Source organism: Juglans regia, chromosome 10, assembly GCF_001411555.2.
Source record: "Juglans regia cultivar Chandler chromosome 10, Walnut 2.0, whole genome shotgun sequence".
Classification (NCBI taxonomy): domain Eukaryota; kingdom Viridiplantae; phylum Streptophyta; class Magnoliopsida; order Fagales; family Juglandaceae; genus Juglans; species Juglans regia.
The window spans coordinates 11959557-12026983 of NC_049910.1; the positions used below are offsets into that span (position 1 = coordinate 11959557).

At 36.3% G+C, this 67427-nt stretch overlaps 4 protein-coding genes across 6 annotated transcripts; 1 reads left to right on the forward strand and 3 right to left on the reverse strand.

Annotated features, from left to right (window-relative positions):
- Positions 1-6970: 6970 nt before the first annotated feature.
- Positions 6971-12642, reverse strand: LOC108993943. Of its 3 annotated transcripts, none has more exons than XM_018969010.2 (11): positions 12251-12642; positions 11940-12040; positions 11132-11273; positions 10774-11052; positions 10536-10683; positions 8482-9450; positions 8152-8390; positions 7968-8041; positions 7753-7867; positions 7312-7468; positions 6971-7210 (listed from the first exon to the last, which is right to left on the reverse strand). In XM_018969010.2, exons 2-10 carry the CDS (start codon positions 11993-11995, stop codon positions 7436-7438), a joined length of 2055 nt encoding a protein of 684 aa, XP_018824555.1. In that variant the 5' UTR covers positions 11996-12040; positions 12251-12642; the 3' UTR covers positions 6971-7210; positions 7312-7435. The 3 variants fall into 3 exon arrangements, with proteins under 3 accessions (XP_018824555.1, XP_018824553.1, XP_035550245.1); XM_018969008.2 differs by having other exon boundaries at positions 12182-12642; XM_035694352.1 differs by having other exon boundaries at positions 6971-7230; positions 12182-12642.
- A 25346-nt stretch (positions 12643-37988) lies between these two features.
- On the forward strand, positions 37989-39584 carry LOC108993947 (ATP-dependent DNA helicase PIF1-like). Its single transcript, XM_018969014.2, has one exon. It carries the CDS (start codon positions 37989-37991, stop codon positions 39582-39584), a length of 1596 nt encoding a protein of 531 aa, XP_018824559.2.
- Positions 39585-40137: 553 nt separating this feature from the next.
- Positions 40138-44211, reverse strand: LOC108993969 (AUGMIN subunit 2-like). Its single transcript, XM_018969041.2, has 6 exons — positions 43996-44211; positions 43412-43537; positions 43186-43290; positions 41985-42053; positions 41203-41316; positions 40138-40650 (listed from the first exon to the last, which is right to left on the reverse strand). Exons 1-6 carry the CDS (start codon positions 44116-44118, stop codon positions 40282-40284), a joined length of 906 nt encoding a protein of 301 aa, XP_018824586.2. The 5' UTR covers positions 44119-44211; the 3' UTR covers positions 40138-40281.
- A 1081-nt stretch (positions 44212-45292) lies between these two features.
- LOC108993942 (nucleobase-ascorbate transporter 1) lies at positions 45293-51904 on the reverse strand. Its single transcript, XM_018969007.2, has 14 exons — positions 51708-51904; positions 49926-50023; positions 49357-49533; positions 48689-48789; positions 48515-48590; positions 48029-48088; positions 47754-47941; positions 47574-47670; positions 47319-47405; positions 46854-46912; positions 46667-46758; positions 46265-46342; positions 46021-46181; positions 45293-45759 (listed from the first exon to the last, which is right to left on the reverse strand). The coding sequence occupies exons 1-14, from the start codon at positions 51784-51786 to the stop codon at positions 45547-45549; spliced, it is 1566 nt and encodes a 521-aa protein (XP_018824552.1). The 5' UTR covers positions 51787-51904; the 3' UTR covers positions 45293-45546.
- Positions 51905-67427: the final 15523 nt, after the last annotated feature.

Here is a 67427-nt window from a genome sequence, read left to right on the forward strand (position 1 = left end):
CCTAATCAACTGTGTCCAAAGCATCAGCCCCATTCTCCCCACATTTGACTCCAGCAAAACATATCTCATGGCCCCATCCTTGACCTCCATCCGCTTGAACTCTTTTTGGTACTTTTGCGCTACATCCAAAATCATGTATGTAGAGTTTCATCGAGTCGAAACGTCTAGTTGCAACATACTAGAAGATGAGATCTCAAGATGTTTCGCTACTACCTTCAACTGGTGGAGCAGTTGGGAGGAAGCTCCACATATCTTACAAGGTTTCAGACTTTAGTAATCTAATCATCAATCTCTTTCAACCCCTCAGAAACTATAAGATTGATGATATGAGCACAACATCGAACATGGATAAATTGGTGCTCGCAAATGATATCCTCATTTACCGTTGTATTTCACCTGAACCAATCAATGGCAGTGTCATTCGCACTGGTATTGTCAATCGTGATACAAAGCATTTTTCTGATCCCCTAATCTTTTATACAATCATCCATCTCCTTGCTAACGAATGAACTTTTGTGATCAACAATTTCTTTGAAACAAATAATCCACTTCTGTAATGTCCACTCACTGTCAATAAAGTGGGTTATGATACACATATAACCCACATTCTGTATGGAGGTCAATGAATCATTCGTAAATGACACTATCTGGTCGGTGGTGACAAACATTTCCTTCATCGCTACTTTCTCCTTGGCATGCCTCTTCAAACAATCGCGTAACACCGTATATTGTGAAAACATGAGAAGTCGTGGCTCTAAAGTGTGCACAAATTCGCAGAAGCCTACCTTGTCAACTGTGGTAAAAGACATCTCATTAGTGATGATCATCTTCGTAAGAACATCCTTCAACATCTTCTCACTATATTGAGTGATTGATAACTTCTTAATCTGCGTGCCATTAGTGGTTGTAGAAGTCTCGTAACTCAGTTTCGTCTGATCAGTTGCCACCAACTCTTTGTATATCTTATACCGCTGGCAGCCCATAAGATGTTCTATTAATACTGGCGTGCTTTGCTTCTTCGAATGACAACTGCATAGTTGTCCACAATAATGGCATCGAGCCTGCAGGTTCTCACAATCACCAGGAACTTTGGTGAAATGTTTCCATATCCATGACTTTTTTTTACTAGGTCGTGCTGGTTGATTGGCCTCAACCTTCATCAACTCATCCTCCTTATTAAGCATGTCAATATCTTCTAGATCTATTGGAACTCGACTACTTATACAAGAGGTAGCTGCTCTAGATGGGAGTCTACGGCCCGAAGTACCTGTCGGTGACGCTAACGGCTGTGCGTCATCCTCTTGTGGAGAATCGCTGCGAGATGGTGTAGCATCCATAACTTGCTATGCAAATAATCTGAAACAATTAACAAACAACAGTCATTTAACATGTTATGAAAATTATCTACACTTTAGAAACACATTGAAAAGGAAAAAAATATGTGTCTAGTCATGTTTGTGGTTTTAAAAATAAATAAAATACAAAAACTTAACATCCACTTGAGCCACACTAGAGCGAAAGCTTGAGTGAATAATTTGAGTGATGTTCGCTCGAGCCACAGTCAAGTGAACATCAAGTGGATGTTGTCTAAAGGGCACTATTCGCTTTTTGCCAAAAAAATTCCACAAATCTCATAACTAAAATCCTAAAAATAGAAATCTCCCAATTCAAATAATCAACAAAACAAAAACAACAAATTTCACAAACAACTTCAACAATTTTCAAACTCTAAATCATTCAATTAACAAACAATTAAAACCCTTATAAGAAAATATAAAATGTAAGGCTTACAAGAAAGAACGACAGATGGAGTTCCCTCTACTATGAACTCGCGTGGTGGCGATGGGGAGAGATGAGAGACTGAGGACTTTACTCCACATTTTTTTTTAAGTTTAATTTATCAAGTTGCATAATTTTTTGTTTTAAAGTATTTTTTGATTCATGAATCCATAAGGAAGTCATTTGATGTACCATAGCCATAATATAACTAAGGTTCTGAATGCTTGATGGTGTAACTTTGTATTTTATTGTTAATTCCTTATATTTTCATGTTTGTATTTATTTTATTTTATTATAATTTAATTTGAAAAAAAAAAAATCACCCATCTCGAGTTGAGCTTGAACTCAACTTGTTAATAAACCGAACTTCGAGCTGAGCTTGAGTATACATTACAAGAAAACGAGTCGAGCTCGAACAAGATTTTGGAATTGGATTATAAACGAGCTGAGCCGAAGCTTGATAGTATTGTGAACGAGCCAAGATCGTACAATACATACTCGCTCGAGCTCAGTTAGAAAACAACCCTAATTTAAAAGATGTCGAGAGAGCCTTTATTTCTTAAATTACTCACCATCCAAAGAGTACGGAAGATAAGTGACCAATGAAAAATTAGAAACCTCTTGAATGATGTTGTATTTTCTCCTTTTTTTAATGCTTATTTTTTTAATAATAGCAGACGCGAGGCTTGGTATTTTCCTTTATTCTGATGGTAGATTCACCAAAAGCCCATGCTAAGCGTACACTTCCTACACAGTATACAAGATTTCATTAATAAAATTTAAAATTATAATTTGTTTTATAATTTAAATTATTTCAAATCAATTGTACAGAATGTGTCCTCCTAAACTGTTTGTAAATAAATTTTTTTATTAAATTAAATAAATTTAATTATATACTTCTTATGCCTCGACTCACTTAGGTTTAACACTCGTATATTTTTATAAGAAAAGTAACATCTGATATAAGTTAATAACTTATTCGGTAATGGGACATTTCATCAATTTTTCCTTTCCTCCTTGTTAATAATAAGAGAAATTCTATTTGCAGTCCTCAAGTGGGGACTGCATGTGCAAGCACATTATTAAATGAAAGAAATCATCAATTTTAAGAGGGATAATTTTGTAATTTTAAAAAATTTTAAAGTTAAAATAGTCTAAACTTGCATTGCAGTCTCCATTTGGGGACTGTACCTAGCATTGCTCTTTTTATAATAAAAAGTAATTATTTTTTTATAAAAATCAAAGATTAAAATAAGATTTTAAAGTGTGGCAAGTAGAGTGCGAACACCTTCATAGATAGGAGTGTACAACCGAATTTAATGATAGCATAGGAAGTGAATGACCAAATTTCCTTTAAAATTATTTTATGTAGTTAACTTGTATTTAATATATTAACAATAGGATAATTATCATTAACTATTTAATAATTATTATTATTATTAATTATTATCACGGCTATGAAGAGTGAAGATCCATAACACTACCCATGACCAAGTCGTGGCTGTGGGTTGTAGTCTGTAGGGACGGATGCTCATGATCTTAGATCTCTTGGCCACAACTAGTTTAATGATCCACGACTATGTAAAAGCGAAAAGAAAACTAGAAGAAGATGAGAAAGTGAACGAGATGAGGAAGACAGAGATGAAGAGAAGGAGAAGAGGTGAGCATCGATTGTTGGAGGAGACAAACAGGGAGAGGACACAAAGAAATGAGAGGAAAGTGAGCCGTGAGAGAAGGGGAGAAAAAAAATGAGGGGGAGGGGGTGGGGAGAGAATTAAACCATTGTATTGAAACGATGTCTCCTTATGTACATTATACTATATATGAAATAAGAAAAAATAATATAAACATAATTTAAGATAAAGTTTTTATTAATATATCTATCAATACATATGTTTAATTTTAATTAAAGAAAATAATTTTATTAATATACTCTTATATTACATGAGAGTTCGTATGTTTAATGTTGATTATAAGGAAAAATGTCTAAACGAACCCAACAATTAAAAAAGACATGTTAGGCTAAGAAAAAAATATATACTAAAATAAAATAAAATAAATGCATGGATCTACTCGTAGAACTTAGAAGGATGGAGGAAGATTACACACTTTTAAGACTTTCAATTTTTTGAGGGAAAAATCAAATTTTTGTAAGATTAATTTTTTTTTATAATTTTTTTTTGTAAGATTTGTACATTGTGAATTGTAATATATAAATAATTTTTTTTTTTTTGTAAGATTTGTACATTGTGAATTGTAATATATAAAGGTAAATATTAATTGTCTTGTAAGATCAAGATCGGAAGAGAAATATTCTTTTTTGATTGGTAAGGACGGAAGAGAAAGATATGATGTATAGGTTATATATAATTTTTGTTCAAGACATATGGATCAGGATTTCCTGACTCGAACACTTTCTAAATGTAGAGAGAGATATCATATGGATCCTATTATATATTTCTAAAATGATATTTCCAATCGTGGAGTCCGCGATCTCTTTGAAAATAGTGATTAAATACGACACTCACATAAAAAAATTAATTTTTTAATAATAAACTCTACTATTTTTCAAAACGATTGCGCAGCACTTGAAGGACTGTATATAGTATCACATATTTACTGTTAAGGAGCACATTGTTCACGGACAACATTAATGCAATGTGGTCTAGTCTACATATTTAGTACTGTTCATCCACGTTTTAGCCAGGAACCAGGGTATACCTGGACCGGAACCCGAGTTTCAAACCCAGGCTGAAACTCGGACTGGGTTAGCCCAGGTCAAACCCAAGCCGCGAAACCCGAATTGAAACTGATTTTTAAAAATCTCGAACCTGAGTTCCGGGTTGCACCTGATTATTTTTTTTAAATCAAAACCTACATGTTAATGAATATTTTTCATGAAAAAAATATTGATGCAGCATTCAAACTCTATTTATTTAATTTTTTAAATCAAAACCTACATGTTCATTGACCACCAATAAAAAGCCACATGGAGATGAGTAAAAAAAAAAAATCATAAAATGAATGATTCATTGGACATAATATGCATTTTTCTTTTAAGTTTCTGTCCATTTAATTGCTAGAAAGGAACAAAAAAAAAAAAACATCAAAACATTAAAAAAAAAAATTGGGTACCATGTGTCCCCGAGTTTTTCTATGTGGGTCCCGACCCAAATTTGTTCTGAGTTGAAACCCGTAACTAGAACCAGAATAATGGACCGGACCAGGAAAAAATCCAACCTAGATGAATATGCACATGTTATATCAATCTCTCTCCAAATTATATAAAATGTTCGAGTCAGAAAATTGTAATAATTCTAAATCGAAGTTGTATAAACAATAAATAATGCATTTATTTATGAAATGCATTATAAAGAAACTAGCTTGGAAATTAGAGCTTATGGGGATAAAATTAGAGCTTTGGAAGTCTATTGTTAAAAGTATCCCTGACGTTTTAAGTAATTCTAAGTGGTTGGTGAGAGAGGGTAATATCTATTTTTAGTTCGATAATTGAGAGGAGGGCGGTCCCCTTAATGCTCATTACCTGGTTACTGAGCAACCGTTCTTAAAGATAAAAGACATTTGCACTGAGAATGGGTGGGATATCTCTTTGCTAGAGAGGCTTGTTGGTTAGCAGAAAGCTTCAGATTTGGTTGACTACTTTTCTAGGAGGAAAGAGGGGCAGGATGTTTTTATATGGATGAAGGAGAAAGATGGTAACTTTACTACTAAAAGTGATTGGGATTGCTCAGAGTTCGGACGCCTCCTTTAGCTTGGGCCCATTGGATTTGGCATAAATTTTTTCTTAAGAAAATTTCTATAATGATGTGGAAGGCTTCTAATAATTGTCTGAGCGTGGATGACAAAGTTAAATTGGTTGGGATCCCAATGGTTTTGAAATGTAATTGCTGCTCCTTAGGTCATATTGAGGATCTTAATCATGATCTTTGTACTGGTGAGTTTGCCAGACATATATGGAGCTTGGCTTCGGTTCAATTGGGTGTTCAGATGGGCACTTATACTACTTGGCAGGAGCAAACTAATTTTTGGTTTCGTCGTGCTGGTCTCTCTTCTCAAGTTTGGACTATTTTTGGCCTTATACCTTCCATTGTTTCTTGGAAGCTTTGGGAAAGACGTTGCAAAACTAGGTACGAAGGAAAAGCTGATACAATTGATTTGGTTTGGTATGGTATGAAGGACTGGCTCCGTAGAATTATGCAGGGGAACACCAATTATTTGCACCTTCCTAGTCAAGATATGGTCCTTTTAAATAGGCTAGATATTCCAGTTTCTACTCCTAAAGTAAAGAAAGTAGCTATTGTGAAATGAAACCCGCCCTTGCAGGAGAGGGTTAAGCTTAATACTGATAGTAGCAGTTTAGGAAATCTAAAGTCGGCTGGTGTTGGGGGCATTATTCGGGATGCTGATGGTAAACTATGTGCGGCTTATTCTGTTTCCTTAGGTCATGGTTCTAGTAATTTTGTTGAAATGAGGGGTTTACTAGAAGGGATTAGGAGGTGCAACCAGATGGGTTTTCACAGGGTTGATATTGAGATGGATTTTCAACTTTTGGTTAGTTGGATTATTAAGGGCGAGTGCAATATTTGGTATCTTGAGGATTTTTAAGATGAGATCAAAATTTGTCATAATAGACTGGAATATAGTGTGAATCATATCTTTCATGAAGAAAATACAATGACTGATTTTCTTGCTAAATAAGGAGCTGGGGGCTTAAACATGGATTGGCTTGATAGAGATCAATTACCCAATACTTTAAGGGGCCTTCTTCGTATGGATAGACTTGATTTTCCTTACTTGAGAGACTTGATTTTCCTTACTTGAGGTTGTTGTCATGAGGTACTCTCTCTATTTTGCAATAGCATCTTTGGTTATGTCTTTATGCATGTGCTAATTCTTCCATGCATGTTGCTCAGATTTTTTCTCCTGGTTTAATTTCATTTTATAAGGGAGGTTCTTTGTATTATGGTTCAGTGATATGGTTTCTTTTTGATGTCCTGGGTTTTGGTTTTATTGAATATGTGTAACCCCCATATGTCTATTTGTAACTACGATTTTCTTCCGCTACAAGTAAACATTTATCAATAAAATTAGAGTACCGTTCTCTTCTTTAAAAAAAAAAAAAAAATACATTTCTTTATGTATTAATGAAAGAAGAAAAAAGAAAAGATTGATCAACTCATCTTCACAGAAAAGTCGAAAAAAAAAAAAAAACTCATCTTCCCAGAGGATTGAAGGAGACACTACCCGATGCATGGAAGACCTGGAAAAAAGTACAGACGAGCCACAGAGAGAATACACTTTGAACTCATTTCAAAATATAGGAATATACAGGCCACCTATACATACCATTTACAATCTCCAAACTGACTATTTAGATACAATGCCAAAACCTTTATCTTGGGAAATGCATCTACAATAACCAAAAAGGGTCTAAAATTAGAGGATAAGGGTAATCAGAAGATCCGAAATGTGAAAGCGAGCAAGCAAAGAACAAAAGAACATGCTACTTACAATTACTTTCAGTGGCCGGGCGGATGCTTGTTCTTCCCCCATTTTCTTTGAAAGATAGCTTTTTGTTATGTTTATCAATGGTTTTTTTTTTTAAATTATTTTTGTTTAAAATACAGATGGGGCTTCAGTTAATGTGAATTCTCCTCCTTTCTTCTAACTGCAAAAACCAAAATCAATCGAAATCTGCATAAAGAATTTGTAACTTAAAAATGGCTGCTGTCAAATGTCATCTGGGACATGGGTGTTTCTTCTCAATTGGCACCTCTGGCACCATGAAATTAATGGTTCACTGGGGAACTGGATGATCTCTAACTAGAGCACAAAGCATCGATCATAACAAAAGTGGCATGCACCAAACCACCCTTCTTTTTTTTTTGTTTCTATAATTGCATACGATAATGACGGCCGACATTATATGCATACGGCAAATCGGCTACTTACGGGGGGATTCAGAGTCCCAGAAGATGTTGTACTGCCTGTGTTCTGCACACCGTGATCTATTATATGGGCTTGACCAAATAATCTTTGGATGAACTCCTGTATATGATTATAAATGCTGCATAGCGAGCATCAAATCAAAACAATCATCAACATGAAGAGTCGAACGAGAATTTTATAATTATAACTAATTAAGTACAATAACTAATTAAGCATACCTAAGCCGATGCCTGTTGCAGGCGCTGAAGAAGGCAACAAAACCATTTAATATACTTCTTAGAGCTCGGAAGACCTGAAATTAAAGCAAAAGGAAAATCATCATAATCGGCAAATGATCTTCTTAGCAATTTACTTGCTTAACTTGACATACTTATCAGATGCAATTCTACAATTTCTTACAACCTGGGAAAATAGATCATTCCAAAGTGAACGCCACATGGAAACTTCATATGTGCTCACTGTTGCCTCCGAAGCTGAAGCAAGCTGGAAAATGCTACTAACAAATTGCCACATTTGTCCAAGCATCTCATACAAGCCGGTAGAAATGAAAGCCATGAAACTGGCTGAAGTAAGGATTATTCGAACTGGGGCATAAAGCATTTCCCAAAGGATCCAAGATATCGGATACAAAATGGTCGTTGCTGCAGTATATCACAAAAAAGAGTACAATCAGTGCCATATATAACTTATTAATTATATGACCTCCATTTAAAACTAACACAGATGAGTTACCAATGCTCCAGATAACCGAGAGGCTAAAACATATTGGCAATAGTAAGATCTCAACCAGATTCTCCACTAAATTGATAGAAGACCCAATCACGATCCAAATGACTGAACAGAAGCTCTGCATGACTTCCATAAACACACTCCAAACTGGAAGAAGAAACTCCATGAAAACCAGAAGAGGCTGTGCCAGTGGCCGGGTAAAAACTAAAAGGAAAGATCGAGCAGCATGTGTAATTGTAAGAAACCATTTAAAAGCCTTCTGAAAATTATGTAGAAATAGCATTGTTCCCAAATACTTGATCCTTGACACCATCTCCCAAGTCTCTATCCAATCCAACAGAGGCCCACACAATCGAAATGCGGTTGCCTTGAGAACTGGGACATTTTTGTATAAATCATAAAATCCTATGAGAACAGTGACAACTGAGATGAGAACATACAAAACTCTTGCCAAAGGGCACATCCATGGGCGATAAAGATGGCAAAACCCTGGATATGACTGAAGGAAGATAACCCAAGATGGAAGACCAGCCTCTAACAAGGTAAGTAACCGCAAATCAGACATTATTATTTGCTTTAATTTAAAAGGGAGATCACGGTCATTGAACCTAAACAAAATCAAGACATCCATGTACTGTGTAGCTTCAACTGCATCTTTGTAATCACAGGAAAAGGTTTTGGAGTTTTCTGACAAGTCGTCAATTTCTTGTATTTTCTCAGAATAAGTATCAACTTCAACTCCTGTCCTAATGGACTTCATTACTTCTTTTCTCTTATAAGGCTCACTGAGTGGAGGTGGCGTGTGTACCACACTTCTATTTTCATCAGTGGCGAAATATAGACTATAATTGCCACCAAGGCGATGGAAACAATTATCCTCAACATACAAATCAGCCCTGCAGACATTTTCATCATCATCACCAATAGGGATAGCCTTGGAGAAATTTTCTTCAGCATCAAAGAATACTTCTCCTGAAAAAGTTGAAGATCGTAAAATTGAGATTAATAAGAAGGCTCATTCAGGTCAGAAGTACAGAAATAATACAGTTCCAGCAGCCATTAAAGTGGCATATAGTAACAATTTAACACTTTTAAGGGAAAATTTCAAAATATATGTATATGGTAAGCAACAGAATATCAGTGACCAAAATATGGTAAGCAACAGAAAGCTGAAAAGAAAGACAAATAATATAAAGAGGTCTAATGCCGGTTAAGAAAAAAAAGTAGATGAAAAGGTTTAAGGACAAGTTTTATAATCTTTCTTGGGCTCCCACCACCAAAAACTGAAAAAAGATGAAAAAAAGGCTCTGTTCTTAAAATTATATGCCGCTTAAAGTAGAAGCAAAAGGCAACAGCTGCTCATCCCTATTGCAGACAATATCTGATGTATGTAGCCTATTGATAATAAGCTTTTAGGAGCCTTATTGATCGGGTGTCTAATGCACACCAGTTTAGAAGTGTTTATTCTCACTTGCTTTGATATTTACAAGAAAAATGCCTGATAATGTTTTAAAAGATGAGAACTTGAGGGACAGCAGATGGATCTTAATACACTGAGGAGCAAACCTTTCGAGCAAAGCATTGAAATCTTAAGCCCCATGAAACGCAAGAAGCAAAACATTGGATAAATCTTAAACCCCATTAATCAACTGTGACTTCATCCATCCCAAATTTATATTGAACCCTAGATACATGGAAATTGCTGCTTGTTTCCAAGTACATACTTCACAGGGCATGAGGAATCTAGCTATGAGGCTCACATTATGTCTGAAACAAGTCCCTAACAATATAAGAAAGATAATGGCAAAACAAATGAATAAACTCCCAAAACATGATTATTAATCAATTTGGTTCTTCCACACATGCACAGACAAGAAGTTACAGCAGAACACAACCCCACACATGTACAAACAAAATGTTATTGCAGAACACAGCACCATGCCATACCTAAAATTACATCATATCAGTGATGAGGAACAAGACTCCTGTGCACGTCTAACATCATAAAAGATAAGTTTCCTCTAATGAGATCAGGAATAATGCGGGAAGAAGAGTACCTAAGGCAGAATCCAGACATTTTTTCAAGAGTAGCTGTTCAGCAAGTGTTCCCAAGAACCATGAAGATATTGAGCTTGCAGCTTGAGCTATAGTATCAAATTCCCATCTTTGCATAACTTTGGCCTCTATAGCCAGACATGTATCGGTCTGGCACATGACATGACATGAAAACCATAGGACACAAACAAAATTCAAAATAAACGGAAGAAAGAATAGGACATCTACAAAAAATATTACCTGAAGCTCATTCAAGTAGTTGATGCCTCGGACATTGTTCCATGAAACTTCAAATACAATAAAGCCATACAGTGTCCTATGCAACTCGCTGCTAACAAGAGAAGACTCACGAAGTTTTTTAACAGGTAGCAGAACCCTCTTATGTGACAACGTTACCGCATCAATCAACGAGAACCATTTATTGAGTTTGTCTGATTTACTAGTGTTTGGTCTACAACAAGAATCCTTTTCTTCCTTTCTGCCCCTCCGTGCAGTGTTGGCAAAAGGAGATAACCTTGACTGAATTGTATAAAAAACTTCATTCTCTAAGTAAAGTAAAAGCAATATAATTCAAACATAAAAAGTCACTCTTAACCACCTTGGTAACCATCAATTGCCATAGCTGAGCTCGTCTTGAGCCAGGGTCTCTCAACCATGGCTGATTGTCCACCAGGATATACGATTTCTTACTTTCACAAGCCAGAAAAAGGCTAAGATCTGAAAGATAAGACTTCAAGTCTCTGCAATCACATATACAGAAAACATTATATCACCAACCATACCAAAAATAAAAAATAAAAACTACCCCTTTAAAGTCAACGCCTCGGCCACCACATTAGTGTTAATTGGCCAATGAACAAAATTTGCACACGTATTTTACTAATTTGTCCACACCCTAACATCACAAAATACTCTACAGATTTTTTTTTTTTTTAAAATGAGTGAAGTTTGCAAAAGGTCAAACCCATTCCAAAAAATCTTATGACTCGATCCATAGCTCACTTGATTTTGCATGACCCCTATCGAAATTTCTTACACTCAATATTAACCAACTAATTCAGTGCATGCATACTCAACCGTATTCAAGTCCTTAACTAAAGCCAGAATCAAATTAGACACAATGAATATGCGATGAAAAAGAAGCTGACCAATTAGCTAGCGAAGAAACATTAGAAATCACCATATATATATGTGTGTGTGTGTGTGTGTGTGTTGAAATTCTACTGCTTCCCCGTTCTTATAAATCAACCTTCGAACTCAAATAACCTAAAAAATATCGAATGAAATTAAAAAAAGACCACACAGAACATGCATTAAGCATCGGAAAAATTTAACCTACAAACAAATGCTTTTCTAATCATGCAACTGTAAAAAAGAAATAAAAACGAAAAAACCAGAAAGCTTACCCGATTTGCAAACTTGTGAGAGGGAAACAGCATCGCACATCGTCATCATTCCCCATCAAAATGATTCTGTACGTGTTTCCCAACAAATTCACCACAGTTCACTGCTTCACGCCATGATAACACAGGTCACCACGTTAACATATTTACAAAAACCCAAACGCAGACATCTACATATACACATATACATACATGCATATACGTGTGTGTGTGTATATATATATAGAGAGAGAGAGAGAGAGGACCTATCCATGAGATCAAGGAAAGAGAGGAACAGAGTACGATGAAGAAGAAGAGGGAGAGGGAGAGATCACCGAAGAACTTCATAAGGAGGAGGGAATCCAGGACGGAGAAATGGACGGCGGGGATCGGAGGAAGGCAGATAAATCAACCAGACACGGGACAATAAATGCTTCTCTCTTTGATCTCTCTGTTGTTTTTCTTTTTGGTTTAATCTTCTAAATAGTAATTTGGGGATTGGTGTTTTGTTTATACATTGGGTTGCATGGATTCGAAGGAGTGTCGTGTCGTGTCGTGAAGAGAGGATGGAGATGACTATGACAATGAGAATTAAGGAACTAAGGGATAGAATGGTAAAATAAAACTTCGGGATCTGGTTGTTTCTCCCCGCCACGATTGTCCGCACAGACACAGATTTCTCGGAAAGCCACAGGAAAACCTGGGAAATTAACCACCAACATTATTTCGGTGCATTGAATGTAAAGTCTTCGCATCGGCTTCCTCTTCCCCCCGTAAATCCACGCGAAAACCAACTCCTTAAGAGTAAAAAATCAAAAAAATCCGGATTCGGATGTTTTAAAATTTGAATAGTATTTTTATCTAAGTTTTTATGTTTTAAATGGAGTGATAAAAAGATATTAAAGTGAATTTCACTATAATTAAGTTTTATGTATATATTTATTTTAAATATAATTAAATATACAATAAATGTTGGATCCGAATAGACTTGGCATATATTTAGGATTGCGATGGAAAATATAATTTATAATTTTAGGATTTATAATTTATAATTTATAATTTTAAGATTTGTTATAAGGGTATTTTAGATAGTTTCAGATATGTCGCAGGGGTATTTTAACATAGGAAAATGATTAACCCACAACATTTTGTACAACACATTGTTGTATAATGTGTTGTACAAAATGTCGTGGATATATCATTACTCTTTAACCTAACCCAAGTCTCTTGCAGGGCACCTTGGTTGGATCAATGAAAGTAGCAAGGCATTTCTATCTATACTGAAAGCACTATAATGATTCTTTTATTGCCAGCTTTGCATGATATGCCGTGTATGTGTAGGTGCATTTGATCAATATGCAAAAAGGTGGATGTGAGTTCATAATATCATTTAACTAATGGTTTAGAAGTCTATAGTTAAATGACTAAAGATATGATTTTGCATCTGATCAATAAAAGTTAAAACTTCATGCAACAAAATTGGAAATCATTATCGAGTCATCGACTCAAATGCAGGGACTGTCCATGACTAATGCAGGGCATTGTGACTATTTCACATTTGAATAAAATCTATTACATTATTCAATATTTTGGTACTGTAAATTTAAATTTTTTACGATTTGTAGTTTTAAATTTAAATTTCTAGTTTGCGATTTTTAGTTTGATTTAGTTATTGTATTTAAATTTTAGTTTTTTAACTTATTTTTTTACAGTAGTTTAGATTTTTTTAATTATTTTTTTCCATTATTAAACATGGGTTAATATTGGGCCGAAATGGCCAATCGGAGCCTATTTTCTCAGTAGGGCAACTGGGCCTGAAAAAGCCTAGTTGCTACTTCAATCGGAGCTCCGAACTTCGATCGGAGTCGGAGTTGGAGAGTGTTTTAACCTCAGACTCTAGTTAGAGTCGGAGCCCACACCTACAAACCAATGGTTAACGGTCCGATCAGGTCCAATAGGGGTGATCAGTCCAATTCAGAAATATGATGGACCATCCCCCCTAGATCGGACCGAACCGGACCGATTTGATTTACACCCCTAATTTCAACCCAACATGGGATCTATAGATGGGCATTTTGATCCAATTGATCACATGAATTTTTATATCGTAGACTCTAAACTCTCTTTTTTATTATAGATAGATTATCTTTCGCATTGAAAGTGATCTTCTTCTAATATAATTCTATTTTAAATAAACTTATGAGAAATATTTGGTTAGCAAATAATTATTATAAAAATAAATTTATAAATTGACATTATTTAATATGATTAAGTCTATTTTTTATTTTTAAAATAGACATAATATTACACATCAAATTATATCATTTTGTAAACTTATTTTTTATAAAATTCTTTTTTATCGATGTAGCATTTCTCATCTCGTACCTGCATCCATATTTTCTATCATTAAATGATAAAATCTTTATGATCATAACACGAATAAACTATTCTTCTTGTTTATGAATTTTTAATATCATTTAAAACTGAGAATGATAAATATTTATTACAAAATCATGTAAGTGCTAACCTCAATTAGCACCAATACGTACGGGATGTATTTCGTGAAACATGATGCTAATATGCGACTTAATTGCGTCGACTAATTATGATTGAGGCATGCTATCATTTAATTAGGTATCTTATCTCTGTCAACTTTAATTCAACACCGAATTGAAAATTTTTCCTTTTACAATATTTATTTTGCCCTAAAGAAATTGGATTATAACGTGTGATGTCATTATACTTATCTCTCAAATAAGATTTAATTTTCAAATCCTCATTACAATAAGAAACATGTTTACACAATCGAATTCTTGTTAACATAATATTAAAAAAACTCTATTTTTTTATATAAGTTGATTGAAGATTCACTACAAAAAAATTTCTTATTTGCGATCAATTAATTTCAAGAAAATGACTACTTGCAATTAAAATTAGTTATAAATAATCTTTTGGTTGCAATAAATTAATCATAAAAATTCATTTTTCTTGTAGTGATTATGTGATTGAAAATTAAGGTGATGCAGAAGAAAGCATGAGAACAAAAAAGCAAGAACATGTATTGTATAGAGTAATGATTTATATAAATTTCAAGTAAACAAGCCTACCTTTTATATATATATATATATATATATATATATAAAGTATCTAATAAGAAAAAAAGTGACTTTTTTTTTAAATACATGTTTTCTTCTAAAAGTATAAATATTTGTCCAAAATGAATGTCCAACGAATTATGTATCCCATATCTATTACATGTAGCGACTATTATTCATAATGTAAAACTTTTATTATTATTTATCTTTCCATCCTCATTTCCTTTTATTTTCTCTTACTTTCACTTCATACCCAAGTTTCTTGTCATATACCCAAATCCAATAATCTATTAAGAATATTCTTATAATATAATTCTATTTTTTCATCTTTTGGTTTTATTTATAATTTTTGTTTGGCTTATATATTTTTATTTTATGTGTAACAGATAAAATTATATCACATTATATATGGGAAGATATTGTAAATATAAAAAAAAAAATATGGAGATATTGCAAACTTAGTTAAAGAAAATATTTGAAATAAATAAAAAATATTAAAAAAATATTTTAATAATATAAAGAAAAAAATATAAGTTGATGTATAGTATATTGTAAAAATCAGTATGTAAAATAAAAAAAGTAAATTTTATGTGCCGTTTAGATAGTGAATTTAGATAAAGAGTTAAAATGGAAGTTAAATAAAATATGATTATAATATTATTTTTTAATAATATTATTATTTTTAAATTTAAAAAAGTTAATTTTTTATTATATTTTATATAAAAATTTAAAAAAATTATAATGATAAAATAACATAAAATACTTTTTAGTCATAGTGATGTATTTTAAAAAACAATAAAAAACGACCATTGAGAGTGCAAAAAACTAGGTGTAAAAAAAAAATTGTAAAATAAATTACTTTTACTGTTGGGTACTGAATTTCTACATAGAAATCTTGTATATGTTGATTTTTTTAGTAATAACATGAGGAAGACTTGTCTATCAAACCGAATATTATATTACAGTTTGTTTGTGTATTATATGTATTACTATGCCAAGTTGCCAACGAGCAGCCTCTCTCTTTCATTGATGGATGCATGTTTTCTGTGTTGAGAATGACAGTTGAATTGCCAATAACTCTCACCTGCATCTCAGCACCCAGCACAGGCTGAGTCTGCTGCGGGGCACGCATCTCAAGGGAACTGCTGCCTTTAAAATAGTCAGAAGCACATAGAATTAGCTTCCCGTTGAGAACTGATCCATCCACTTTTCTGTGCCATTTACTTTGTTTCCAAATTCCAATGCATTTTCTTCCTCTTCTGGGGTTGGAAGTTCATGGTTCAAATGGATGCAATGTTGGCCAGAAAAGAAGAAATGGAAGAGAAGTGGGAATGTTTGGGTTGGGTTGGGTTAGCTGCTCCATGTGATATCGATACGGATGGCCCTTACTTTTACAGTTGAGTGCCATAAACATATCACGTGCATGGGATTTACTCCTTTTGATCGTTCAGCGAGCTTTTGTGCCCGAGTATCCAAAACTAAGTGAATCGTTATATTTATTATAGTTTATAATATTAAATATGTGAATTTATTGAATATGTGTTATTATTTATTTTTATAAATTATTATCTCAAAAAGATATATTAGTTCAGCAGTAAGGGTGTATTGTTTTAAAGAAAAATGTATGGGTATAAACCACCATAGCTATATTTTGTTTGTTTAATTTTACAAAGCATAGAATTAGCTTAAGGGGCATGTGGGCTAGGCTCCAAGAGACATAATGTTTGGGCCGAAGAGACACAATGTTTGGGCCGAAGAGACACAATGCTTGGCATGGGCCGAACCGGCCTGTTTTAAGATCCATTTGCATGAGTTCCGAACCAGTGACCTCCCTTGGTGAAGGGAGGTGTCCAACCAATTGACAGGTATATTCCTTTGGTCTTTAAGTGAAATATCATGACCTTTAAATCAATAACTGCCAGTTGAAAAGTCACAAGTTAATAGTTGTGATCTTTCACATGGTGTCACTTCATTATCTATAAATAGGGGATGAGATCCACGAATTTTATTCATTCTATTCTCCCATATTTACAGTCACTTATACAATTTTGTAGAGAAATTCTGAACAAAAAACTTCAGAATTATTATCTACAGTTGGTGACTTTGTTGTATCCTGGAAGTGAATTGCTTGTAACCCGACAGCAAACTCTTTCAAATGGGGCAATCATCACCTTAAAGATAATGTTCTACACACCTCAAAGTCGCATTTATTGTCAGATTACTGTATCCGCACAATTTTTCTTCAACAATTTTAAAGTAATAATCGTAATGAGATCAGAATCTGATATAATGACTTTCAAGATGATGAATTAAGATTTTGTCAAACTAGATAGGTTTGATGGAACAAATTTTAATCGTTGGAAAGACAAGTTGATATCCATTCTTACTACATTGAAGATTGCGTATATTTTGGATTCGAACTTGCCAGTACTTTTAGAATCCAAACTTGACGATAATGATCAAATCAAGGTGGAACGCAAGAAGCGCAAAGAAGATAAAGTGGTATGTAGATGACAAATTCTAAATACACTTTACGATCGTCTCTACGACTTGTTTACATCAATCAAGTCACCAAAAAAGATTTGTGATGTATTGGAATTAAAATATAGAACCAAAGAGCAAGGTATGGATAAATTCCTTATTATGAAATATTTTAAATTTACAATGAATGATAATACTTCTTTGATGGATCAAGTCCATGAATTGCAAGTTTTGGTGAATAAATTTCGAGATCTTAATGTTGAACTTTCTAACCTTTGTAAGTTGGGGCTATTATTGCCAAACTTCCTCCAAGTTGGAATAATTATAGAAAGAAACTTATGCACACAACAAAAGATTTCACTACAGAGTAAATTCAAAAATATTTACGAATTGAAGAGAAAACTCAAATTCGTGATAAGAAATTATTTTCTCAAAATGACTTTAAAGTAAACTTTGTTGATGAGAAAAATAAGTTTCAATATAATTTTGGAGGAAACAAGAGAAAATTTAATAACTTTTCCAACAATGGTGACAAGTCCAATAAAATAATAACTTGTTACAATTGTGGAAAGAATGGGCACTTTAAGCGTGAATGCAGGTACAAGAAGAAATACAAGAAAGAAAATGACAATCTCAATAGTACAAATCTGATTGAAAACGAGACTTCAGAAATTGTGGTCATGGTCTCTGAAATGCACATTAATATGATTACATAATTAAATATGGCTACAACAACTGAGTCTTCTTATTGGTGGTATGATTCAGGCACTACCGTTTATGTTTGCAATCAGATATCTCAATTCAAAAATTATGAAGATGCAACAGATGGACATGAAGTACTAATGGGAAATCACAACTCTGCAAAAGTTGTGGGAAAAGGAACTGTGGAAATTCAGTTCACTTCTGGGAAGAAACTTATTCTTGTTAATGTTCTTAATGTTCTATAAATAAAGAAAAATCTTGTATCTACAAATTTGCTTTGTAAGAAGGGTGTGAAGACCGTAATCGAGTCTGATAATGTAATTCTTTCCAAAGGGGGAGTGTTTGTTGGAAAAGGGTATTCTTGTGATGGAATATATAAACTAAGTATTAATAAAATAAGTTCTGATTCTGCTTATATTGTTGAGTCTTCTACTTTGTGGTATAATCGTTTAACACATTTAAATTTTAAATCTTTAAAGTTTATGTCTAAACATAGTTTAATTCTATATAATCATGGACATGATGCTAAATGTGAAATTTGCATTCAAACAAAAATGACAAATAAACTTTTTCCTAAAACAAACAGAAATACACAATTATTAAAAATTGTGCATTCTAATATTTGTGAATTAAATGGTATTTTAACTAGAGGAAGCAATAGATATTTTATTACTTTTATTGATGATTTATCAAGATATACATATGTATATTTAATGAAAAGTAAGGATGAAGCCTTCAATATGTTTAAATCTTATAAGTCTATTGTTGACAAAAGGAAAAGAAAATTAAGATTTTTCGCAGTGACAGAGGCGGTGAATATTTTCCTACTGAATTTTCTTTGTACTGCGAGGAGAATGAGATAATACATCAAACTAGTGCACCCTATACCTCAAACCAAAACAGTTTAGTAGAAAGAAAAAATAGGATACTAATTGATATGGTAAATGCTATGATTTTGAATGCAAAATTGTCTTTTAATTTTTGGGGAAAAGCATTGCTCACGGCATGTTATTTGCATAATAGCATACATTCTATGAAATTCAAAATTTCACCATATGAATTGTGGAAATGTAGGAAACCGAATCTGGAATACCTATGGGTATGGAGCTGTTTAGCCTTTTATAGAGTTCCAGACCCAAAAAGAAAAAAATTAAGTTCAAGGACAATCAAGAGTATTTTTGTATGATATACTGAGAATTCAAAAGCATATAGACTTTTAGATTTGGATTCTAACGTTATAGTAGAATTAAAGGATGTAGAATTTATTGAAGATAAATTTTATAATGACTCTAAAGTAGTATCAGATCCTACTCAAACACTAGAATCTAACTTGAGTCGGAAAATAAATTGTATAATTCTTGACACATTGACTAAACCGAGGAGAAGTCAAAGAGTTAGAAAAGAAAAAAACTTGGATCCAGATTTTGTGTCATCTCAGGCTATTGTTTTCCTTTTGGAAGGAAATAGAGATGATGTTTTAAATAAGATACACATTTTATTATAAATAGAAGAAGATCCAAAAACATTTAAAGAAGCTATGACTTCTAGAGATGTTTCATGTTGGAAAGATGCAATAAATGATGAAATGGACTCAATATTATCAAACAATACTTGGGTTTTAGTAGACTTGCCTCCTGGATCAAAACATATTGGTTGTAAATGGGAATTTAGGAGAAAATACAATGAGATGAGTCTCTTCAAACTGTTAAGACTAGATTAGTAGCCAAAGGTTTTAAACAAAAAGAGGGCTAGACAATTTTGATAAGTATGCCCTAGTGGCTAGATTTACATCCATTAGACTGCTTACGGCACTAGCTTCAATATATAACTTATATGTACACCAAATGGATGTTAAAACCGATTTCCTAAATGGTGAATTGGATGAAAAGGTATACATGGAACAACTTGAGGGATTTGTTATACATGGGCAAGAAAAGAAAGTTTGTAAATTAATTAAGTCATTGTATGGATTAAAGCAAACACCAAAATAATGGCATGAGAAATTTGATTCAGTAATTTAATCTCATAGATTTAGGCATAATAATGCTTATAAGTGTATTTATTCTAAATTCACGGATTGTTATAGTGTTATAATATGTTTTTATGTGGATGACTTGTTTATATTTGGAACAAATATGGAAGGAATATCTGAAACTAAGAAATATTTATCTTCAAAGTTCAAAATGAAGGATTTTAATGAAGTTGACACTATTTTGGGTGTCAAAGTAAAGAAACATAGTGGGGGTTATGTTTTATTTCAATCTCATTATGTTGAGAAAATGCTTCTTAAATTTCAACACTCCGGAATTAAAGAAGCAAATACCACATATGACTCTTCATTTAAATTAACTAAAAATGCTGGTAGAGCGATTGCTTAGTCAGAATATGCTAATGCAATTCATAGTTTAATGTATGCAATACATTTCACTGGGCCAGATATTTCATTTGCAGTATGTAAACTTTCTAGATATACGGGTAATCCTAGTATGAAGCATTGGAAAACAATTGGTAGAGTCATTGGGTACCTTAAAAGAACTAGTTCGTTAGGATTGTATTATACCAATTTTCCTGTTGTACTCGAAGGATATTGTGATGCTAGTTGGATTACTAGTGCAAATGATAATAAGGTTACGTCTGGTTGGGTTTTCACCCTTGGTAGTTGAGCTGCTTCATGGACTTCTAAGAAACCGACATGTATTTCATATTCTACAATGGAATCTGAATTTGTAGCTATGGCGGCAGCGGGCAAAGAGGCAGAATGGCTGAAGAATTTGTTATTTGACATAAAGTTGTGACCACAAATGATGTCAGCCATTTCTTTGCACTGTGATAATGAAGCTACTATATCTAAGGCTTATAGTAAGGTCTATAATGGAAAATCTTGACATATTAGCTTGAGACATGAATATGTCAAACAATTAATAAGTAATGGTATTATCACTATTGTATATGTGTGGTCAAGTAAAAACTTGGCGGATCCTTTCACAAAGGGACTTTTGAGAGATATGGTGAATAGTACACCTAGTGGAATGAGTTTGAAACATTTCTTTTAAAAGTCACTTGTAATAGGAACACAACCTTACACTATTAATAAATAATTAGTCTAAGATTTAATGGGTAATAACAAGTTATAGTTATGTGGTTGGGATAACACTGAAATTTAATTTAATGTGAGAAATCATTCCAAAATGGTCAGTGCTGGCTATTATGCTAAATGTAGGATGAGTATTATACTCTTAATGAAATTCAATAGTTGTATAAGTGTCTAAAGTAACAGAGACACAAAAAAGAACTTTACCTATGTGAACATAAGAGGTGGTGACAACTTCTAGCAACAGTTTAAGGTTTACTTTTGTAAATGTTCATGAATGCCAGGATGGAGCACGTGGATTAGTGCAAATAATTGGTGAGTTATCTCACTAAAATTGGATAGAATCATGTGTGTGGTATTTCCGTTCTTAGCTTATAGAGTCTTGGTTTAAGGCTAGGCCACTATAGACTTTGTTAAAAATTTGAGATACTTATACTAATTGAAGGTTTAACTCGAGAGATACCTTCTTCTATGCATGAGGATATTAGTATTTGACTGAAAATTTTAACATCGCAATCTAAGTAAGGGATTGTTATATTTATTATAGATTGTGATATTAAATATGTGAATTTATTAAATGTGAGTTATTATTTATTTTTGTGAACCATTATCTCAAAGAGATGCATTGGTTCAATGGTAATGATGCATTGGTTTAAACCACCATAGCTACACTTTGTTTCTTTAATTTTAACAAAGTATAGAATTGGCCCAAGGGGCGTAGAGGCCAGGCCCCAAGAGGCACAATGCTTGGGCCAAACAAACACAATGCTTGGCATGGGCCGAAGAGGCACAACGCATGGGCCGAACCGGCCTATTTGGAGACCCATTTGGATGGGTGCATTGCTTCAAAATATATTCATCAGAAATGGTGAAGGTGGGTTCTGAACCAGTGACCTCCCTTGGTGAAGGGAGGTGTCCAACCACTTGACCAAACATACCGTTTTGGTCTTTAAGTGAAACATCATGACATTTAAACCAGTAACTGCTAGGGGTGTAACCGGTCCAGTTTGGTCCGGTTTTGGATAAAATCTAGGCCCGAACAGGTATGTACCGGTTTTTCATTTTTCGAAATCGATTACGCCCCGGTTACCCTCCTAAATCGGTACATCCGGTTTTACCGATTTTCGGTCCGGTCCGGTCCGATTTTTTAATTTTTTTAAAATGTAAAAAATATATAATAAAATGTTACTTCTTATGATAAAATATTATTAATAATTTAATATATATATATATATATTATGTTTAAAGCATATGATCAATTAAATTTTTATTTTTAAGATTAAACTTTTATTTTATAAATTATAATAATATTATCTTATATATAATTTAATTAATAACATATGATCAAACAAATTACACATGTTCATATTTAAGATTAACATTTTATGTTATAATTTATAAATTATAATATGAAATTATTTCATATATGATATATAATTATATATTATATATAAAAATTTAATATATTATTATATATTATATATAAAACTTATATATATAAATATTTTGTATAATATATAAAATTAATTTATATATATATTTTTTCCAACCGGTCCTGTTCCGGAAACTGCGGAACTGAAACCGGACCGGTTCTGGCCGGTTTTCATAATATAGGAACCGGTTCCGGACCGGACTGGTTCAAAACCGGACCAACCGAACCAGTCCGGTCTGGTTCGGTCCGGTCCGATTTTTCGGTTTAAATTTACACCCCTAGTAACTGCAGTTGAAAAGTCACAAGTTAATAGTTGTGATCTTTCACATGGTATCACTTCATTCTCTATAAATAGAGAATGAGACCCACGAATTTTATTCATTCTATTATCCCATATTTTCAGTCACTTACACAATTTTGTAGAGAAACTCTGAAAGAAAAATTTCAAAATTGCTATCTGCATTTGGTGACTTTGTTGTATCCTGGAGGTGAATTGCTTGTAATCCGGTAGCAAACTCTTTTGAGTGAGGAACAATTTTTCAGATTATCACTTAAAGATAGTGTTCTACAAGCCTCAAAGTTGTATTTATTTTTAGATTACTGTTTCCGCACAATTTTTCTTCAACATAAGGGACACTTTACATTTCAGTTGTGATACGCTTCATTGCAGGCCTATGTGAATATCCCACTTTTATTAATTTCTTCTTGTATGTTAGATTTTCATAGTGGTAAAGATCCACCTTAAATAGAAATATTGGAAATAAAGAGCATGACTCAATATGCTCTCTTTTTCCTTAATATATAATGCTAAAGCTTGTTTTTTTTTTTTTTAAAGGATTCTAATTAGGCATAAATAAGAAAATACAATTTATCTAACTTTTAATCATTATTCTTTTATTATTTTTATATGTCATCCATCAAGTGCAAAATAAAATAAAATAATAAATAACTTTTAATCATTAGACATCACGTGTGGATATAACAAAAAACCAATGATCAAAGGAACGACAAATAACATTACTCCTATAAGAATAACCTTTATTATGCATTAAAAGCAATGATATGTAATGAATAATGCTACTCTCACCACTCCCGGTCCTGCTCCCGGTCCCGTTACATTTTTTTTTATTTTTTTAATATATTTTTTTTTACTTAATGATTAAGTAAGTGTTTTTTAATGATATTATAATTTTTTTATTTTTTTAAAAAATATTTTATAGTGTTAAAAAAATACATGTATAAAAAAGTAAAATAAAAAAACACTACATTTTACACTGAGCGGGACTGAGAGCGGGAGAGGGAGCGGGGGCTGTAGCACGGTTCATATGTAATAGACAAAATTGTAAACCATATAATTGGCTGTTTCCTTATCACAAAAGGTGAACATCAACTATTTATCCTTCTTTCTTTTCCCTTTTTATCCTAAAAAGTATGCCTTCTATTATTTTGTTTTATTTGTTTGTGGTGCATATTCATTCAGAACGCTTTCTTTTCCATGGTTGTCAACATAATTCAGAAAATTTTGCATATGAAAGAACTAAGATTCATATGCATGATCGAAAGTGGGCTTTAGATAATAGCTCTTCAAATTAGAGTATATTATGATCGGAAACAATTTAAAGATCATAGGTCCTAAGAACTTGGTAGCCCCAGCTGCAAGATACTTGTTCAGGGATGGCTTTTCCAAGACCCATATGGCCAAAAAGGTGTGGTAGGATCCAGATTCTAGCTACAAAACTGTAGTGCTATGAAGAGGTTTACAGTCTCTCGTGATCTCTCGTGTCTCTCTGTACAATAGAGGTCGAACATTCCTTTAGCCTAGAGAAGATAATATTTCTGAAGCTTATTGTAGAGAGGTTGAAAAAGATGTCATCTGTTAACGTCGTGTTTCGCACACATTTAGGCCAAGTTCCGACAACTCAAGTTTTCGAAAATGGGTCTGCAAAAGATGGAGAGTAGTGCAACTTGGAGAGAGCAGTCTTGGGGCCCGGGAACCTCTGATGTCAAAGTTAATAAATAGTCTTGGAAGTTTGTAAATAAGTAAAGGAGTTTAGGGATCATAGAGAGATATTCTCGTACCTGGGATCTGCTATTTATATTATAAGTCTGGGGGGACAGATTGTGCTTGCCCCCATGAAGTCCTCGTCCTTTACTATTCTCTATGTCAGAGTCTTTTAATGTGGCGTGGCTCTGCGACGACGTCAATAATATCGCGTGTAACCCAGGTAGTGGAGCCATTAACGCAGCATGGTTCTCCTACCTCCTTCTCCCATACTGTCTTCTAAATGGTCCATTGATGTCTTTCTTGCCAGTAGATCAAGGGTTTCTTGCATATTACGCCTGCTTTGAGGGCTGGACACTACTCGAGGGGTCTTCAGATCGATGAGTCTTCAGATCGATGAGTCTCATCCCTGTAGCACCATCCCTCTTGCAGGTTGCATCGACTTTTCCCGTGGGCTGGGTTGAAGACTATTTGCCCTTGGCTGGGCCTTTGGTCTCAATTCCTTTTCAAGGCTTCCTGGGCTTAGTGGGGGGAAAATTCCCTTATAGTTACCCCGCTAATTCTCACCAAATAAGTACAGTGAGAATTTTATCTATATTCAAACCCGCCTTGCCATTGAAGCCGGAATCCTTTAATGATGTATGCATAGCTCCGAAGTCCGAGGAGGCTCTCGCCGATTGGTATCCTGGCAATGTTTCCCCGTCATTCTTGATTGGCTCGCCTTTGGATGATTTTGATGACGTATTTTCAAGTTCATTAATGTGTGGGTGTCAGGAGGCTCTTTTCGTTCGCGTCACTTCGTAGATTACACTCTCAAAATTTGAAGTGGCACATAACTCTCCCTTCTGCCACGGGGTGTGTGGGAGATTGACCGTTTCCATCCCCTATATAAAGTTGGAGTGAGGTGGGGTTTCCTTTTATTACACTGCAACTTTCTTATTATTTTAGTTTTCCAAAATTTTTCTTCTTTCCTCTGCTCACCCTCATTTACAACCTTTACTATCTCATACATTGGTGGTGATGGCCTCCGAAAAATATACTCAACCCAATGCTTCAGGTGGGGGTTCTGCTGATGCTGGGCCAGTGTTCGGGGGTAGTGGTTGGCGTTCAAGTGCCACGGCGTCGATGCTAGCTTCCCTGGCCCTTACTTACCAAGTATCAGAGTCAGTGTTTTTCGAGGTTCTGGGTCCCAACGAGGGTGCCATCGATGCAGAGGGCATTCCACATGGGTGGCCCTATTTCCTTCCATGTTTTCGTGTGGCCTAAGGTTGCATTTCCCTCGCTCTGTTCGCAACCTTCTGGACCGCCTGGGTGGCCCCCTCCCAACTGCACCTGAATTCCTGGGGACTTTTGATATGCTACAGCATCATCTGCAGGTGTGCTCTATTGTAATCGTATCCGGATGATGTGGATCTTACCAGTTGCGAGTTCCTTCTTACCCACAAAGTGCTACGAGAAAAGAGAAATGTATGCAGTTTCAGGGCAACACAAGGCCTAGTCACCCTGGAGTCGAGATACCGCAAGGTGAAAGATTGGTCTCTCAAGTTCTTCTTTGTATCCGGCCGGGGATGGGAGTTCCCAGTAGGCCAAGTGAATCGCCGCAAGTTCCCAATAAGGACGAACTGGGGGAGAGTCCCTGAATACAAGATTGTGCATCCGTCAACTACTTCTTATGAAGCACAATGTATTGTGGTTGTCTGAGAATCGGTGCAGAATAATCCTAAAAGCGTATTCTCTAAAGTCCTTCTTTCCGAGGAGAACTTAAGTAGTTCTTTGCCTCCCTTTGGTCACCTTCCTTCTGATAGAGCGATCGCGGCCCTGCCTCAGGTTATTCTTCCTCGAAAGCGTTCCTCGGACCTTTCTCCATTGGGTAAGAGGAAGAAATCTTGCTAGGAGGGTGCCCGAATTGACAACAGGCCCTCTTTTGGAGCTTTGAATCCTCCTCCGTGGGAATCGACTATCCTTGAGGCTAGTCGCCCTATTGTCGTGGTGACTTTGACGAAGGTGCCGGCGAGTGGGCCCAGTCGATGATCCTCCCGTAACATCATTACCGGCTACTACTGCAGAGGTGTCCGTAGATGTGGTTGAGATGGATGCCCTACTCCAGAATGTCTTTACGACCGCTATTCCTAGGCAAGTCGATGAGGGGCAACATTCTTCTTCATGGATCTCCCCCTTTCTTCGTTCTTACTCTGTCATTGGTAATCACTCCCTCGGGGATGAGGTCGCTGACAAGGGCGTGGCAACTACTTCCAGCAACCATGTAGAGATAGGGGACTGTGAGGGAGGCAAATCCCTTTTGGGTGTTATAGTCCGCAAGGGTTCGAGGAGTCTGGTTGCCAGACCGAGCATCCAGAGGGGGTGATTCCCATCTAGATGTTATAGTCAGAGAGGGCTGCACGACGACCTAGTCCCCCAGGCTGAGCACCCAAAGAAGGATGATCCCCTTCTGAATGTTGTAATCGGCCCCGACCCAAAAGGTTCTGGAAAATGCCAAACGGCTCCTCCTGAAGTGGCCGCGGAATCGCCTAAAGCCGAGAGCTCTGTAGAAGTCCTCCCTCCTTTGTCCCAGTTGGCAACGGAAGGGAGTCGTGAGGAATTAGTCATGTCGTCAAGTGCTTGTCTGGCTTCTTCCACGAGGTTCGACCATTTCTTTCCTATCTTTTCCTTTCTTCTAGCTTTTGAGTCTCCCCTTACTAATTGTTGTATGTCAATCCTTTCTTTCTCCAAGGTACTTCTCAGCTAGCAGCTTTTATTTGGATAGTCAAGAAGCCGTTGGGCAAGAGAATCTATTCCTTCACTCAATGACTAAAACTTCCTTTGATTGTGCTTGCATCGAAAGGGAAGAGAGAGAGTTGCTAGAGTGCGAGCTGGAGAGGACGCGGCTTGACCTGGAAAGCCGCCAGAAGAAACACAAGAGGAAGGCGAAGGAGGAGAATGAACAATTGGAGCAGCTTAACCAAAGTCTTCGGGACGACTTATCCCAAGTGCGAGGTGTCGCCCTTTCCCTAGACAGACAGTAGAGTTGTTCTCGGGAGTTTATGATGAAGCGTGGGGATGCGGGGTTGTCGAAGGCCGTAGGTTGATGCAGGAATTCCTCTTGGGGAGTCTGGAGCTGCGTTCAAGGTCTTTCACAAAATATCTTTAGGCCTTGTGCTTGCCTAGATTCCCACAACACAACAGCCTTCAAAGTCAATCGCGACTTGGGAAGGAAAGAGATGCCTGACGCTTTCCCAACTTTGGTTGTTCCCGCATCGCCCGCTGCAGAGCTGAATGATCCTTTTCTTGATGCTGCTAAGACTGGTGCTCCCAGCGTTGAGACTTGACGGCTTCATTATTTTGTTCTTCCTTTTTCTTTTTCTTTTGGTTGTATGCATGTATCTGCAATTTATCGCCCAGCGACTTGTATATATTAATTAGGAAAAATACCTTGTCTTTTATGTCTTTTCTTTTCCTAGAATTCTCCTTTCTTTGTTTTGGTGACTGGCCCGGAGGAATTTTGGCATAGAAGTTTGTAGGGCTCCTACCCACTTCGCCAACCGACAGTTCTTCTGCCTGTGCCATGCTAGTTTGTTTTGATGACCTTACCCGACCATGCCCTTTTCGCCATTTCATTCCTTCTTCTCATGTGGCTACAAACTGGGGCTGGGTTCGAGGATTTTGTGACCCACCCCGTTAGCACTCGGCTTAAGCCTGTCGACCCCGCTAGTTGATAGCTTTCTTGTTCGTGTTATTTTCGCCGACCTTTGTTACATGGCCGGTCTCCTGGGGCCCTAATGACTTTGTATTGTGAAGCCGGAGTTCTCCAGATTCTCTTTGTGTTGGTTTCCTTCCTTCGTTTTTTAGTCGCGTTTTACCTTGCCATGTTGTTTTATTCTCCCGCTTCATCCTACCTTTATTGTACAATCTTCCAGTGGGGCTTATCTTTTAACCTACAACCGGGGGGCAAGTCGACATCGGGCTGGATCCGCCTCCTTCGTCCACATTGATGGGGAGTTGCCCGGTCAATTTGGAACCATATTCGCTCTTCTTTGTTTGGCTTTTCGTATTCCTCCTGCTCTTCAAATATGGACATTTTTCATTACTCTTTTGGGGACAATAGTTAATAATTCAAACCTGAGTTTTTTGGCCCGTATTGCGTCATGCTCGTTGTTCTCCCTATCGTTAATGCTTGTGCCTTTTGTTCTTGTATTTGGGTGGTTCATAGACTCGGCCTACTTTTGCTTGTTGACACTTTGTGTGATGTCGTTTCCTTTTTGGAGATTCTTTTTATTACGGGTAGCTGAAAGACTAAGCTCGCACTCCATTGGGGAGAGGTCGGGATGCCTCAAGTCAGCCTGCCCCTTTTGGTTCCCTAAGGAGGTAACTTCTTCGGACGGCAGCCAGGCCAGTCCGCTCTTTTGCTGTGATTGGAGTCGGGATAAGTATTCGAGCTCCCCAAGGGCTAAACTCGCTATCCTCCACAGGAAGAATAAAGCAATCTTTAGGCCTACATTTCCCTATAGTATCTAGCAGGAAGGTAAGTCGTTCGGGCAATCTGTTACTGAACCCGCTCCCGCTCATTGACATCACAGGGAGATGTAACATTTTGGGCCAAGTTGGCATTGAACCCACTCTTCGTTCGCAACGGAGATCGGGGTAAGTATTCGGGTTGCCACAAGAGCTAAACCCGCTTCTCTCCGCGAGAGGGATAAGGCAACTTTTAGGCTTACCTTTCCCTATAGTATCCCGCGGGGAGGTAACTCATTTGGGCAGTCTGTTACTGAACTCACCTCTGCCTGTTGATGCTTACGAGAAAGGTAAAATTTATGATTTCGGGAGGGACAAGGCGACCTTAAGGCCTAACTTTCACTGTGCTATCTCGCGGGGAGGTAAATTTAGATAGTAATATAGCTGACTGCTCTTTGCTGCGATAGGAGTCGGGGTAAGTTGTTCAAGTCGTCGTGGGGGCATGGCCCGCTCTTTATCGCGGGAGGGGTACAATAGCCTTCGGCCTAGTTCTCCCCTTTGATCTAATAGGAGGTACGTTGTTTGGGTAGTTTGAGACTGGACCCAGTCTTGCTCGTTGATATCGCAACGAAGGTAAGTGTTGGGTCAGGCTGGTGTTGATCCTACTCTTCGTTGTGGCGAAGGCCAGGGTAATTCATTTGGGAAGCCATGAGGCTGATCTCGCTCTCCAATAAGGGAGGAATAAGGCAACTCTTAGGCCTACCTTTTCCCATGCGATCCCGCAGGGAGGTAAGTTATTCGAACACCGTACCCGTTTGTTGACACTCACAAGGAATGTAAGCCTTCATCTTCGCATTGCCCGAAGGTTGACCCACACTCCACTATGGGAGGGATAAGGCAACCTTTAGGCCTACATTTCCCTAAGGTGTCTCGCGGGGAGATAATCATTAATCCTTTGATGACCTTGTTTTCGTAGATTTTGTTAGTCGCAAATTGTCTTGTTGATGATTTGCTGGTAATACGAAAGTTTGAAGCAGGCATTTTGCATGGTCCATGAAAATCGCGTTCTCATTAAATATAAAGAAATTACATTTTGGATAAAGAGATATTACAAGACCACGGGGAACGGAGTTTTCAACCAGGGAGTCTATCGTCCATTCTTCCTTCTAAGGTCGTGTGTCCCCTTACTCCCCCTCGAGCCTAGCAAGTCGATTTGCAGACAGAAGCCTGCCATGGCTCTTTCAGTGGTGCTTGGCCTACTCTTTCCCTGTAGTGTCATCCGAGATGGACCCACCATCCCTTTACTTTAGCTCTTAGACATAGCATTCTCATGCTAAGACATATTCGCCTAAGACTTTCCCCACTCATTGGAGAGTTGGGAACTTCGTTTTGAGATGGTAGATCGATGTGACAGTCCGCAAACTCTTGAGGGTGGGCCTCCCGATAATAGCATTGTATGACGACAAAATCTTTACCACCAGGAAGTCAACCATGACAGGGGCTGTGTAAGGTCTACTACTAACAAGGACTGATAATGTGATGGTTCCCACAGGCTAAATTATACTCCCGGAGAAACCTTTCAAAGGTTTGGGGGTTAGTTGTAGCCGAGTAGCATCTATGCCAATTCTGGTGAAAGCTCCCCAAAATAGGATGTCCGCAAAACTCCCGTTGTCGATGAGGATTCTACGGGTGGTGAAGTTGGTGGCAAGCATAGTGACCACTAACGCGTCATCGTGGGGGTATAGAACCCCTTCCTCACCGGCCTCCGAGAAGGAGATGACAGGGGTAGGATCACCCCTCTGATGCTTGGCAGAATGGTACTTAGCCGAGTACACCTCGTGATACTGAGCCCGCCTAGTGTGTGCTTTCTTGTTGGAGGAGATAATGCCCCCGCCTGCAAATCTTCTTGCTATGGTTCAAATTTTTTCGAGCTGAGGCTCTTGCCGCAGCCGAGAATGAGGATGATCTTTTTGTGGTTCCCGTACCGATCGTTGCCACTGATGATTGTCGGCCCTCCTGTGCCAGTCGCCTCGATCCCAGCTCCTCTCTCTCGACCTTCCCCTTCTTTCCTGCTCTAGTCTCTGGGCCGGGGGACAGCGTTGTCTTTCTTGCTCTGCATATCTCCTCCTCCCTTGCAAGGAGAAGCAGTCCTCAGTATTGTGCGAGGTGGATCAATGGTATGTGCAGTAGTATGTGTTATTCCTCAGTCGTCTTCCCTTTGTACAATGGGGGTATCGGCCTCGCGAATGGTGAATGTGGCCCAGTCGTACCATGGTCCTGGTCTCCTTGCTGTGACTTCCTCCTGTCGCTTTTCTTGGGAGCTCTTCTCCAGTTTCTCGTGGGGCTTAGCCTTGGCCGGGACCTTCATCCTTTTTTTCGTCCGCTCCAACTCCCTTTGTGGCTCCATCAACGCTTGAAAAGTGTCTTCTACGTTGATGAAGTTGTTGACCTGGTCCAGGAACTCTCGCAACATCACGGGAGTTCTCCTTGCAAGCTCGGCCATAAACTGGGACTGTGGCCAAACTCTTTCCATAAGCACCGCCAAGGTTATCTTCTTGTTTGGTCGTTGGTGGTCATGCGCTCCTTGTTGAATCGTGATAGGTAGGAGTTCAGGCTTTCGTCCTTTGTTTGTTTGATGGTGAGGAGGTACCCTGCCTGGTGGTGCCTCCTTCAATTGGAGATGAACTGGGTCATGAATAGTCTGGCCAGCTCGCCAAAACTGTCCACCTATCCAAGTGCCAGTGACTTGAACCACACAGATGCCGACCCCTTTAGAGTTAGCGAGAACGCTCTACACGTTACTTCGTCTGGGAAGCCATGTAGCGTTATGTGGCAAGGAAGGCCATACTGCAAGTACTTTCTATGGGCATATATAGTCATAGAGTAAGAACTCCTAAAGAGAGAGGAAGAAATCCTTGTGAGAAAGGAAGAACTCTGAAAGAGGAAGGAAGAACTTCAAGGTGCGAGGGAAGAGATTCAAAAAACAGAGGACATCTAAAAGAGGGATTCCGAACTTCTTAATGTTCGGGATGAGCTTGAGGGTCAAATTAAAGATATTAACCATGCACGAATGCTACTTCGCGTATATTAGGGATTTTTAATTATAATCTCATGTTTTTTGCTAGGATCAAGAACAATTGCAGATTAAGTAAATGTGTAATTTCTTAAGTTTGTAATCTTCAAATGTAGTTCAACTATGTACCAAACTGATGACCTGTGATATTTATGTTTTTCCATGTAGTCCAACTGTGTACCAAACTGATGACCTGTAATATTTGTGCCAAAGTAGTCCAACTATCTACCAATATATGTGAATGAGCACAATATGGCATCTTCCAACCTGAGTAGCATATCATATATATGTCTTTTGAAACATCAAATACCAAATACAATACATCAAAGTAGATTATATCGAGTTACATGAATACATCCATGTAGAGTACACAAGCAACATGAATACATCGCGTTGCATGAATTCCTCGACTTCATGAATACATCCATGTAGAGTACACAGGCAACATGAATACAAACAACGACCATATTGCAAACACGATCATCTAATAATTCCTCGTGAAGTCCAGAACACTTTGTTGGGTGCCACCCACTAATGTCTCAGCTACAACTCTACTCGTGAAGTCCACTTACAAGTAGTTTGGAACAATACAAAAATAAGCACTTCTTAAAAAGGGCATTATAAAGCATAGAATGCAAAAAACCAAAAAAAGCTTTAGTTTGGAACCTCTGCCACAACACTTTGTTGTGTGCCACCCACTAATGCCTCAGCTGCAACACCACTTGTGACATCCACTTGCAAGTAGTTGGGAACAATAAAGAAAAATAAGCACCTTTTTTAAAAGGGCATTATTAAGCATAGAATGCAAGACTCATAAACACATTAAATACATTTTTCCTCTTTCTCTTCCCACTGGTCTTGGACTGTTTATTTTTGGTTTGTGACTTCCTTCCAACCTTCTCTATTGTAGGTATCATCCTCTTCGATGGGGGCTTTCCTTTACCTCTAACAACGTGAAGGTTCAACACTTTCTTCAAACTTCCAATTTCAATATCAATGCCCTCAATACAAGTATTAGCAAGTGCTGACTGTGACTTTGACTTTGTGTAAACCAAATTCATTGACTGTAACTTCTGTGTCATATCCATGAAATTATCTTTGCTTTCTGCTGCATTTTTAGCAACCTCATAGCATATCTTTATCAAAGTAGAGTATCTACCAGTAGCTGGTTTATTATTCAAATCATCATAATTGCTTCGAATGAAAGCATATCTACTTATAATGTCCTTTCTCCACCTGTCCATAATGTACTTCGAAGGCAACAATCGTACATCCTTTGCTGAGAAAATAGCAAGAATGTGCCTACATAAAATTCCTCTCATCTCAAATAGTCCACACATGCACTTCGCCTCGCACTCATCTTCATTGAAGTATGCCTGATATGTGACTTGTTTGATGCAGTCATCAACTTGCCTCTGGTCATTCACTTGATATGTTGAAATCGCCCATTCTGTTTTGATGAGAACACAATGGGAATATTTAATCCCCATTACCTCGGACTGTACTTCCTTAAACTTAGAATTAGTGTACACTTTTTGAAATTTCTTTCTCCACAGGTAAATGGGACATACACGAGATTGTGCACTTAAATGAATGAAATTTTCTGCAATCTCATTCTCTACTTTCTTCTTACGTGCATTATCGAAATGATCAATGAACTCCTTTAAAGTGGTCTCCGAGTGCACAAAACCATAAAAAATATATTCATACTGTCGCTTTTCTGAGTTGTGGTCATTCCAGTCCAAAATATACATTTTATATATATAGGAACCCAATACGTTCGCTCACCATATAGACTTCGAAGTCATACATGCTCGTGCAAATTGTACATATCAAGAAATACCTCCCAAGACTTCTTAAACTCGTCAGAAGTTTGACAATCATAAGCTAATTTGTGCAATGCACTCTTCAAACCACAATTGTATTCAGAATGTGAATCCAACTTAAAATTGAGTTGGGAGCTGGGAGCGGTGGACATAGCAGTCCAATGTTTTGAATACCATACCGGAAGCTGTACCAGTTAAGGCATTGGAACGAAATATTTCAGTACCAGTATCGTTTCATGATAGTCGATATATGAATAAATTATATATATAAATTATATTCCAAAATAATAGTCTATATATGAATAAATATATATAAATACATATATATATAAATTATAAATAGTCTAGTCTGAATTGGAGGTAAAAAAATAAGTTTGTAGTTTGAAAAAATGAAAAAAAAAAAATTGAAGGCCGAAATTGAGACCAGTACGACCGATAGTAAGGCTGGTACGAAACGTATATAGTACTTGTACCGGCCCAGCAGCCGGTATGACGACAAATATCGATCGTACCGGCCAGTACGATATGAAATTAAAAACAGTGTGTAGCATCGTCATACTTAGGCAAATATCGACCGTACCGACTGGTACAATACGAGAATAAAAATAGTGCGTACATCATACTTAAAAGGTGAACTTTTAGTGCTAAATCTGCTACTTCCAAATCTACAGAGATTAGAAGCAACTTAGGTTACGCTACCAGAAAAAAAAAAAAAAAAAAAAAAAAAAAAAAAAAAAAAAAAAAAAATCGTGCCACTAAGTTTAGCTGCACATATCAAAAGGTAATTTTTTGAACAAATATCTTGAGAAATATAAAACATTACTACTTAAGGATAATACACATCAAAAGGTAATTTTTGTATCATATCAACGATAATGCACATGCAGACAAATTTTTTGATAATGCACCACATGTAATCACCATCTACAAGTGGGATTTGAGCAATGATGGTGTTACCTAGTTGGTGGCGGCGCTGTGGTGGGTGGTGCGGGCTGGGTGGGTTCTGGTTTGCAGCAAATCTTTGCTTTGGGACACGTCGACGGTGGTGGAGCTGCACAGGCCGACGGTGGTGAAGGAGTTGCACAAGCCGAAGGTGGTGGAAGAGCTGTGCAGGTCAACGCCGGTGGACGAAAATGCACAGAGAAAAGGCAGGTGGAGGAGTGCGAGCTGCTGGGCAAATTTCATGGCAGCTGGATTGGTAAAATTGAACTCTAAGGGCATTTTCGTCATTGTGTGGAGCATGGGCATTTCAGTCAATGAACTAAGTTTGTGCGCGGGGTCTGGGTGAAGGGGGGACTGTACCTAGAAGAACTCTATTCTTATCTTATCCTAACATAATATCTAATTAAATTTTCTCACTTAAACATCAATTTTAATTAGCATAAAATCTTATGTTGGGTGATATTCCAAAACTGCTTAATTATTACTCTAATTGAAGGGACAACTAAAAAGTTGCATAGAGAGAGAGAGAGAGCGCGCAATATTAGTTGAAAAATGATTTATACACAATATTTTTTATAATATTTTATATAATTATATTTTAAATAAAAGAAATTTTATAAAACATCTTATAAAAATAACGTGTTAGTTATCCTAGATCTTATCATTTTTAATCATTTTTGTTGATATGTCGTATTTGAAGTGACTTTATATATCAATTATTTAAATAAAAAGTAATGCTAAGTATAATTTTAAAATGTGCAATTCATGTGCAGTCCTTTTGAAAAAAAATAAAGTCTATCATTAAAAAATAATTTTTTATGTAAGTTATAGATTTATTTTTTTTTTTTTTAAAAAAATAGTGTGCGAGACTTGCATACTTTATGACTGTAAATATCATTTTTTCTAAATAAAATCTACTTAAATTATATAATTAAGGAAGATAAAATTTAAAACTAAAAAAAAAATAAATCTATTCATCCTCCGGTCTAAAACAACACACATCACACACTTAACGTGGCGAACTGGTTTGGTCGCCCACGTCACGGTTCATTTGGGCTGTCCTCCCCCAACGACATGTTTCTCTCACTACCTCACCGCTCACCAATGACGACCCCCCTCAGCAACCACCCGTCAGTTTCGCCGTCACCCCTCCTTGCCCGAGCACCGATCATTTTCACTATCCACCCCCACCCGTTTTGACTCCTTAGTTAATCTCTCATCCTAACGATTTAAAAAAGTGATAGAGATTCTCAGTCACACACTAGAATCCTAGAAATCAAAAAATGAGAGAAAAAGTGAAGGATAAAATAAAAGGAGAAAATAGTACATTTCCTTCCATTTCAACTATTTTTGGTTTGAGAGATTGTACTTGGGAGGTAACTCAAATGATTCACAGAAACAAAGACAAATCCAGTAGTGAAAGAGCGAATAAGTGATTGTGTGGAGGGAAACCGAAAGTGAATGAAGCGAATTAGTGGCTGGAGAGATACTGGAAAATGAAAAGATAGAAAAAATAATCCTTCTTCGGGTGGTTCTTACCCTTGTCGACGGCCCCAAATAGCTAGTGATGATGTCGGTAGCACATCCAATCAATGTTTTGAATACCGTACCGGATGGCGTACCGGTCAAGACACTGGAACGAAATATTTCGATACCGGTACCGTTTCGTGTACCGTTTCGGAATAGTCGATATATGAATAAATTATATATATAAATATATATAACAATTATATTCTAAAATAATAGTTTATATATGAATAAATTATATATAAATACATACATACATATAAATTATAAATAGTCTAGTCTAAATTGGAGGTCAAAAAATGAACTTGTAGTTTGAAAAAACGAAAAAAAAAAAAAAAATACAGGCCGAAATATCGGCCGGTACAAGCCGGTATAGGCCGAAACGGCCGGTACGGAACATATATAATACTTGTACCGGCCGGACGGCCGAAACGAAAAATTTCGGCCGTACCGGCCGGTACGGTATGAAATTAAAAACATTGCATCCAATCGGGTGATGGGGTGAAGCTGTGCAGAAGGACAACGACAGAGAATGCAGGGGAGAACACCTTTTATTTAAAAAAAAATGACAGGTGTGAGGTTGCGAAATAGTAGATGGTTGTGCAGAAAAGTCAAAAACAAAAGAGAAAATATACTTTACAGTTTACTATTTATAGTAACCGCAGCACACTCCACTGATTGAGTGGAAAAAAAAAAAAAACCGCGGCTATGGGCTGCTGCCCAGAATCACTCAAAACAAAAAATTTAGACATAAGCCTTTCATCTTATATACCTTATAAATATATTTAAAAATATATTATTTTATTTTTTATCTATATAATAAAAATAATTTTAGATAAAATAAGATTAAAAAAATAAGATATATTTATAAATAAAATAAGATTAAAAAAATAAAATAATATATTTTTAAATAGATATATAAAATATGAGGATTATGAGTAGTACGGTTAAAAAAAAAAAAAAAAGTATGGAATATGTTTTGGGGGAGTCTTCAAACTCCAACCTCCAAAAAGCCCCCGAAACTAAACCATGTAAAGCCCAATACTTCCCATTGGACGGCGCCGGTAAGCCCAAAGAGCTCTTCTTCTTTTCACAATTTTCTGTGCCCTCGAGAATTAAAATCTGCAATATTATCTGAAATCCGAGAATGAAGATGTTCCATGTGACGTAAATTTTTGACGGAAGTTTGGAACAGTCGCAAAGCCACTCGAGAAACCAAACTCGATCATTTGGTAAGGCAATTCTTTAGTTACTTTACATTAATTGCTCTCGTTGTGCCTCGCTTTGCTCCTATACGGAATAATCCCAATTTAGTGTCAGTTTTGAAACTTCATTTTCGATGCTCAATGTGCTGCATTTCATGACTGTTACTGTCACTAATCTTGAGAAAGAATCCTAGTTTGGCAAAATTTTGTAGACCCAGAACGAGAATTGCGAGAAACGAATAAGAACTATGGGTGTGGCGACGTTTATCGCCACTGCAATAGCTGCTTACAGAAACTTTAGCACCAAAAGTTTTGGGAAAAACACAAAATCCGCTCAAAGTTGGTACTGGAGTAAAAACAAATCCAGAAAGAGCGAACCCAGAAACCCTAGGACCAGAATCAAGTGGACTGAACAACAAAAAAAAATCATATCTGCAGTTTCTGCGGGCAGTTCCGTGTTCATCACGGGCTCGGCAGGGACCGGAAAAACAGAATTGGTTAAGCATATTATCGAGCTGTTGAAAAAATGTCACTCCCCATCTGGGGTCTTTGTCACAGCGTCTACTGGGGTCGCAGCGTGCGCTATTCGGGGACAAACGTTGCACTCTTTTGCGGGCATTGGGTACCCCATGGCGGATCGCTGCACTTTGCTGGATAGGGTTCTTCAGAATAAGAAGGCCTACGGGAGGTGGAACAAAGCTGAGGCATTGGTTATTGACGAAATTAGCATGGTTGACGCAGAGCTGTTTGAGAGTCTTGAATACATTGCAAAGAAGTTACGTGGCGGAGATGAGGTTTGGGGTGGGATTCAGCTTGTCGTGAGTGGTGATTTCTTTCAGCTACCACCAGTTTTTGGTCATCAGAATTCGTCGGGCAAAGAGTTTGCATTTGAAGCTGATTGCTGGAATGCAAGTTTTGATATGCAACTTGAGCTTACGGAGATTTTCAGACAAGCAGATGCTCGGTTCGTCAAAATGCTTCAGGGTATAAGGAGAGGGGATTGTGATCCTCAGGACTTAGAGGTTCTAGAACAGTTGTGTTCGAGGACCGAGTCGGATGAGTTAGATCCGTCTGTGGTACAGCTCTATCCATTGAAAGAAGATGTAAGGAGAGTGAACGAGATGAGGATGGAAAGCTTTTCCGAGGCGGCCACCACATATTTAGCCTCTGACAGTGGTGAGAATCCCTGGAAGATTCAGCTCAAAGAAGGGATAGCACCCGATGAGCTTTTCCTCTGTGAAGGTGCAAGGGTAATGCTGATCAAGAATTTGAATACTTGGCGTGGACTGGTGAATGGTAACACGGGTATAGTTATCGGATTTTCAGAGTCAGAGGGTGTGGATGTAAGAGATATATGTTCTGAAAACCTGCTGCCTATAGTCAAATTTGATTCAGGGCCAACAAAGGTGATTGAGCCAGAAACTTGGGTTGTGACAGAGGGAGATACAGTTGTTGCTAAAAGAAAGCAGCTGCCCCTTTTATTGGCATGGGCTCGAAGTATTCACAAGTGCCAGGGCATGACTCTTGATAAACTTCACACCAATCTATCTAGATCTTTTGGCTGTGGAATGGTCTATGTTGCACTCTCCCGGGTGAGGAGTTTGGAAGGTCTTCAGTTATCAGGTTTCAGTCCCTCAAAGATCAAGGCACACCCAAAGGTCTTGCAGTTCTACAAAAGTTTTGCTTGTGAACCAAGTACTACTAAGGGTAAAGATGAAGGTGCCAACAAGATCAGAGTTGACACCAGTGGCTTAGTACATGTTTCAAACACAACAAACAAAGGAGCATCCGAATACCACTTTTCTCTTTCTGAATTCATCTCTTCACGTCAGAAAAGAAAATGAAAGTCGCTGATATTTTCATGTTTTTTCTCAAAGGATTAAGATGAAAGCTTAGCCAAGCTATCATGTTGGACTCGGTTAAAAAGGAATGAAAAAATTCAGGACGAAGAATAGAGTTGCTCTTTCCTTTTGACGACCACAACTCTTTTGAGGAATCTGAAAGAAGCCTTTATTACAAATCCTCAAAGTGGGGAAATACATAAATTCTTGGTGGTGTGTATACAGTGAACGGTGATTATTCATCCTAGGCATGTTTCCCTTGAGCAGTCGTCACTCGATCCAATTGTAGTATGCATGAGGTATCAATAGTACCTTCTGCATGATGCTAACCAGAAAACATAAAAGGAACCTGGTATAGCCACTTGCTTACTATCTAAGTTTAGGTGCTATGAAGAGCATGGTAGGGTTGAATGCTAAATATTTTTGTCCAAAGTGCAGACAAGTGTGGAGAGGTGGACCAGAGGCAAATACGAGCATACTGGTGGAGGAGAAAGAAAAGATGGCAGGAAAATATGATCATGTTCAGAATAGCAGATTAGTGAAATTATGTATTACTGCACAAATGAGTGGATTCTTCATGGTTTATGGTTCTGCTGTTGAACATTCTCATTGCAAGTGGATATATATAGTGAAAGCAGAATACAATCTTAATAAGAACATTAGTACTGCAAGACAAACAATGATATTCGCCTGTGTGAGACTAAATTCCACTCGTTTTAACCGAAGGGGGCCACGACAATCTCCTATGGCTTGTGCCATCAACCTGATTAAGATCAGAAACCTCACTGTTTTCATCCCCTGCTTCCTGTCTCTCCATTTTTTGCCTACTTAGGCTCCTAGTAACTAAGTCATCAAAGCTTGGGCCATTTCTCCAGGGTGGTGGAGTCACACAGTTGGAGTCCCCTGCAACTCTTTGGGAGCTGTTCTTGACTGGTGTTGCAGGCAAAGAGGAATTGGAATGACCCACTCTCAGATTCTGAAGGGTTGCAAACGATTCTCTCATGGCAGACATGGCCTCAAAGAATCGGGTGCATGATGCTAAAGCAACTGGGATCGGTCGAAGCATTTCCTGCATTAGTAGAAGAAGATGAGGATTACCTTTCTGAGACAAAACCAACTCTTTAAGCACATGTTTCATGGCTACAGTAATTAGAAAGAAAGCTCAAGAACGAATCGACTGGAACCCATGAACTACAGCACGGATATAAGTTCTGTATTAGCATACCTTTAGGATTTCATGAAATGGATAGCATATTACTGTTGATCAAAACACCTTTTACCTCCGGTACATAGTGGATGTTTAACCTTTAGCATTTTGATTATCATAATTTGTGAATAAGTTTAAAAAGACAAATCAACCATTCAAAAGGCTAATAATACGCACGCTGCTTCACCAGAACCAGAAGTCTCCCATGATCTCTCACACTTCGTCCGAAACACTACACTTATTGCAGTGTAGTTTAGTATAGTATACACTTTTTAACTTAAAACAGGAAAAAATGGGTGTGTCTAACCGCGGAATGTGATCTGGAACTACGAAGGGAATGACAAATGACATATATGGCATATCAGGCATTCTGGAACTTGTTTAGAAACAAATTAAATGCCTCTAGAAACTTACTCCCCATACTGAAGGAGGCTCCTTAAAGTTCTGACTCCATTGAAAATCTGCAACTGACGTTGTCAAGGCACCATAATCACTAGCAGCCTTCATCAGTAATTCAGAAAATTGTTTCTGCACGAACCCAAGCAAAGGATGGCAAACATTAAAAATGCCGACTTTCCATTGTCCGAAAAGTTAATGTAACCGTTTAATAACCTTCTACAAGAGCTAGAGAATTTACAATTTGGACTTAAAAAATATGGGCAAACTTTCTGATTATGATTTACATGTTAAGTTTAAGCAAAATTAAAAACACCAGTACTAGCAATTATATGTTATGGTTTATGCTTATAGCACATTCATACATTGAAATACTAGATCAATTGAATCTCTCATCCGTTCTCCTCTCATCCATCCATAATAGAAATTTTTTTCTCATCAACCACTATTCACCACTCCCACACCCGTGTCCCACACCCCACACGGGTGTGGGAGTGGTGAATAATAGTTGATGCATAGCACTCCTCATCCATAAAAATATGCTGTCATTCAAAAAATACATGCTGTTATTCTATCAATAAGTCCCCCCCCACCTTAGGGAAGGTGCTAGGTGATAAAAGTCACTATTTTGCATTCTAGCATCGACAGTCCCACCACATGCCCCCACACCTATGCCTATTTGTTGCATCAAAAGCTGTTAGTTTGACAAGCAGACTAGTCATGAGATGGTGAGTGAATGAGCAATACAAGTTAGGGGTCAAAGTGTGAGTTGAGAGAGAGATGAAACTTGTTGGACCAACCTGATATTCTGCTTCCACTGGAATGCAATCCAGTGAATATGGCTGTTGAAGACGAGCTATTATGCGATCCTGCCAACATTCAACATTGAAACATGTGTTCACAGGTTTAATAAATTCATTTGACTTAATGTGAAAAAGATGTTGTATGCTGAAGAAATTGAAATGATTTTCCCTCTCACGGTCACCATTATTCAACCTGAAAAACACAAGTATGTTAATGAAAACATAATCATCCATAGGATCGGCATCGATGTCAAAACATTCCCTTTCAGGTTGCAATATCATTACCTAAGCTATAGTCCTTACTGACTGTAATGACAAGATCTTGGCTATAGTCATTTTGTAAGAATAATTATGGGGACAGATGCCTGATACTAAGCCTCAAAAAAAATATTGTTGAAGGCTGGAGGAATCTATAAATATTTTGCATTACAGTCAACACACACAGAGGCTCTGTTTGTTTTCATTGGGAATTATTACTCTGGGATTATATTTCTTCAATAATTAGAACTGGCATACAAAAATTTGTTTTTCAAACTCCAAATTATAGGCCCATGAGTAAAAGAAATTAATTTATGAGCAAGATTTTTATAGGATCTTTTATCATAACATAAAGTTATAAGAACAATGTTGAATGCACTAGGTATAAGAATAAGAAAACTTCCAAGGAAGCAGAACCTGGTCATGTAACAGTTTACAAACAGGTCAATTTTACTCACAAATCATAATCAAGACAAGATACAGAAATAAAGGCGTCTCTAGAGGGTCCATAGAGAGGAAATCCATGATCCAGTGTAGCATTTGAATGCACAAAATCCAATCCTCACTCTTCTGCCTGCTCATGGACAGGAGGAATAATTGTAGAGAACTGTAGTAGTCACAGATTTTCCAAAAACTAAGAAACCAAATAGTCCCTTAAGCTAACCAATACCATCATGTAATACTACCATATATTAGAGTAGCCCATGCTACTCCAAAATCTAGAGTGAGAAAACAAAGCATATAGATGCCCAGTTTTCAAAAGTGCGTTCGCATGCACGATGCATGCTTGGTTCGTGTTCTGTATATGTATACATGTATAGAAGATTGGACATGGAGATTTTCAAGGAAAAACAGAAGGAGCTTTAGCATGAAGCATACACCATTTGACCTTAGAATTGCAAAGAAGACAATAATGAAAAAAATGAAATCAAAATAATACCTTATTCTGAATGACATCTTTCAATATAGTTGTAATCCTTGCCAAAGTCTCAGTCTTCTTTTCCATTTCAGTCACATGCGTCAAATGTGCCACATTTTTATCATCCTTAAATTTTACTAACCAAGTTAGAATAAGTGAAACTGCAACCCAAAACATCATATTCTAATTTCATTTTCTTCAGTTACCCAAAACTATCATACTGTAAAATGAAACTGGTATTACTCACCTTTCGTCCTTGAAGTTCCACTTGCAGATCTACTATTTTTCTTTGTACAGCGGTAAGTTCTCTTAATACCCTTATCAAGTCATCGCCCTTCTCACCAGTTGTAGTGGATAAGTTCTGGAGTTCTTCCTACCCAAAAGGGAAACCTTAATCATAATTCGACTAGTACATTCATACATTCCCATTAAAGAAAAAACTAATACAACTTATTAAGTTATAACTTGGATCTCATTTATTTCTGGAAAGAGTCATGCTGAGGATCCAAACAACCAAAACTAATGTCAGCCCCCTTCATTTCTGACTTGTATTCCAAAGTGCCCCATAATATAAACCCCCCCCCCCCCGAACTTAATTCCACACAAGAGACCGATATTTAACTGGGTGTTTCAAGTGAGCTTCAATATGGACAACACACACAAGTTGTGGGTAGAAATGGAGCTACATTCTATCAAACAGAAGCAAAATGGGTCGAGATCAGAATTCCCAAGAGTGACGCAAAATGCAAAACAGAACATACATTACTGTTAAAGGCGGTTAAAGGATAATAACAATTGCACAAAAGCAAAATGCAAAATCAGAATTACCACCTGAGTAGGAGAAGGGGAAACAGAGAAGCCGAGATCCGCAGCGATGGAGAGAGCATCGGACATGCCTGCAATGCGCCTCAGAGGCTTCTTTCCAACCCAAGTGGAATCTGTCCCCATTGACATTTCCTGCCCTCTGCCAATTTTGAGTTGGGTTAGACGGCAATTTGAAATCTCTCCGTAACGTAAAAAAACTTTCTTCAGCACGGCCACCTTAAACATCACAACGTTGATAAATAAATAAATAAAATATTAAAATAATTCGTATAGTTGTTTGAATGTGTCTCTCGTATATCAATCACCATATTCTAATTTTAAACATTTTATTTTTGAGATTTTCAATTTCTATCAAATCAATCTTCCTATTTATACACAATTAATAATGTCATATAAAGCCCACAAACTAAAAGATAAAAATCATTTTAGAAATTAAAAAAAAAAAATTCCTTTTAAACAATGGAGACACAAATCAAGCACCTACTTTTGTCATCTCAAGCAGCGTTGTTTCTTTCTATTTTTTCAAGTTTTTGACATAAAAATTATATAAAATAATAATAATTAAGTGAATGATTTAATTTTAGTTGTCTAACTAAGTATATAATTAATTAATTATATTAAATTAATAATGTCAATAGTATGTATATTATTAATAACAATTAATAGTTAATATCTTGTCTTATAATTCTTAACCTTTAATATTTTAATCTAAGCATAAATAATTACGTTAAAAGAAAATTCATAATTATATATAGAAGATTACATAATTACTTATAATTACTTATAATTATTACTTATTTTCAATCTATATTAAGTACCTAAAAAATCATAAATTGTAATTAGATATGTAATCTTCTTGAGTGGACTCTACGAGGGGGGTGGGCTCTACGAGGCTGCCAGAAAGGTGCTTCTCTTGGTGTTGTTTTCTTTGGGGGTTGGGTAACTACTGACATCCAACAAAATTAACATCATTTTAGTATTTAATTAATCAATAAAAACTATGAGATTGAGATTAAAAAGAACCGTAAAATATATATATATATATATATATAAATCAAAATAACTTCTAAAAGTTAAAAGAAATTATTTTCTAAAATGGTAAAAAATAATCGTAAATTAATGATTTAAGAAAAAATGATCGATTTAGGAAGGCGTAACACGGTGACCATTTCTATATCCAAACGGAACCTTAGATGTTAAAGCAAGCAGGCTAATCCGGACCATGTTTACATTATTTGTCCGGAGATTAGATCAATAAAACATTATAGAACCAATTGAAAAGCTTAAGAGAGATAGATGGATATAGAGAGAATGGATTTCCTTTCTTATTGCATCTCTTAAGCATGGATCAAATGATGAGCTACATTTCTAATCCGGACCATGTCACAAGATTTTGGCCCTACAAAAAATAAAATGCCAGGGACTTGGAAAATTTGCAAAGACAATTTTCATGGTGATCATGGATTTACACAAGCTCCAAAGAAAACTGAATTATCAGATTAATTCAATTGCCGTGCAAGAGATATTAGGTTGTTTTGCTGGTCCTCTCTGAACTCGCTATGTTGGTGGGAAAAACCTGTTGAGATTGAAAGGCAAAGTGTAGAACTCTTCATTTCTGTTATCACCTCGAAATGTTCTGAACTTCACCCACCATGGCATCCCTCTATCCTTCTTTGACTTCTCTACTTCTAATGTGTTGTCAAGAAACACTGCAACGATCAAACCCACCGTTGGCGGAGAAGAGAATATGGTATTGAGAAATGCATTGAACTGCAAAGATGTCATGTTCGATTGTCAGATTAATAATCTCTACCAGGGAAGAAAAACAGCCTGAGAAGGTACCAAAATCTATACTATTATAGTTTTTGTCATGGAATGGTTGTGACATGTCCAACTCTGATGCTATTGGTCAGGGCCAAACAATATATTACCGATGCATCTATGTCGGCGTATACTTTGTCTGCCATGGGACCTATTGTACTTCTAGATTCTCACCAGGCTATTGGGTATATTGAGGATAATAGTGCTCACCCATCCGGCATCGGTATGAACAAGACCTCGCTGTGAAGGATTCCAATATTCATTGAAAAACTGAGGGATGGATATCCCGAGGAACAGTGAAAGCCCAGTAATAATGAGATTTCTCATACAGTTCATGTTTGTGAATTGAAGAAATGATAACCCAACAGAAGCTGAAAGACAAGAAACAAACTGTTGTTAAGTGTGCGAGGATCTTAAAAGTAGAAAACTGAATTTCATTTGGTTAGTGACGTACCCACAAGGCCAAAGAGAACACAGTACAATGCAGCAAATATTGGGAAGGGTATAGATGCAAACACGGCCCCAAATTTTCCTGCAAACATAATTGAGTGAATAAACCATGCAGAACAATTTTTCAATTGTGATTGGAAACCTTAGATACTGACCCCTAGATATGAATTGAGCTTAAGATACTAGAATTTACTATTGATGAAAGAGAGGGAAAGAGAGAAAATGCAATGACTCTAGTTCCAGCCTAAACAAATAAGTGGAAAATATATTTTCACCACTTGGTAATTGGCATGTTATCTGAGTTCTCAAAACAAAAGCCCTTATATATGAAATAGAAGGAAAACAATCAGGAAGTGCTTTTCATTCCACATGCCCAAATTGTCTTGTTGAAAAAGATAATGCCAACCTAGGATAGAGAAGAATATCATGAAGCCAGAAGAAATTTGAATAACTCTGCGACTTCCAACTCGGGTTAATCCAAGGAGGCCAACATTTTCCCTGAAAACATGATCCATGACTCCTGTCAAGCTATCTCTGTATGCAAAGAAACTAAACACAAGCCAGTGCCTATGGCTCATCTAAGTGCATCTTACACAGAAACAGTAGAACCAGTGCCCGTTCCATAAAGACCATCGAGCAAGATTCCTATTCCCTGACAAAGTGAGAAACCAAAACTATTCAGCCCTCTCAAATAAATGAAGTGATGGGACCATGCAAAACTCAACTACTTTTTTTTTAATGGGTAAAAGTAACTTTATTAATACAAATGAAAATAGGTGTTGCCCACGTACACAGGGAGAATACAAAAGAAAACACCTAAATAATACATTCTACAAACCTGCAAATTTTTGTGCAAAATTCAAACACTTAAGAGAATGAATGTCCACAAAAAATGTGACCTTAAGTGTGCCTGATCCGTGCAAATCAAAATATGACATACAAGCATATGGATGACACAAGGAAGAAAATCTACTTGAATTTGTAGAATGATAAGAATCCAACTCAGGGAGAGAACTGCATCTGTGATGAGGATTTACAATTGTGTCAAAACAGCTTACCTGCCAACCAATACCCCGGCTCAATACATAAGCAGGAGGTGGAGTAGCAATTGCCAACCTAGAAGTTGCCTTGTATGCACCAGTTGACTGCCGTCAAATACACAAGTTAGTAATTAACTAATGAAACTGGACATCTAGAATTAGAGCCACTAAGGAGACAACCAAAACATCTGTTCACACTTAGTTTTTCTTGGGATGTAATATGATATACCATCAATTTGATAAATATTTAGGGACACATAAGTGAATACATACCTCAACCATTGAAACAAGGACTGCCGACATCATAGCAAATGAATGACCAGCTGAAAATGTTGGTGGACCCCACTGCAGAGGGTATGGGAACTTGAACCTGAAATCACACAATTCAAAACCAGAGAAAACAAAAAAGATATACAGCACGAAGTAAAAGAACTAGTTGGTTCTTTGTACTACCATGGGGCAGTAGATATAAGATTTGCTCTGTCAGTACGACAACTGATTTGCGTTCTAGTGGGCTTGTCTCGATAAGCCCCACTGGCAGTCAAGATGAGGGAATATATCCACATGATTGTGACACAGATCAACACTGGGAACCGTTCAAAAATAGGGACATCTCTAAATGGCCTCACATGCTTTAAATACTGCAATCACACAAATCATTGTAAAATGAAGGGAAGTAATTATTAGAAAAGGAAAGGATTACCCAAAAGTTACAGTAAACCACTTGCCTGTGACAATCCAATGACCAACAACAGCGTCGGTATGCCAATTTCCACACAATTGCCCAACTGAAACAAATATTCCAGTAATAAGTTGCATAAAGAGAAATAAAATGGCTGTCATAGGGGAAAAAAGAAGGAATATTGCGCTCTCCATCAGGTACAGTAAGCACTAATTATGACTCATTTGTTTTGGCACCAACAGATTTTTCCCAGTTGATACATTGCACAAGACTTCAATCTATTTTCAACCATGCAGCCAAAACTTTCAATTTGTTAAGATATTGAAGCTAGACTCTAAAATTTAAATTTCTAGTTCCTAAGTCAATGACGTGATTGATGTCACAAACTATAATACAAAGCCTTAGACGTTACAACTTGCAATCATCTAGAATACAATATTTGCCCCAAGAAGTGGTTACCATATCAAATGGAAGCTTCTCTTCAAGGGTAAACCAATGGATACCATAAATAACTTATCATAGCAATACATACTGCAGGAAATCCTCGTTGAAAGAGTCCCAAGCCAACCAATGCAACCACAGGTGCCATACCAAGAGGACTGAAGAATCTGTAGAGAAAACCATTGTGACATAGTAAATAAAGTACTTGTGATTGTGAATGAGTAGTTTCATCATTTCATTACAGATTTGAGTGATATCAACCTACCGTGAAAAGAGACCCCACAGTTGGCTGTAACCCAAGACTATTTGTATGCTAGAGGCTACAATTAGAGCTCCTTGGATGGCTCGCATAGTTTGTATAAATCTCTGCAAACCAATCACATGGGGAGATCTCTTTCAATAACCTACCAAATAGGAAAGTTAATCTGTAAAATCTCTGAGAAGGTAATAAACTCGACTCTCAGAGAGTTATCTCTTATGACTCAGGTTGATCGACATGAAAGCCATCAATTCATGGGCACTTTAATGCCACATGCAACAAAAACCTTTTCATCTTTCTATTCATTGCATTAAAAATATTTTAAGAATATATCATGTCTCAAAATTATAATAAGCCCTGTTAAATAATGCATTGTAATATGACTTCTGGCATTTTGGCCATGACTTCAGTCAGCAAAGAAGCAATCTGCCTAGGTATGTCCCTTAGAACATATGATACCAAAAAAAAAAAAGTAGAATTCTGGCCATTCCAGAAGTATTTTCCTATGACCCAGGTTGGAAGACAATAATTAGCCCACCGGTTTTATCAACATTGGGATTCTTTGTCAATAATATCGTGTATCTGATTGCTGTGGTATTAGGTTGATAAATTTATTTCCTTGTGATTCCCAAACACTTCACTAATACAGAGAAGGGGAAGACTGGATGACTTACTTCATGAGGATCACTAATCCGTTGCAAATTGGAGTCGCTTACTATGTAAGCTATGGGAATGACATAAGCAAAGGACCCTCCAACAACCGCTGGCAACCTGGTTCCAAAAAGTGCTTGCAGAAGTGTATTAATGCCAGCCACAAATAGGAGAGTTTGCATGACTCTTACTTTGTCCCCCTGGTTGTGAGCAAGAAAATGGTCAAATGGATGAAAGAAGACAACACAAAGGATTAGATATAAAAAAAAAAAAAAAACAATTCCCTGATGTACCAAATGCAAATAACGCTACCAACATCTTTAGGGCAAAATTCAGTCATATAATTACAACAAGTTCACCATCTATAGTGAACTTTGGCAAAAGAAATGGACATTTAAGCAGTGTTTCAGCCTATAATTACTAGTGAGCTGCAGCAATTAGTGGGTCCAAAATCTCCTGCATTGGCTCTCCAACTAAGTCAAGAAAAAAAAATCTGCCTTTCTAAAATCCTCATAAGTCAATTGAGCGTAAATGAAAGCATGGTCATTAATCTGAGAGAAAGTAGAGGTAGTTTATCAGAAAACCAGCTTACATCATTTCCACCCATTGCAGGGACGAGCATTGTTGGAATCATAACACTTGTGCCCAGCACTAAGATGTAATTTTGAAATGCTAATAAGATGGTTTCGGCTGCAAAAAAAAAAAAAAAAATCATGAACAAAAAAGGAAAAGGTGAATGAACCAACTTAACATGAATTGTGTACTTGCCTAATGAGGAAAAAAAACATAGCTTTCACATCTCAATTTTGAAATGAAAAACATCACTCATCTGAAGCGATTATATTTGCCTAAGTTGTCAATTTTTTTAAATAAATACTCAAGTTTACTGAATCATGAAGCCAAGTTTTCTACTTCAAAAGGAAATCCTACAGCAGGTGCAAGCTTGGAGGTTATGATGCATAAACAACAATATCAAACCCCAATTGGAGTAGAAGATCATTGGCACCGATTACTGAAATTAAGCTATTTAGTCAATGGCTATAGAATATATGAAATGAAAAGGAAAAAACTCGTATCTTTTGGTGCTCGATATCCATCTGAAAGATTACCTCGCAATCCACACATCTAAGTTCTCAAGAAATTTCGGTAAAGCATATAAAGTAAAATGTAGCTGCATTGGAGAAGTCCTAAAATCCATGGTTACAGCTGTTACTCAAAACTGTATTCTTTAACTTCAGCCACCATATAATCTACTAAGATTGGAAGTAAATCCAGCTCAACAGGATGTCAAATATTGAAACGAATAATTTGCAGAAAATGAAGGATGATCCTTCTATGAACAAAAATGTAATGCAACCAATATCAATGGGCAAGATCACTAACGTGCGCATGAATAAACTACAATTTCAACTTTAGGCCCATGCAACCCAATCATTGGGATTATTCAAAGCAAGGAGCATCAATTGTTGGAGGCCAAATCACGACACATCATGAATGCCAACACTATACGATATTCTAGTCAGCAACCCGGCAAGCAAAAGCAGAAATTTTTTGGCGCTGGTGGGTAAAAGAGTAATTACATTACGCTATCGGGTCCATTACTTTGAAGTTTGTTGACCCGTGTTGCTATGAAAGCTGTGTTTGGTATCTCAGAAATCCTACGATTTACGAAAGGTACCTAAAACGCTTGGAGCGTCACAACTTTACTTAAACCCCAAAACACTACAAGATTTCAAAGATTCTCGTTTTTCTCCTTTCCTTAGAGTTTCCCACTGACCAAACAAAGCATAAAGAAAGTTAAAAAAACCAGTTAAGAGTTATACTCAGTTAATATCATACGCATTCAAATTTTCTTATCAACCCTCGACGAAAAAGGCTAAAAGCGCAGTCCCAATATCTCTCACCGCTCATCCTAAGGAAAAATAAAAATAAAAAAACTCTATCATCCGCTGGGTATCAACCGTCAAACTCAAAAAACAACAATAAAGTTTGGTTTTTTATTTCATTATTTTGAAATATATGGACATCTATGAAAAAGGATGACTATATATGTACATTCTCCTTTACTGATGTAAAATTTGTATACCGCGGCGCCTTGAGTTCTATTTGCAGAAATATCAGTGATTACCACAGCAGTGTCACCCAATAGTAAAGCTACACTGCACTGCTTCGACACCCACATGCCCATATATCTTCCACAGCATATTCAAAAATCTTTAATGGAGGAAAAAACAGTGGAGAGAGGCATTGAAACTAGTTTGCTAATGCATGAAGAACCTGAAGCCCACTTCACTCTCATGGTGCCTTCATATAAAAAAAGGGACCCATATAAAACATATACATGTATATGAACAGAAAGAGACAGAGAGAATACCCCAAGGAGGGTTGGAGTCTATGCAATATTCAAGGTCTTGGAGCTGTTCCATGGGAGGGTGGGTAATGTCTGCTGCCATTGTTGAAGCTTCCAAAAAGAGCTTCACAAAACTCACAGGCCAAAGCAAAAGATACAAAAGAAGAAGAGGTAGAAGAAAGAAGCGAGCACAAAAGCAAATGTACAGATATAAAGCAAACAATAAAAAGTAGCAAAAACACAATAAAGAAAAGAGAAATGATACTCATCATTTTACTGTACATTGCATTTTCCACAAACCTCACTTTTTTTTTTTTTTTTTTGAACCCAGAATATTGAATGTGCTGGGACTTCTAGGTTGCAAAGAAAATTTTTTCTAATAAAAATAAAAAAGTAACAATATGCGAACCAAAAATACAAAATAAACAAATAAAAGGCATATTGGTATAATTTTCTACCTTTAAAATGTAAGTTTGGAATTAGAAATCCTCCTCCCTTGATCGGAGGGTAGAGAGTTTCGAACTCTAAAGGTAGGTTTGAAGTATAAGATAAACTATAAAATTTTTATCTCATTTTATCTTATTATTATATATTTTTTAAATTTTTATACAAAATATAATAAATAATTTAACTTTTTTAAATTCCAATACATATTTTCTAAATTTTAAAATAATAATAATATTAAAATATAATATTTTAAACTTCAAAATAAAATATAAAATTCTCATCTCACCCTTCAAACCTCTCCTAAACCTCCTTAAACGAACTAAACTAAACACTTTGACAAACAAATATCTTTTTTATTATTATATTTACAGCTCTTTTGCCAATATGTTAAGGTTGCCCTTTATCTTGTATTATTGATAATTTCTTAGATAAACCAAAAAACAAATCTTATATATCAAATAAAATTGAACGAAAAAAAAAAAAAAAGTCTGATACGAGGATCATCATCATGAAAGAGAAACGGAGAAAGAAAATATTAATTTGTTCTCTTATTTTTTTTACTAATTTTGATCATATTTAATTTTTTTAAACAATTTTTTTATTTAATAATTACGAAAATTATTTTTAATATATTAATATATTTTTTATTTTTTAAAAATATTTAAATATATTAAAAAAATATAAAATAATAAAATAAAAATATCCTAACGGTCAAATAGAGCGGTGCGGCAGAGCTCAGCGGGGAAATGGTTGGGGACCACGAGACCTGAGGAGCTGACAGACAACGTGGTACAAAAAGAAGTGTTGTCATGTTGCAGCAACCGCTCATTTCATCCTATGTGATGTTATTTATTAAAAAATTTATAAAATGGTGTCTGAAAGACTGAAAATATAAAAATTAAAATTCTAAATTCTCTTTATTTTTTTTATTTTTTATTTTTTATATTTTATATTTTATTTATAATAAATTATATCAAGAAGATAAAGTGACTCTCATAAATTAGGAACATAATAACATTACTATATATATATATGAGAAGGGCTACATGCACATAAATAGATTATAAAAAAATAAAATTATAAATTAATATGTCCGTTAAATCTATTTTAAGATAAAATAATTTTATAATTTGATATATTATATCAAATTATATTATTTTATATATTTATTTTATATAATTTCTATGTATTTAAAGTATTTATATATATATATATAAAAGATTGACCCACCTATGAATTTGCCTATTAAATTTGGACTCTACCGTACCGCCTAAAAATACGATTGTCCCACAAGTTATTTGGACATTGAAAATCAAGGACCAGTCCCATTTTGAGATGCATGCCACAAGTTAATCGATGCACAGAAGTTTTGAAAGAAAAGTTGATATGGAGTGATTTGGATTTAGAGATGAGTTGAAATAGTTTGTAAATAGTAGAATAAAAATTAAATTATTTATTATATTTTGTGTAGAAATTTAAAAATGTTATTTCAAAATTTAAAAAAATTAAATTATTTATTATATTTTATGTAAAAATTTTAAAAAAATTGTAATGATTAGATTATATGAGTTAATATAAAGTTTTCTACGTTAATGTGATGGCTGTCACGGGTACTCTTTGGCTGGCCAACATCAATTGAGGTGTAGGGCAGAAGGTTGATGCAGAGATATAAAACCCTCCAATCCGAATCTTTTTAATAAATAAATAGGATAATAATATACTTATAAGTTTATAATTGTTTTACAACTAATTTTAAATTAATTAATATAATTATATCATTTTATTAAAAATTAATTTCAATTTTACATAACTACTATTTATTTTATTAATGTCATCAAAATAATAAACCTCATGCACATGAGATATTAATGTCATCAAAATGTTGCAGGTGTGACCAATGAATAAATGTAGGTTAGCTGTCAGCAATAAATATTCAGCTGAGTTACTGAATTCATTCATGTTTTTTAAGGATTAATTATACGTAGAAGCTATTTAATAAATATGTAATTTATTATTTTTATTATTTAATTTTAATGTTTAAATTTATATGCATTTAAATAAAATAATAAAAATAATAATTTATATGATGATTAGATGAAAATATGTGATATAAAGCTTCCTCTTCGAATTTGTATTTTTTCTTCCAACCAAACAATTCCAATTTTGCCAGTGGAACTACTGCTCACAATCTTTAAATCAAATCAAGTGGGATTTAATGACTTGTTAATTATTTTTTTTACATTCTTAAATATTTAAATAATTTTATGTGTTTATTTTTTTAATTATAAAAAAATTTTATAAAAATAATAAATTAACGTAATTTGATTTGATAGATTAAATATATTTTATAATAAAAATAATTTTATAATTTAATATATAACGTCAAATCTACTAGACTATAAATTTATTTTTAAAAATTTATTTATGATCAAAATATATATATATTTTTTTTTATTTTTATTCCGAAAGGAGGAAGATGATGGGCATTGAATGCAATATCAGGATAATCTGGTATCACATTAATTACTATGTATTCTGTTTTCCTTTTCGTGCAAGAGAGGCAAAGAATATGTGTCGGCCAATTTGGAAAAGGGTGAGACTATTTTATTTGTTTTTATTTTTATATTTTTATTTTAAGTAATGTTATATAAAATTATAAGGTTTTTTTTTTTTTTCAAAGGAAACTCTTATAACAAATATGAAATACAAGAAATAGCATCTTCCATCATTACAATACTATCTGAAATGGGAAGAGCATCTTTTGTCAATAAGTGAGCTATGATGTTACTATTTTTCCTAACATGAGAAACTTTCCACTTGGCAAAATTATTGAAACACTGTCGTGCCTCATTCACAAACATACTAGCACTACTCCAAGCCTCTTTATCATTCTTTATTGCATTGATCACCTGCAAGGAATCCCCTCAATGACAACCTATTTGAGGCCTAAATCCAGTCCCAATTTGATCGCTTGTAGAGCTCAAAAGCTTCAGACAACAAAGGATCAGGAAACATGTTTCGAGAAAGAGAATTTGCATGTGGTGACATACGGTTTTTCTCTGCTAAACTAAGGACTCGTTTGTTTTTATAAATGAGATAGGATGAATTGAGATAAAAGTTAAAAATTAAATAAAATATTATTAGAATATATTTTTTTAATATTATTTTTATTTTAGGATTTAAAAAAGTTGAATTTTTTATTTTATTTTATATGAAAATTTCGAAAAGTTATAATGATTAGATCAGATAAAATGAGATAAGTTTAAAAGTTTCCTGAAAACAAACGAGGCTAAGTATGATCGTGACCAACTCCAACGCCTCGCACATGCTTGCCACCGCAACAAAAATTTCGATCCTCTCGTAAAACTGAACAAACTCATTTATAGTCTGCTGTGGTTATTTTTTAAAGAAAAGTTTTATTCATCATCTTTATATTATATATTATATATAATTTTTTTAATTTTAATTTTTATGTTTTATCAAATGTGTGGTGTATGGATGATGAATAGAAAAACTTAATTAGTTTAAGAATAATAAAATAAAAAAAATCTAAAATAATAAAATAAAAATAGATATGGTGTGCGAGAACACAGACTAACTGACCGACAGGACATAGACTAACCGACCAAAATCATGCTGAAATCGAGCATGTTGGTTTTCTCCCCATTAACTGGCCAGTTCGACCGATTTTAAACATTTATGAAACTAGTCGATTCTGTTTCAATTTTGAATCGAAACCGAACCACATTTGTCGGTTTTCACCCCTAGTGTGTAGTGGAGACTCCCCAAAATCTGAGGAGATTTTCTCTCTTTACAGAGGTCTTTTCCCTTCCTTGGAATGATTGAGTCATACTTGTTTTATGAAACTCTTTCCTTGTACATGTCTGAGCCAACTTATCTTATCTCTTATTGGATTTATATCTGTGCTTGATTCTTGGTGGTTGATTTTATACCCAATAGATGATCACAACTCTTGTGGTTGATTTGTTCAACAAGAAGGCCTTGAAAATCTTCAAGTCAACCATGATAAAGATAGTCTGTAGAAAAACTAAATTTTGGGAAGTTTGTTTGTGTGAATGTTTTCCTAATAATTGAGCGTTCAAATGGTTGCATGCGATTATTTATGTACAAAGAGCGTGTATTTTCATATTTACCAACATTTTTGTTTTTGTTGGCGCTAGTGGATTTTTTGCCTCTTGATGCAATTTGTTGTTTAGGGTTAGGGCGTGTTTGTTGTAACTTGCTCTTAGATGGTCAGGGAGTCCGTTAACTCTTTGGGTCCATTCTAAGCAATTGATGAGCCCGTTGACTTGTTCCCTAAGGTAACCCGCGCAAGGCAATTGTAGAGCTTAGAAGCTCATTCCCATAAGTAACCCGCGAGAGGCAGTTGTGGAGCTTGGAGGCTCGTTTCTGAAGGTAACTTGAGTGAGGCAGTTGTGGAGTTCGGAGGCTCGTTCCTGGAGGTAACCTACGCGAGTCGATTCTGGCATAAGTGTCAACACTCGACGTTTGCTGAAGAAGACGTTCGAGTGTGTTGAGATTGATGGCCAAGTACGAGTGCAAGAACACTTAGCTTCGATGGAAAGCAGGAGATGAGATCGATCGTGTTGGCCGACAAGGAGTGACACACTTGAGAAGTGGTGTCACCCTTAGATCGCTAGGTGCAAATATGAGAACACTCAGCTTTGATGCTAGGTGGGAGATGAGCTCAACTGTGCTTGTTGGCTAGAAGTGATGCACTTAAGGAGGTGAAGTCATCCTTAGATCGCCATGTGCAAGCATGAGAACACTCGGCTTTGATGCGAGGTGGGAGATGAGCTCGACCACACTTGTTGGTGAGAAGTGACGCATTTGAGAAAGTGGTGTCATCCTTAGATCTCCGGCTGTGAGCGTGAGAATACTTAGTTTTGATGCGAAGTGGGAGATGAGCTTGACTACACTTGTTGGCAAGTAGTGATGCACTTGAGAAAGTGATGTCATCCTTAGATCCCCAACTACATGTGTGAGAACACTTGGCTTTGATGTGAGGTGAGAGATGAGCTTGACCGTGCTCGTTGGTGAAGAGTGATGCACTTAGGGAAGTGGCGCCATCCTTCAACCGCCGGGTGTGAGTGTGAGAACACTCGAGTTTGCTGAAGGAGAAGCTCGACCCCATTAAGGGGCAACTTGTGTACTTGAGTGGGGTTAGATTCGGTGAGAGATATACTCGACCGTGCTGTTGTGGCGAGAGGCATGCCCAACCAATCACAACGAATCAAACCGGTTAGTGTAGGTAATCCAAGTTATAAGCTTGAGACTTGTAAACCTGATCCAAGTGGCGTGATATTCAGTGAGCATTCAATTCCAATAGTGCTCAAGCGGGGCCCGAGGTTCCTAGGTGAGTTAAAGGCTGCAAGACCCTTTTGTTGCTTGGGTGAGCATTGTCGTCGCTTGGCATATGCCTCTACACTGGTGGGGATAAGGAGCTGAGGTGCCTGAGTGCTCCTCAAGGGCGACTCTACAGTCGGCATTCCAAGTCAGGTGGAAGGTTTCCGAGCTTTTTGTTATGTGGAAGTTGATCACCATCGTGCACTCTCTTTGTTATGTTTATTTCGCCTAAACTCTTGTTTGGGATATGAGTCCTCTAAACTTGCTTTTTGGTTAAGACCAATGAGAAAAGTGCGTTCCTGCTTATTCATACATCTGGATTCTTGTGGAATCCAGAGGAATTTTGTGGGGAAAGCATCTAAAAACTAAGTTTGTTAGTGAAAATAAAATTCAAATAGCGACTTTAAGGGAGGAAAACCAAGGCCATTTTGTTGTTGTTTCCAATTTTTGCTTGACTGAGATTGTTCGATACTGATTGGTTTTTGCATGGTGAAGTTGCCTATCCCTGAGTGTTTTTTGGTTTTGATTTTTTCTCGTTTGCATATTCTCTTTGCTTTGCTTGAATGAATCGGGACTCCTGGTTGATCATGGCCCGCGATCAAACTGCACTTTTTATCAACTTTTCTGTCTCCATGATGTTCCTACTTGTTTACTACAAACCGAGTTATTTGATTTATAAATTTTTTTTCCTCAGGGCTCATGCACAAACACATGGCTCATGGTGGAGTTGAGTGTGGCGGGCTCCTGTGCTCAACAAAGTGGTGAGTACTCTAGCATGTGGTGAGATATTATGACCCACCATGTGCTCCCAACACAAAATGATCTTCATTCAAACTTGAACAGGTGATGGCTTAGAAGTTTGTTGCTGCTCACTAGGTGCAGATGCCTTTGGAGACTTGAGAGATAAATTTGAGCACATACATCCATCATTTTTCTTTTATGTTCCTCTTTGGCAATTCCCACTTTCTCTTTTGTTTTTTGGCCAACTTTCCCAACTGCCTTTGCAACCACTAGTCACCTAGTCACCCAGGTAACTCCAGTTAATACATACAGGTTCTTCAGTCGTCCCATACATGTAAAACAACCCAAGTTATGGCAAGCAAACGAATTGTGGCGAACAAAGTGAAAGTGGCGAGCAAAGTGAATTGTCAGTGGTCCGTTTGTAAAGTAACTGAGAGATCTTCCAGTGAGTCAAATTCAATCAAATCATCATTTTCACTTTCAATGTATAGATCAATGACCTGCTACCTCACTCATTTGAGTATACAACAACAATTTCAATTAACATAACTTCCTAGATTATCAACAAATATATAAACATAGTAAACACAACTATCAAATTTACAGATAAACACAATAAACACAACAATCAAATTTACTACCAAATATGTGTAATTTCACTTTTCACACAATTTATTGCAGACTATTTAACATAGCAGTAAATATAAACATGATTAGTCTAGTAGCAACAAAATATAGCCATGAGATAAAAAAAAAAATCAAATTTAATTTTGAGAGAGATACCATGGGGTGGACTAGAAGTATGCGGGGAGGGTTTGCTCTCGAGATAGAACGATTGAGGGATATAGCCAGACATATTAGACTCGAAGAGTGAGAAGAGAGTGACTTAGTGAGACTTGGGAGAGAGGGAGACTGTGAGAAACAAAGAGACTTACGGAGGCAGGGTGATGAATGTGTGACGAAGAGTGGATGAGAGGCAAGAGGATCATATTGAAAAAGAGATAGATGACAGAGATAGAGACAAACGATAAAGAGAGAGACAAACAAATGATAGTGTGACGAGAGACGATCAAGAGTGAGAGTGAGAGAGGCGACAAGTGAGATATGTGGCGCCCCCGACCCCCATGTAAGGAAAACACAGGAATCGAGACGCCGGGATGATGACAACACGGTCACACATCCCAACAAAAGTGCCAAGTGTGTGTACATGCAACGGTGTACAACAACAACGCAGCGGATTAGTCAACTAAGTACCAGAATTTAAATACAAGTAAACATCAGTAAAGTTTTAAAAACAGTTATACAGTCATCCAAAATAAAGTTAACACATGTCCCAAAAATACAAAGGGTAAAATTCAATAACAATAAACAGTGATCCCAGATCACTCCTCGGGCGGAGCCGTCTCCTCAGGCTCACCCTCCTCCTCATCTGCATCAAAATCTGCGTTACCACAAAATGGTACCGCAGGTAAGTATAACCCAAAAATAATCTCAGGAATAAAATGCATTTAATACAACTAACATGCGTGCATATGATGAAATATGCATTTTCCTCAAAACATCATTTTCCCCGAAAATGATAATTTTCCAACATACGCCAAAATCCCATTTGGCCCAAAAATAATCCGTAAAACATTTTCCCAGAAAATGAATTACACAAAATCCAACACACGCTATTTTCCCAGAAAATAGTCCATTTTTAGTGTATGCACCATGATCTCCCCTATGGGTCATCCACACACCCTGGCTTTGTAGCGATGCCCACTTACGCGCCCAACACGTTCGTGGGTACATCCACTACACAACGAGCGATGCCCAGTTCCGCGCCCAGCGCGTACATGGCCAGACATCCTCTAGTCCCCGCCAGCAGAAGGACCACGGAGTCGGCACGAATCACTCGTCCGATCCCATTGTCGCCCAGCGACAATCCAGGGGACGTTACTCAGTTTATTCCGCTCCCGAGTAACCAGAGGAGCTCCACCGAGATAATGCCCCATCTCGGCTTGGGGTTCGTGATACACACGCACCCAACAAATCATTCACATGAAAACCCAGTTTTCATAAACACATGAACATGAATGCAATACACGAAAACCCAGTTTTCCTTTACAAACATGAACATGCATGAAATGCACATGAACCAACCAATCCAAAATCCATCAATAACCAATAACCAATAACCAATAACCAATCCAATCCAATCAAACCAACAACTCCAATCACAAATCCATCCGACCCCCGTACTCCTCGGACTCAGTCCGGCATGCCAAAAATACAGTGAAATGCGTTAGTGCAAAAATACATAAAATTCATGAGAATACTTTGGAGAAATACTTACAGCGCTATATGATAATTTCCGGAGGATCACGAAGCTGAAAAAGGCGACGTCTGAGCAACACCACAGTGTAAAATACACTGTGGCCGTGGGTCACAAATACCCACTTTTCAACGGAGACAAACGAAGACCCCAAAATGATAGGGTAGGGCCTAGAGAGGTCGGTGAAGCCAATGGTGGTGGTGGTTTGCCGTGGATGACGGCGCAAATGGTGGTTTAAGGCCAAAAATGCCGAAATCGGAGATGGACTTGGTGGGGCTTCACCGGTGACGGATCGGAGCCGGGGTTGGGTCCAAAGGGTTGCCAAGAGGTCGGGGATGAAGTGGTAGGAAGATGGTGGCCAATGGCGGTGCGACGGCGGCGCAACGGCGGAAAGAGTGCCGCGGCTTCGTGGGCTTCGTGGGGGCTAACGGTGGCACGAACGGCGATGATATTGGTGGGGTAGGACGGCCGGCAGCTGAGGAATGCAAGGGACCGGGCGGTGTCGACCACCGCCGACGGACGGCGGCGGGCTGGGGTGGAGGCCGAAGTCGCACGGGGAGAGAGAGAAAGAGAGAGAGCTCGCGCACGGGGGGAGAAAGCAGCGGGAAAGAAAGAAAAAGGAAAGAAAAAGAGAAAAAGAAAAGAAGAAGGAGAGGAAAGAGAAAAATAGAGGGAAGGAAATGAGGTCCAGTCCTCATAATTTGGGTCACGAAAATGATCCAACGGAAATGATTTTAAAACCACAAATAAAATAAAATAATTTAAACGTAATGGTAAAGTCAAATTGAAATAATTAAATCTCACAGTAATTAATTTAAATATTAAAAGCAATTTAAATGCACAACATTAAATAAATATTAAGAAAGCACATAAAAATAATTTTCACCAAATTAACAAATTAAAATCATAGAAATAAACTCACTAAAAATCCAACCAATTTTAAAATAAGAGGATAAATTTTTGAATAAATAATAAAAATCCTTCAGTAAAAATTACACTAAAATACGGGGTGTTACAAGATAGGCGGCATACTATAGACAAAAAGAGAGATAGATGATGAGGTCTGATATAGATGACGAAGATAGATGCCGATGGTGTCACTGGGTGCCGGTAGCGAGAGACGGAGAGCGAGAGCAAGAGAGGTGATGAACGAGAGACAAAAAGAGAGATAAACATTGAGAGAGATGGAGCGACAGATAGAAAGTAGACCGACAATAGACATTCATCAAAGAGTGAGAAGAGAGTGACTGAGAGAGAGAGAGACCATGAGAGATAGGGAGACTCATAGAGGTGGGGGTGGCCATGAGAAAAGATGAGTGATAATGTTAAGTTTTTTTAGTTTTTAGGTAAAATGATAAAAATGCAATTTTGAAATAAAATTTAAATGAGTTATGTGGGTTGATCCATTTATTAATTATATCTCAGCAAACCAACTCGTTTTAATACGAACCATTTATATCAAACTCAAACTCGCTAATTTCGTATTGTGTTTGTATTGAATTTACGAGTTGTGTCGCGTATTGTCATCTCTAGATATACAATTCTAAAAAAAAAATCATTTTTACAATATCTATAGCTATCAGTTTTTGTCATGTTGTTATTCTAAAAGTTATGTTTTAACCGTTTACAATATGGTAGAAGGGCTACCTTTGCTTTTTTTTTTTTTTGAGTAAACAGGTTCAACCTTCATTAAGAGAGGACTTACAAAGTTGATTTGAAAAACAAATCAATTACAATCGTTAATAACTCCCCAGTACACTTTCGTGACTGACATGGTCTAGTCCAGACAGTAAATCTCTAAAAACCTAAATCTTCAGAGAAAATACCCCTTCTGTCCACGACAGAGATTACAAAGCCCCATACCCCGACTAAGCAGGGTAGGGTATACCAAACCCCAACAACCCCGTCAACGCGGAGGGGGGACTAATACTCCATTCGGACCAAAGTCCGAATGTACTAATTTTTTTTAGATTTTTATTTAACCTAGAAACTACATTACACAAAGAAAACTACAAAGAAAAAACACTGCAACAAAACAAAACACAGGGGCTGCTGTGGCGCGTGCAGTACACGTGCCACTCTGGGGAGGAAACCGCCAGTCGACCTTGGAGATCCCGGACTCACAGACACCAGAAACGCCGCACGTGGTATTGGCAGAGGGCTCCCGGGTGGTGCGTGGAGGTCACACGCCGAACGACGTCGAAACTACGAGCCGCGCGTGCGGGCTACTCGCCGCTCCGTTTGGTGCCGCATTCAGTGGTCTTTAAGATCGGCGGCAGGGCATCACCATGGCGGGGCGCGCGCTGGCTTGTGGCAGCGGGAAGACCCGGATCGACGATTCACACTTATTTCCCCTGAAAAAAACATAAAAACATAAAACAAAAACTACATAGAAGAGAAGGGAATGAGGAGGAGGGAGGGAGGGAGGGAGGGAGGGGAAGGGAGCCGAAGCTCCCACCCCTCAAGCCGGATCTGCGAACGAGTTCTGAATATATGAGAAGGTTCTGGTTAGAGAGCAAAATGTGAACGGCTACGTTTGCTTATAAACACTCAAGAAAGGGACTGTAATAGAGATAGGCTGGTTACCTAAAATATTGGGTTTTGTACAATGAAGTGAAATAGTCCTTTCTTCTCTCTCTCTCTCTCTCTCTCTCTCTATATATATATATATATATATATATATATATATAATTAACATGATTTGGAACTTTTCAACAATTGACAATTTCCACTACCTAAAATGTGATACTTTCAACAATTGATTTGAAACGTCTGAATTTTGGTTTTCATATTAATCCGTCATTATGACATAACATTTCTCTTAATCCAACAACAAAATCCATAGCCAATTAACATATCATGCTCTAATGCATTGAATATATTTTTTTTTTTCAATTGAATATACGGAGAAAGAGTAGATAAAATAAATAAGAATAAACCCTAAACTACCCTCATATTGAATACATCAAATATATATAGTTGTCTACTAAGTCTCATATTAACAAATTATAATGTATAGAGTATAATGTCCCATACTAGTTTTTTCTTAATGGTAATTCTAATGAGTTCTAATTATTACATCATCTAAGTGTCCATTTGGCAACACAATTGTTATCAAGTATTCTCAGATACTTATTTTCCAAATATAAACACAACACTTTTTAATTTCAAATTTTTAATTTTTTTATGTAATCATTACAACTTTTTCAAACTCCCAAACAAAATAAGAAAAACAATACTATTTTTTCAAATCTCAAATCAAAAATTATATTCAAATAATTTTTTAAATTTATAATATTTTTATTCAACATTTTCTCATTTTTCTTAAAATCTAACAAAACATCTTAATTAAAATTATTTTATTATTATTTATAAATATACTGAGATATTCTAAACATATGCCTTAACACGTTCACATAAAAGGAGAAATTTGAGTGGGCAAGTTCGCCGCCGTCCTTAGATTGGAATATTTTGATTATAAAGTAAAATAAAAAGGTTTAGGAATCCATATATTCTCTTGGGATGCACATGCCAGATAAAGTATACAACTTGGATAAAGTATTCAAACCCTTAAGGATTAGTGAAATTCATCATAAAATAAAAGAAATTTTTTCAAGTGAGTTTCGTTTTCTTAAAAGGATTATACATACTAAACATACCTTTAATGTGAAAGCCAATCACATTAATTTATATAAAAATAAATAAATTATAGGTTAGAAACCAAATTTGTGTAAGGAATTGGAAAAAGAAAAGAAAAACTATCGTCCAAACACCAAAGATTCGAACCTCCGCTTTCCAATGTAGTGGCCGACCTAATAAGTAACAACGTCGACGCTTTTTTTTTTTGTAATAAAAAAGCAAAGATACATTCCTGCTATTTGACCTCTACGTAGAAATGCTTTGATTACTTTTAAAAAAATATAACTCATAAATTGATATGATTTTGATTTTGTATGTTAAATTATAAAATTATTTTTATTATAAAATAAATATAACTTATCACGTGAAGTATATTATAAATTTATTTTTATAAAATTTATTTATGAAATCTATTTATGAAGTATATAATTTTGTTGGTAGCAATTGTGTCTAATATATAATAGGTCCTTTTGGAATCTTCCCATGGCCTACGTGGTACGTCCATCGTTCTTGTTATGGAAAGGGAAAAGGAAAATGATGTATATAATTTTAGAATATATAAATTCTACATACTCTCTTTAAAAAATATAGGACAAATCTAAGATCACATGGAAATACCGACTTTTTCATAATGGGTTTTAAAAGTGTGTACATAGAATTTGCACATATTAGAAATATATCTAGTAATACTAAAAAGAGAAAAATGACGTGGATTGCTATATTTTATTTTTATTTTCGAGCTATAGAAAAAATCACATATATGACATCATGGAAATAAAAATTATGATAAAAATAATCAATACTCTTATATTAATAATTAATATATATAATATTAGAAAGGGGTAGGGTTCTTCGACAATCACCCCGAAGTAATAAATACATTTCAAGAAATAAAACTAAATTAGAAAATGATACAAAATAATTGGTCCAATCTCATTGTTGGGACCTTTATAGCAGTGTTGTGAATTTCATACCGTACCGGTCGGTACGGTCGAAACTTTTTATATCGGCCGTTCGGGTGGTACAAGTACTATATTTGTTTCGTACCGGCTTCAATTTCGGCCTGTACCGGACGTACCGGCCTCAATTTCGGCCAATTTTTTTTTTTTCAAACTACAAACTTATTTTTTAACCCCTAATTCAGACTAGACTATTTATAATTTATATATATATGTATTTATATATAATTTATTTATATATAGACTATTATTTTGAAATATAATTTATTTATATATCGACTATCTCGAAACGCTATATCGAAACGGTACCGGTATCAAAATATTTCGTTCCAGTGCCTTGACTGGTACGACGTTCGGTACGGTATTTAAAACATTGCTTTATAGTCCTTCATAAGGAACGAGCCTAGTCTGAAAGCCCAGTCCAATGGATAACGAGAACGAGGTCGGTGAGCAGGTAACTACTACATCTACTACATTTACATATACAGTAAGAAGGTAATGGGTGCAAGTAACTACTCATTGAACTAGAATATTAGTGGTAACTCAATTCACGTATTACTGACTTAGGCATTGGATGTGCGTTAGGCACGCTAGACCATCATCTTTATTTGTTGCAGGTAGACGACTTTGGTGGATCATGGAACACGTCCTTAACAAGCATATATAATTGGACACGTTAATAGTTCTTTTTGAAGCAACCCAATCAACGAATTGCTTTGATTCATCTATTGTGCGAGTTTCTTGCATTAGGACATTGAGTACTGAATTTAACTATATCAAGATGGTAGTTGAGGATTTTCAATCCTACCTCGTGCGTAGTCTTGAAATGGGTAAGCAGATATAAGCCACTTCTTGACAAAAGAAAGTACGTTCATGCCCTTGAAAAGAGAGGAGGAAGATGGGCATCTTTAAAATCTTGATGGATTGATCTTCCAAATAACTACTCAAAAACATAAAATAAAACTAATTAAAATCAAAAGGCAACCTAAATCTGATGTGCTTGACAAGTTTGGAGGAGTAGGTGGTTGGTTTTGGTGGTTTTGGATGGTGTCTAATGGTGGTGGTGAGTCTCTAGTGTTTGCCCATGTAAGACATGCTTAGATGAGTATGTGGCAGAGGGTAGTTGGTTAGTGGCGCTATGGTGAGGTTAAGCTATAGGGATGGCATGTGGCAAGTGTTTGAGGGCAGAGTGTGTTGGTTTTGTAGTGTTTTGCAAGAAGACTAATGGCGGGTGATATCGACGTGCTTAAGATGCTATGTGTGCTTCATGTACTCATCGTTTGAGGATCAAACTGGTGTTGGCAAAAAATGGACAACAAGGAGAATGTGTAGAGCTAATACATGGTGGTTGGTAAAATATGAAAGGTAACAGATCAAGAATCTTACGAAAGTGAAAAATCACCCAAAATATGCTAAAAGACTAAAGAAAGAAGGCCAGGTGGGTGACCAAAAACTAGGGATAACTATGAAGATGAGTAGGTGTGTAAATTTAAATCGAGAAACTAGAAAACTGGACCAGACCAGACCGGTTGGTCCGATTTTGAACTGGTCCGATCTGGAACCGATTCCTATATTATGAAAACCAACCGGAACCAGTCCGGTTTCGGTTCCGTAGTTTCCGGAACTAGACCGGACCGATTGAAAAAATATATATATATAAATTAATTTTATATATTATACAAAATATTTATATATATAAGTTTTATATATAATATATAATAATATATTAAATTTTTATATATAATATATAATTATATATCATATATGAAATAATCTCATATTATAATTTATAAATTATAAAATAAAATGTTAATTTTAAATATGAACATTTGTAATTTGTTTGATCATATGTTATTAATATAAAAATATATAAGATAATGTTATTATAATTTATAAAATAAAAGTTTAATCTTAAAAATGAAAATTTAATTGATCATATGCTTTAAACATAATATATATATATATATTAAATTATTAATAATATTTTATCATAAGAAGTAATATTTTATTATATATTTTTTACATTTTAAAAAAATCGAAAAATCGGACCGGACCGGACCGGAAACTGGTAAAACTGGATGTACCGGTTTAGGAAGATAACCGGGGCGTAATCTGTTTTGAAAAATGAAAAACAGGTACATACCGGTTCGGTCCTAGATTTTGTCCAAAATCGAACCAGACCGGACCGGTTACACTCCTAAAGATGAGAGGAAGGGAGGAGCCGCTTCTCCCTCCGCCCCGTTGGTGTTCTTGGTCAGAGGGTAGGGGTCTATC

Excerpts from the sequence above, each read along its gene's own strand:
- LOC108993943 (XM_018969010.2), bottom strand. The coding sequence starts at position 11,995 with ATGGGGAATGATGACGATGTGCGATGCTGTTTCCCTCTCACAAGTTTG. Across the intron at positions 9,451-10,535 it reads ATGTCTGGATTCTGCCTTAG|GAGAAGTATTCTTTGATGCT; the intron begins GTACTCTTCTTC and ends CAACTTTTTCAG. Across the intron at positions 7,469-7,752 it reads CTGGGACTCTGAATCCCCCC|TTAGAAGAAAGGAGGAGAAT; the intron begins GTAAGTAGCCGA and ends TGGTTTTTGCAG.
- LOC108993947 (XM_018969014.2), top strand. The coding sequence starts at position 37,989 with ATGGGTGTGGCGACGTTTATCGCCACTGCAATAGCTGCTTACAGAAAC.
- LOC108993969 (XM_018969041.2), bottom strand. The coding sequence starts at position 44,118 with ATGTCAATGGGGACAGATTCCACTTGGGTTGGAAAGAAGCCTCTGAGG. Across the intron at positions 43,538-43,995 it reads TTTCCCCTTCTCCTACTCAG|GAAGAACTCCAGAACTTATC; the intron begins GTGGTAATTCTG and ends CCTTTTGGGTAG. Across the intron at positions 40,651-41,202 it reads AGCCTCCTTCAGTATGGGGA|GAAATGCTTCGACCGATCCC; the intron begins GTAAGTTTCTAG and ends CTACTAATGCAG.
- LOC108993942 (XM_018969007.2), bottom strand. The coding sequence starts at position 51,786 with ATGGCAGCAGACATTACCCACCCTCCCATGGAACAGCTCCAAGACCTT. Across the intron at positions 49,534-49,925 it reads CTGCAATGGGTGGAAATGAT|GGGGACAAAGTAAGAGTCAT; the intron begins GTAAGCTGGTTT and ends GCTCACAACCAG. Across the intron at positions 45,760-46,020 it reads TTCATACCGATGCCGGATGG|TTCAATGCATTTCTCAATAC; the intron begins GTGAGCACTATT and ends ACATCTTTGCAG.